Consider the following 72089-nt stretch of genomic DNA (forward strand, 5'->3'; position numbering starts at 1 on the left):
GGTACACAGTAACCATTGGACAAATGCAGGTTGGCTAAGCAGAGGCTCATGCTGTTTATTTTCTGTCAATTTTCTACTGTCTGCTGTAGCACATTACCACTACTTCAGTGATATAGAACAATGCGAACTTATTATCTGAACTTTCTACAGGTTAGAAGTCAGACATGTCTCTCACAGGCTCACATCTAGGGATCAACAGAGCGGCATTCCTTCTGGAGGATCTCTGGGAGGACCCATGTCTGCTTTCTCCGGCTTCCAGAGGCCACTCACATTCCAGGGCTCACGGCCCTTCTGTCTGCAGAGTCAGATGCGTAGCACTTTTGGGCAGTGTTTTATAATCACACCCCTCTGGTTTCTCCTTCTGCTGAATGGCCCCACTTTTAAGTACACCTGAAATGACTTTGGGCCCACTATGGGAAACTGCCTATTGTCTTCCCTAGCAGAGAAGTGTGGACAAGGAGCCCGGAATGCTGGTGATCCTTGAAGCCCTGGCAAAGGTTAGGGCTATGCACCCACTGTTTAGTCCAGACAATGGCAGCTGAAGCAACTTCCCCACCAGATAGTCATGTAAATTCTTACTGATCAGATAATCTGTCTGTTACTGGAACTTGCCTGCCTGAGGGCTAGAGGTGTATCCCAGTGGTCGGCAAACTCATTAGTCAACAGAGCCAAATATCAACAGTACAACAATTGAAATTTCTTTTGAGAGCCAAATTTTTTAAACTTAAACTATATAGGTAGGTACATTGTTATTAACTTAATTAGGGTACTCCTAAGCTGGCCTTTGCTAAAAACGTCCTCAATCTGATTGAGGTACGTTCGCTGAGGTCGACCCCTTCCCACTCTCCCATCCACACTCGTCTTGTATACTAGTTTCGTCTATCTCCTTTCCAAAAACCGACTTCTGCATGGGCCACGAAGTTTCAATTGCACTGTATGTGCGCGCCCGCACGTGGTATTTTGTGGAAGAGCCACACTCAAGGGGCCAAAGAGCCGCATGTGGCTCGCGAGCCGCAGTTTGCCGACCACTGCTGTATCCCAAACTGAAAAAAAGGATGGCAAGGCCTGAGCTAAAGCGGAGTCCTTCCTTGTGGGATGGGGTCCCGCCTGGCCCCCCAATTTCCAAATTATTATTTCTTGTCTCGTCTCTTTCATTTGCGTGCGGCTTCTCTTCCAGAGCTTGAACCCTGAACCATGCAGGATGTGAAGGGAAATTCACAGCCCACCTCAGTATCCAGGCCAATCTTCCCATTTTAAGGTCAGCACTTTTAACTTCATCTGCACCCGTAATTTAACTTGGCCATGTGACATATATTCGCATATCCCAGGGATTCAGACGTGGGCATCTGTGGAGAGTGGGAATGTTATTCTACCCACCATGCTGCCTATATTCTGTTCCTATATTCTTGAAAGTAAAAATGGAATGGAAGGTGTGGAATTCATCCCATCCAATGTCCTTCCCAGCCCCCAGCCTTCATTCTGTCTTGTAGACTCTGGACAGCTGAAACTGTACTAGTTTACCCGAAGTTCATTTCCAACTAGTTTTCCAGATGGGGTTTAGGTCTGAGAATAAGATGCACTGCAGTGACACTTGAATTTCAAAACAGGGAAAGGAGAAGGGACAAGACGTTGATTTTTGCGTGGTGTGGCAGAGGAATTCCCGGGGGCCGGCATTCACCGCTTCAGTGGCTCCACTGCTACCTGCCATCAGGATGGCGTCTACTCGATTATAGCAGAGGCCGTGCCACACTATGTTCACCCGTTTTCTGATTTGCTAATTATAGTTTTTCGGGACAAGGACAGATGCTTCTGAGGACGTGGTGGTTTCCTGGGAAGAGCCTCTTGCATTTGCAGACCATTTGTGAAGGATGGGATGTGTTGGGTTACAGTATTCCATCAATTCTAATTCATTTTCCCACTTTAACTGGCAACAGTTTATCTTTCTTAGTAGTACATGATATAATGATGTGTCTTGTAACCAATGTCAGATGTGTGAAGTATTATACATTTCTTTCGGGGAGAAGCATCTAGCATGCTTTCTGCAACTCAATCCTCTCTGATAGGAGTAGACATTGTTTCAGTCTTAGATCAACATCTTATGAGGTAATAAAAATGAGTATTTGAGCTTTAAAATTCCACTCTAAGACATATACAAACGTACAATTTGTTGTTTTCTCTTCATCTCTGTTTTCTGACCACCAATGACAAAAGTGGACTTGTGTTCAGAAAAAATAATATAGTTTCAGATATATATATATATCTGAATATATATATTGCTACATAAGATGTATAGGATGTCTTTAATAATGCAGATTTATCATACTTTCCTTATGGGCATTAAATGTATCAAGTGTAATCCCTGAAAAAAATCTGAATATTCAACTTTCTCAAATTGATATTATTATAAGCTACAATTTATTACATGCCGGAGATTTTGTTTGGTTCCCCAAATCTCGTTGATTTTTCTTTACTCCATATTGTGTATGAAACATCAAGGTAATTTTACGGAAGCAGGCATAATGTTGGAAAAAATAATTTATCTTTGGCCTCAACTTTCAAAGTTAACTTATTTATTCAACCTGTTAACCAAAGTATTCAGAATATGAAATATTGTGACATAAGAGTCTCATTATGAAGCATTCGACCTTGTGTAACAATAGAGGTGCAATTGTAATTTCACTCCTGTTCTCTTAAAAGTCAAACATGAAAACCAGCTTGACATGCCAGTTAGCTGATGTTTAATACTTTACATTCCAGGCCTTAAAGAATCCCATTTTGATAGAATGTTTCTAAAATGCATTTGTTTTTATTTTAAACTGTATCAAACATTTTCTCATGGCACAAGCTTACGCTATGATTTTTTAAAAATTCTCACGTGAGGATGTTTATTGATTTTAGAGAGGGAGGAAGGGAGAGAGAGAGAAGAGAGAGACAGAGAGAGAGAGAGAGAGATCAATTGGTTGCCTCTTATAAGTACCTTAACCCAGATGAACCTGAAACCTAGGTATGTGCTCTGACTGTGAATTGAACCTGTGACCTTTCCGTGTGCAGGAGGCTACTCCAACCAACTGAGCCACAGCGGGCAGGACTGCTAGGACTTCCAAGCATCACGGCCAGGTGCAGATCTAGGAGAGATGGGATGTATTGTTGGTGGAAATCACTAGCCATGTTGGCTCTGAAGATTTTCTCTGGAAAAAGTTCCAGTCCTAGAACACTTGTTTACATCTCTCTTCGCTAATGCAGGTTGAGTTTAAAATTTGCACCTTCATGACTTTCAAAACAGAGCTCAAAAGCTGCATTTCTATAAAAAGAATTTGTGCAGGAAAGGGTGAAGCAGAAAATGACCATTAAGTAAAAACATTACCCTATTATTACTTATCATTGGTGTCCTTTGACTTACCTGCACAAGTTCGATGCTATTATTTCTGTATCACTTATACAATGAATCAAGTGCATTTGTTTTTCTGTCTTATATCCCTTTTTTTTTTTTTTAGGCAGAATGTTTTTCAATATTTCAAACATTTATAACAGTGAATTTCTGGGAGACTCAGTAAAGTGTACATATTCTTTTACTTTAATGGATAACTTTTGTTTCCTTGATACCAGAACTGCAATTTTTGCTAAGTTTTACTGCAAAGAGCAACACAGGCACAAGGAAATTTATAGTTGCATCTGTATTGTAGGGACAATATTAAAAGTTCTCTAATGGATCTTTTATGCGATAGCACTTCACATTTAGAGACTGCATATCATAGTTCATAGGTCAAATATGTGAAATAATACTGAACATTCATGTGGATAATAAAAAGTGTTTTTCCAAGCTATGTCTGCTTCCCTAAAAATTTCTGTTTCATATATAACAAAAACCTTGGATTTTTTACCAAATGTCAGGCATTGTGTTAAATCTGAAAAAGAAAGATTTAATTCTTTGGATACATCCCAAGAATGGTAAGAAATGACCAAAGAATGTGCACATTTTAAGAATTTTTCTCTATATATTCTTAAAATGTCCACAATATTTTCACGTTACTCTGCTTTTTCGGAGAGGAAGATTATCCTCCATAAAAATGAATGCTTCTTGACATATGCCTATTTTTGTTCCATTGTTCGAGTTAGCACTATTGTTTAGCCGATAGCACTCACTTGCTTTATTGCTCATTTTGTCTTTGTACTGTTGTCCACTTACACTGCAGACTGAGTAAACTTCCTCTTTCTAATGCCCCGGGATATTGACTTTATTGACTGGTATAATTTTGAGACACACAATAATACCTTCAGTTGCTACAAGTACTGGGCCTGTGGCTATAACGCTCCCTTCCTATTGCAGATGGCTCTTGGGAGCTAGTTAGAAGAATACGCTCAAGCAACCCTAACTGATTCATGTGGCGACATAATGCAATAGAAAGTATCCAATATTGGTTGTAGACAGCAAATAAGGTTAATGCATTCCCAGAACTGACACTTCTTTTTTAAGTGAACTTGCCAATATGTCATATGATTTCATGCAAGATTTTTCTTTTGTCTTTTGCCTTATAATTTTGGTAAAGCACCATCTGGGGTTTCAATCGATTTTAGTACTAGTTTTGATGAAGGAATGAAATGAAATAGATCTGGATTGAGTCCATCAATAAGTCTGAGTGCTCAAGAGTTGTAGAGAATCCATAGGTGCCAGGCATTGTGGAGTTAGTGAATTAAAAGGGAAGAACATTAAAGAAAAACTGAAGATCCTAAGACTGGGAATGTTGATGTGTAATACAGTGATTGACCACCATGTGTATTTTTATTATACTTTATTTGCTGAATTATTGAGAAATTTATCAGGAAAATTCAACATATCAGATTTCTATTAAAAATAATATTATTTCCAAAGAGGTTTCTCTTATAGGTTTATTATAGGAAGGTGTCCTGTTTCTAATAAGTTAAGTTTTCCAAGTTTCTGGAATTCCCACAACCAGCACTGAGTTCACAATGGTGTAATGGGGGCAGGAAACTAGAATATTCATTTGTAAATGGGAAGAATGCAAGACACCCAGATGCCACTGGTCCACAGTCATCCCGGACCCCTGTAGAGCCCTCATTATCCGTGGGAGGAATTCTCTTTCCCATGGTGCATTGTGCGCCCTTATAGTTTCCTGGGTACACTCCTGTGCTCCTCATCCTCCATGACTCCTCTTAAGTGAGTGCTGGAGATTAGTCCCTTCTTTGTGAATTTCAGCTTAAAAGTAACTTCACTGCTCATGTAAACTCAGTGCCCCAAAGATTACTTCAAGGCAAGATTAGTTTCAACGTTGCTCTGGCTCCTGGTGTTTTTGTTAACAAAAAATTCAAAAGCTTAATACAATTCTTATTATTGTCATTATCACTAGTTTCAAATCTACTCCATGTAATATTAATTACATTTAATGTGATTTCCTAAGCGTAATTCTCAAATTTTCCATGTGATATCAAATGTTTAATTGAATGTATATTGACAGGCAGGATGGAGTGATGTCAGCAAGGTGGCCACCTGAGCTGCCCCTTGGTTAACAATATTCTATGGCCTATTTGAAGGTGGCTAATAGAGCACATCTTAAATATTATCACCACACAGTCACTAAATATAACTATGTGAGATGATAGGTGTATTAACTAACATTATATAAATAAATAAATATTATGTATATTACAGAATTCCAGGGCTGGGGAGTAGGAAAACTGAGACAGGAAAGTTAAAACAAGGCCAAACAGTGTGGGCAACTTGCAACCAGCTTGTAACTAACAAAACGTGATCTTCCCCAGGCAAGGACACAGATAAATGGTTAAAAAAACCTCCCTGATGAGAGAATGCAGAAAGGGAGCTGCAAAGGGGAAAGGAAAAAAAGGGCCGTTTTAGTCCCTAAGCAGAGAAGCCAGCAAGTCTCAAGGCCTGGCGAGATAAAGTTGCCAGGTGCTTCTAATGAATTCTAGAAAGGACACAACAAAGAAGAAAAAAAGGGGTGGGGGGTGAGAATTAATCTGGGCTAAAATATTCAGCAAAGGAATTTTGAGACCTATATTCAGGAGGGTACATAACGCCTCAGACCACCCCCCACCCCCCAGCTTGCTCTTCAGATGAGCTGAGATCCCGTCTGTGCTACATAAGCCAGATGCATAGGTTTGCCTGTTTGTTGTTTTTATCAATAAATGTTTATGCTTTCATAAATTGGCTTTTCACAATGCAGTCATGGTCTCTCATATAAATTCATTTATATGAGAAGACAAGGATCAAGGTTGGGGACAGCCCTCTCCCACTGGCTCAGGGCACTGTCCTGCCCAGTAATACCTCTGTGGTGTTGGTGAAAGATGCCTATAACACACACACACACACACACACACACATACACACACACACACACACACACTCATTCCTTTTACCCTTAAACTTACAAAGTTATATGTCAATCATCTATAATAATAATAAAAGCATAATATGCTAATTAGACTGATGTCCTTCCTTCCAGGTGTCCTTCTTTCCGTCCTTCCTTCTGGACAAAGCCGCAGTGGGTGGGGGCTGAGGTAGAGGCAGCAGAGGCCCCCGGCTGCCACCACAGTGGTGGGCATGGGCCGGGGCCAAGGCCCTTGCACGAATTTCGTGCATCAGGTCTCTTAGATCTCAATGAATTGGAGAAGGAAAAGAGAGAGCCTACTAAGTGGACTGCTCTCTAGTAAACCTTCACTGAATGATCTCTCTCTCTCTCTCTCTCTCTCTCTCTCTCTCTCTCTCTCTCTATATATATATATATATATATATATATGATGGATAAAACCTATTAGAACTTGTTTTCATTTGTCCATTATTTGTTTCTGTTAATGTAGATAATTGTTGCTGTCCAAATTTTATTTTGTGCAAATACATGCAAAGAAGCAAAGCAAAAATGGGAGAAATGTTGCAATAAACATGTAGGACTGATTGCTTGCCTAAAGATGGCATATAACGAGGGAAACATACCTACATATCAAGTCCAAATTAATCCAAGGACATGATACAAACAATGTAAGTCATTTAGTAAATACTACTAACTGTGAACATTGGTATATTTGTGTGTGATATAATAAAGAATAATGTTTATAAAATTATTTTTAAGTTTCCAGATGGTGCTTTAGAGTGGTTGTAAGCACAGGTTTTGAGATCAGTTGGAAACTCTCCACCACGTACCACTTTTGAGCCCTGGCACAAGTTATTTCAACATTTAATGCCTCTTTCCATTTTTTAAAATTGTCTGTCACCCATTGACAATTGCCTGAAAAAATGTCTTAATCACTGCCTGACATGCCTGGCTTTGGAAAACTCATCTTAGCTGTGAAGTCGAAGCATCACCCAGACCTATGTAAATGTTCCTAAGTTGATACCCATGACATCCCTTGAAAGGGAATCCTGACCTTTGTTGAAACAAAATACCAGGTTTAAATTGAAATAGAGAAATGCCACAGAAAACGTCTCCCTTAAGGAGGGAAATTGTAAGGCAATGAGGAATTTTCATCAGTCTCCTTTGAGCTCTCTCAGATTGATACCCTGTGCTCCCTACATTTTCTAAATTCTGGGAATTTTTGCTCACCCCCTAAATCTGTAGCTTGTAAGGCATGGCAGGAGAATGAATAAAAATATGAATCCTTGCATTTTTGTTTCATACAGCTGAAACAAAATGAATTTGTTAAAGCATGCCATTAAAATCATACTTAAGAGGGAATTGTTTTTTACAAAAAAGCAAACCTATTTACAGTATTTAAGATAGAACCTTATAATTGGCAGAAGTTGAAATATCACTTCACCATTATGGAATATGAGATGATTTTATATGTGTAAATATTGTGAAATTATTTTTACAATCAAGTTAACACATCATATAGTTGTGTGTTTTTTGGCAAGAATGTTTTTTTGGTCTATTTTCTTAGCAATTTCAAGTAGATAATACAATATTTTTAACTGTAGTCACCCTGCTTTAAACTTATCCATCTTCTAACTGAATATTTGTTACTTTTGACCAGTTTCTCACCATTTCCCCAACTCCTCTAACGTCTGTCAACCAACATTCTACTCTGCTGTTTATGTGAGTTACTTTGTTGTTATTATCTATTATATAAAAGCCTAAGCAACTGAATGACCGGTCGATTGGTTGCTATGACATGCACTGACCACCAGGGGCCAGATGCTCAATGCAGTAGTTGCGCCCTGGTGGTCAGTGAGCTCCCACAGCCAACCTCCCATGGTCAGCCAACCTCCCATGGCCCCTCCTACTAGCCAGCAGGCCCCAATGGCCCCAATTGGGGCGGCCGGCTAACCTCCCATGGCCCCTCCCCCCAGCTGGCCAACTTCCTGTGGCCCCTCCCCCAGCCAACCTCCCATGGCCCCTATCACCGGCCAGGCCGAGGGACCCCACCTGTTCATAAATTTGTGCACCAGGCCTCTGGTCTTATATAATAAAAAGCTATTATGCAAATAGAACAAACGGCAGGACAACTAGTCTCTATGATGCACACTGACCACCAGGGGGCAGACCCTCAATGAAGAAGCTGCCCCCTGGTAGTCACTGTGCTCCCACAGGGGGAGCGCCGCTCACAGCTGGTGAGCGCAGCAGCGGTGGTGGGAGCCTCTTCTGCCTCTGCAACAGTGCTAAGGATGTCCAACTGCTGGCTTAGGCCCGAGTGGACATCAGTCAGATATCCCTGGAGGGCTCCCGGACTCTGAAAGGGTGCAGGCCCGGCTGAGAGACCCCTCTGAGTGCACGAATTTCATGCACCGGACCACTAGTATTTCACATATAAGAGAAACCAAGCAATATTTATTTATGAGGCTTATTTCACTTAACATTATGCCCTTAAGGTAGAATTTCTTCTTTTTTTCATGACTGAATTATATATACATATATATCTCACATTTTCTTTATCCATTCATTATCTTTGAATATATTTATAGAAGTGAAATTGCTGGAACATATGGTAGTTCTATTTTTATTTTTTATTCTATTTACATTCCTTCCCAAAGTATACAAGGGTTCCCTTTTCTCCACATCCTTGCTAGAACTTACTATTTCTTATCTTTTTGATAATAGCCATTCTAGTATGTGTAAGGTGATATCTTATTGTGGTTTTGGTTTGTATTTCTATGGTGATTAGCATCTTTTCTAATGAGTGATGTTAAGCAACTTTTCATGAACCTGTTAGCCATCAAACTTGCATACACATCATTTCATGAAAATATGTTTTTATTTCTCTTGGGGGAAATACTGAGAACTGGCAATGCTAGGTTGTAAGAGTATCTTCAACTTTATAAGAAAATATCACACTATTTTTCAAAATGATAATGCTTTAAATTTATAGTAGTAGTGCATGAGATTTTCCAATGCGTTTCTTTTTAAAGAATATTTTTTATTAATTTTTTACAAAGAGATGGAGAAGGATAGAGGGGGAGAGGAACATTGATCAGCTGCCTCCTGAATGCCCCCTAGTAGGTATTGAGCCTGCAACTCAGGCATATGGGCTGACTGAGAATCAAACCGGTGACCTCTTGGTTCACAGGTCAACACCCAACCACTGAGCCACACTAGACAGTTGCTTTTCACATTGCCACTGTGTGAATTATGATTAGGGACAATCTGAGTTACCTAATCACCAGGTCCATTAGATGTTTCTGACCATGAGTCAATACCAAAGATTTTGCAACACTCCAAATCAGTCAATAAATCAAATAAAACATCTTTGAAGAAGATGTAAAGAGCACCTCTTAAAGTCTTTTTGCTAATCATTAGCTTTTAGGATTTGAAAACAATATATTTCCCATAAAGATGATGAAGTAATTCACACAATATTCAAACATGAGGGAGCTCTTCACTTACAGTAAGATGCAATTATTGCACATATCATTTTTCATCTATACTAATAAAGTCTATTCTAATAAAAGGGTAATATGCTAATTAGACCAGATAGACCAGATGTCTTCTAGACATCATTCCGGATGTCCATCCTGACAAAGCCGGGGATGTGGCTGGCCTGCAAACTTCCTGTGGGCCCTTGCCCAGGCAGGCCCCGCCCCCCAGTGGGGATCCCCCACCCTGATCTGGGGCCTCCTTCAGGGCAGGCCAGCTGGCCCCCATCCATGCACCAGGCCTCTATCTTATATAATAAAAGGGTAATATGCAAATTGATCCTAAAGACAGAACAACCAGAATGACTGCTGGACCAGTCACTATGAGGCGCACTGACCACCTCTTGGTCCCATCCTCTGGCCGGCAGGCTCCAATCACCTGATGGCCACCCATGGCAGGGGAGGGGCCAGCGAGCGGTCGGAAAAGCCGACCTCTCTGTCCCTTCCCCTGGCCGTCAGACACTGATCCTCTGATGGTGATCGGAGAACTGGGGGTGGGTGGTGGTGAGGAGCGGGGTCAGCTGCAGACAGCTGGGGAAGATGGCCCTGATCACAGGCAAAGCCTAGGGCCCATACCCACACACAAATTTCATGTGCCGGGCCTCTAGTATTTTTATAATATGAAATATATAATAAATTGTATAAATTAGAGGTAATTTATTTCATTTTATTTTATTTTTTTTAGAAAATAGTCTCTAGTCTCATTGTACAGTAGGCTTTATTTATCCTTGGCAATCTTATTGCTTTGAGGTCCCTGAGGTGTGTTAAACACAAAAGGTAATATGAGTTTTTAATTCTATTTCTACCATTATGGTATTTCAATTTATTACTTTAGAATTCCACCTGGCTAGAATTTTATAAAGCACATTCTCTAGAGACTGATTATTTTTCCCCTTTAAGTGGAAATCAATTTATGTGCTATTCATGCAAATCAAAAGCCAAAAAGGCCTGGTCAGTGTGGCTCAGTGGTTGAGCCTCGACCTATGAACCAGAAAGTCATTGTTCAATTCAAAATCAGGGCACATGACCTGGTTGTGGCTCCATTCCCAGTGGGGGATGTGCAGGAGGCAGCTGATCAGTGATTCTCTCTCATCATTGATGCTTCTATCTCTCTCTCTACCTCTCCCTTCCTCTCTGAAATTGATAAAAATATATTTTTTAAAAAGCTACAAAAGAATCTTATTTTACCTGAGCATCAAAATTTGTCTTGTTTGGTCCTGACTCTCTTAATGTTAAAGCAGCTTGACAGTTGAGGACCTATACATTTTCATTTACTTATTAATTTTTTTCAACAAAAATATAGGGAATATCATTATACATAGAGAGTATGATTGTAAGTGTTGAGGACACAAACACACCAACTCAGATCAGTCTTTGCCTAAAATGATTCACCATGTATTAGGAGAAAAATAAAATTGTTCATTGGTTACTAGACTTTTAAGGAATCTATTTATGTTATGGTAATTGTTTATGAAATTTAGCACACAGACATGGACTTATATTTACCTTGTTAAAATATCAATATTCATGGGGCTCAAAATATTGCACAGTTAATTGCATTAATCAGGTAAGATCTTTCAAGTCCTTAACTGTATCTATACTACATAAGTGTATCTAATGGCAGAAAATGGGAGAGAATGATATATTTTAAAATTGGACTTCTATATACCTTACAAACAAAATTAGTTGAAAATGAACCAACAGTATAGAAGAAATAATTTTCTATACCGTTTATTTATAGATATATTTAGCAACTATAAAGGTTATATTAAGGTTTTTATGTGAATCACTCAATTTTTACATCTAAGTAACTTGTACAAAGACAATATAAATGAAAAAATAATCTATTATCTGACTGAGTTTTAATTTCCTTTTTTCCAGGTTCCAAGAATCCTCTTTAATATCATATATACTTATTCATGATATGCTGGATTGATGTGGGATGCTACTTTCTAGTTCAGAGTTTTATTGTTATTGTCTGCTTATGCATTGGACCTGGAATCCTTCTTAAAGCAGAAATAATTTTCTCATCCTGAATTCCCTTATGCAAAATTCTCTTATATGCAAATTGATTTCTGTGTGTATTTTTAGAGAGGTAATACTTTGTGTTCCAATATATTTGAAAAAGAAGTTGTTGTTCTGTAAATATTTTTCAAATCTTGCTATTGGAATAAAGCAGGATACAAGTAAATGAAAAAAGTCAAATATGAAACTACTAAGTATTGGCAATAAAAATGGCAGTTAAATAGAGTAGAGATATTGCTGTTGTTGGTGAAGACAGGAAGAGGAAACTGAGAGGCAGTGATCCTGAGCCTGAGTCTTGGATTGCCTTGTGCTGGCAAGAGGAAGCCAACACGTGCTCACAGTGAATTAGCTGGTACGTGCCGGAAGTACAACTTTCTTTGGGTTCAGTCAGATTCCCCGACCTGGTGGAGACTTACCATCGTTTAATCAGATTTGCTGAGTAGAATAGATCAATGATGCTCAACATTTTCTTATATGTCTTGCATTTGATTTTCGAAGGATCAGAAGTTGGATCAGGAGGCAATTATCGGAAATTCTGAGTGATAAAATTGGTGAGCCTTTAAAATAATTTCCTGTGGCCTCCACATGTAATTTAATGTTACATTTTGAGATAGTCCCAAGTATTCAGTTTTTAAAAATTACATCAGAATGAATCATAAGAATATATTCAACTAAGTTTAATTACATTTATAAAATATAATATTTGGAAAACAATGCTGTTTCTGAGAAGATTGCTCAGCCTTGTTTTAAGATCAAATTGTCTGTTGCTAACAAACATTTTACTCCAAGAATGTCAGAAGTATAGTACTATTTTGCTTAAGACTTATATATTTACTAGATGTCTGGTGCACAAAAATTCGTGCACTCAGGGTGTCCCTCAGCCTGGCCTGCACCCTCTCACAGTCCGGGAGCCCTCAGGGGATGTCTTACTGATGGCTTAGGCCCCTGCCCCACAGGGAGCAGGCATAAGCTGCAGTCTGGCCTCCCTCTGTGGGAAGTGACCAGGCAGCTAATCAGGGGATGGTGCCACTGCCACTGCAGGCCTCCCTCTTCAGGAGGTGACCAGGCGGGCCCACCTCCTCATCATTGTCCCCTCCCTCTGCCCGCTGGCACATGCCTTGGCTGGACTGGCACCACCTGCTTGCTGGCCCTGCCCCCCACTGACTGGTCATTCCACCGTTCAGTTGATTTGCATACTACCCTTTTACTATATAGCATTGTTTTAAAGTAGTAGCATGATAGGATATTCAAATACTTACCACCAATATTGTTTTTGAGTGAATTTGAATTATATAATATTTACTTCTTTTTTAAAAATTCAGTCCTATCATCACAGGTATAAGAAAAGTCATAGTACACGGCAGTATAACTAATGGTATAGGATAAGTAAGTTTGCAAAAAATGGTTCCCAACTGCCATAAAAATGTTTTCAAAACCATCTCAAATGAATGGCAATTGTATGCAGAAAACCTAAACTACAGGGTGAGGCAACAGTAATTTACAGTTGTTCTTATGATAAATAATACAATCAACACTAATAAAAGAGAAACATTCAAATTGGTGTCACTCCGCTATGCCCACCAACCAATCAGGTGAGTATGCAAATTAACCCAACAAAGATGGCAGTTAATTTGCATATGCAGGTGCAGAGTGAAGACTGAAGACAATGTAGAGGGAAGCCAAGCGCTGCAGAAGGGAGCCAAGTTGCAGAGAAGCAAGCGGGGTGACAGAGGCAGGAGGCGAAGCCTGCCTCGGGGGGTTTCGCTCCCTTCTCTGCTTTGCTCTTGCCACAGGAAGCCCTATTCTTGCAGGAATCTTCCTGCAACAGGCCTCTAGTAATTAATAAATAATAATACCAGAATAAACTCTGTTTCCCATACTCGCAACTGTAAACCTATTTTACCCCACCTTATATAACAACCCTGATTTGTATGACACTACTCTTAGCAAAATCAACATGATGGTATGTTTATTTCTTTATACCAGAAACATTACTTGTTCCTGCTATTCTGCATTCTGAAGTTAATGAATGGATAAAGAAAATGTGATACAATGCATATATATGTACTAGAGGCCCAGTGCACGCATTTGTGCATGCATGGGGTCCGGCCAGCCCAGCCCCAATCAGGGCAGATTGGGGCCGGGCCTGTCAGGAGGAAGAGATGGCAGGAGGTTGGCCAGCAGCCCACTCCAATTGGGGCCAGATCAGGGCCAGGTCAGTTGGGGGGAGGGGCTGTGGGCAATTGGCAGGTTCGCCCCACTCCCAAATGGGGTGTGGGGTCTAATAAGGGGTTAGCGGCTAGGGGAGGGGCCATGAGATGTTGGTCAGCCAGCCCCACCCCTGATTGGTGTGTGTGTGGGGGGGATCAAGGGTGGAGCTGGCTGGGGGGAGGGGCCAAGGTGCTTGGCCAGCAAGCCCTGCCCCTGATTGGTGTGGTGAAGCTGATCTGGGATGGGGCCAGCAGGGGAAAGGGGCTGTAGAAGGTTGGCTGCTGGCCCCATCCCCTATTGGGGTAGGGGGGTGATCAGGGGCAGGGCTGGCTGGCGGGAGGGTCTGTGGGCCAATGGGGGCAGTGGGGGCCCACCAGGGGTTGGGCTGGAGGGGGAAAAGGGCCGTGGGGGGTTTGGTCAGCCACCCTGCCCTCCATCAGGGTGGGAGAGTCTGGTCAGGGGCGGGGCGTTATAGCAACTGGTTGTTCTGGTCGTTACAGCGTTCCAGTCACTGGCTTTTTATATATGTAGATAACTCAGCCATGAAAAAAAGGAAATTCTACCAGAGGGCATAATGCTAAGTGAAATAATCCTCATAAACAAATATTGCATGGTTTCTCTTATATTTCAAATCTAACAACAACAAAAGAACTCATAGAAACAGAGGGCAGAATGGTGGCTGCCAGGGGTTGAGAGAGTGGGGGAACTGGGGAGAAACTGGTCAAAGGACACAGATATTCAGTTAGAAGATGTATCATTTACAGCATGGTAATAAATGTTCAAGTTGATAGACTATTAACATAGCCCTGTGAGGATTATGTTTTATTGTGTTAATTTTAGAGATGAGAAAATGGAAAGTAGAAAGTTTCAAAAAACAAATGTATCTGTCAGGTCAGGCAAGTCCATGATGTGATAAAAATAATGTTAAAATCCAAGCACCTTAACAGAATACAAATTTATCATCTTGTTTTAAAAAAATGCTGCAGGTCCTGTCCTGGTGATTCTGCAGGACAATTGTTCTTGCTATGGCGATCCAATGATTCAGGCTGAGGGAGATTCCGAAGCCTGCAGCTCCTCAAATGTGTGGTCTCCTAAAGGGCTGAACCTGGCTCTTAACCACTCAGAAGCAGTAATAATGTCTGCTCAAGTGTTATTAGGCGAAGAGGGACTGAAAGCCATTCCTTTCCTCAAGGGGACAAGGAGCACAATCCTCTCCTATTTCTGGAAGGAGAGGAGAACGTCCTATCTGTGGAGAGTAGCAACATAGCCCATGTTCACCTGAAGTTAGCGAGTAGCTACAAAGTCAAAGAATAAGTGTTTCCACTCAGATTTATCTCCAAATGATGTGCTCTTGGTCATGGGGCTGTCGTTCCTTAGTATAAATTAGTAAAGCTTTTGGAAGTCAGAACAAGAAAAGTTAAAGAAGGGAGGAAAATAAGAAAGCTTCGTAGAAACGCATTACTAAAGTATTTCTAGAAGTACTGGGGAATCTGGAGGCCTAGGTGTGTTGTCCATGCTGCTTAAATCTCTACCTTAGCCTTTGATGGCACTTGAGGAAGAAACTAAAACCCAGGAGAAATTATTACTAAAATAATTAAGGCTCTAGGTTTTAACCTTGGTCACCAAGCTTTGACCTCCTTGGCAACAAATGTTTTTAGGTAGGACAACATACTCATACTAACTATGATGTTAAAAATGCATTTTGCATCTCAGCAGAAAGCCTCTGAATATTGGTTCAGATAAAAAATCTATTTGGATAGTTGGTATTCTGTCAGTTTGAAAAGGGAATCTCCTGAGATGTCTATCAACAGAAAAGGACTTCTCTGTTAGGATAAAAAAAAAGTTAATTAATGATTGATTGGCCTTCCGAAATGCTAGTTGAGATTATACAGCTCACCCTTGCAGCATGGTCACTTGAGAATTCTCCTTTCACTTTACTATGAAATGGCTTCATTAGTATTCTGCTTATTTTATTGTCAGTACAGCAATGACTACACTTACAGCTTTACTCTTATTGAGCAATGATATTTGAGGATATTTTTTATTTTGGAAGTAAAAATGTTTTATATTCTCACATGACACATTGGGCCAGATTATAGATGCTAAGATAAAGGTCAAATACAGAACCACTCCAGGGTCTAACTAGATTTATTTACTTTATTTTTTTAAAAGAATAACCACATAGAAGTGCAACATGGATTTAATTATTTCACTGGAATTTGTCTTGAAGTTTCATTTTTGCCTCTTTTGAGAGCTGAATTGTTCAAAATATCAATGACTTCAAAACCTATTGGAAAGCTATCCATAATTATGACTATTTATAAGTTTTGTGGTTACATGAGTAAGATTGGAACAAAAATAGTTGTCAAGTTGAGTTGATTGATGACAGGGCTATGAGTAAATTTTAAAAGTTTATTGTTCTTATTATTTTATATGACAATGAATAAAATAACCAAGAAATGCTTAGAAACAAATCTGAGGAATATATATTGTTTCACATTTTAGTAGTCACAAGAATAAAAATATATTTGAAATGCATCTTTTCTAATTGGTATGTAGCAAATGTTGACACTTGAAGAAACAAGTTATTGTTAAGACCAAAGAGAATACAGCAGAGGACAGGGCCACTTGAAGAGAAACTCACCTTCACTGTCAAGAGACATATTACCTAGTAACTTCCTGAAACCCACACGAAGAAGCATTAAACAGTGCTTGACGTCTTTTAGAAAAAGCCATGCACCTGCCAGGGTATGGTTTCTGGGATTAGTCACACAGATTAGCTTTTCAATTAACACTTCTCTTTTCATATTAGATTTATTTTTCCATATGAAAACAGAGACACATTGATTTCTTAAAATTCATGAAACTCCCAAAGCAAGACAAAGATTTTGGCTTATTACAAGCAAACAAAGAAAATATAAGAATGCAGTAAAATTCTGAAAATATTGATTTGATTTGGAGACCATTACTAAATGCTTAGATTTACAAAGTGATTTCATAGGCAATGTTTATTATGCTTTTAGTGCATCTGTAATGCATCTTTTGGTCAACACTTCTGATGATACCAAAAATGAATGCTACTTAGTTGAAAAAAGAATAGACTAAAGGGAAGGTTTAAAATATATATATATATATATGTGTGTGTGTGTGTATATATATATATATATATATATATATATATATATGAATTTTAAAAGTATATGTATGCATACATAATTGATATTTAAAATTTGAACATGTATGCTAATGAGTCATTAAAGCATATTTTGTTTTCCACTGCATCTTTCAGCAGAGCCGTTGTTGATGGAGTCTAAAAAATTAAATACAGCCCGTGAGAATGGCTTGTGAATAAACATCTGACTTCTTTTTGAAATCTATTTGATTATAGATTATAATCAAATATAAGTCATTGAATTTATATTTGGTTTTCTTTATGGAAACCAGAAAAATGTCATGGTTGGAAAACACTGGATCTTAGAAAAATAATAATAGCGCTTTTAATATTTAGCAAAGATTTTACCTCAAATGTATTTATGCATTTACCCCATACTTCCTTTTATGAACTTGCAAAATGGTCTATTCCAGACAAGGTAGGGACTATATGCAATAATCATGTGATCTCTATTACATGAGTGGCAATGTTAAACTATATTAAAAAAAAACAAACACAGAGTATGCATCAAAAAAAAAAATATTGTAGTCCCGGTTCTGATTTGTTCTTTCTCTTTTTTGTTAGGTAAGTGACTCTCTGCGTTAAGCCTCAATTTCTTGATGTAAAATAGATACACAACCTTTCCTGAGACTATCATTTGTGTTGCAAAGAGTAAAGGAGATACTATATGGAAAAGCACTTTCAAAATTGAACTCATGAGACAAATTGCTACTCGACAGAATAACTCCACTGGAGTCACATGAATTTAAAATTATCTTCTTGTTATGCCTTCGTTCACCGAAATTCCATGTTGACCAGCCACATTACTTTACCTTTGCAACCAACTCCTTGTTTTGAACAGGGCTTCTCTAATTTCCTCCCTCTTATTTTTTGAGCAGTTTATAATCCTACTTCTGTATCTGAAAGCATCCTGGGCAAACACGTTGAATAAGATGATCAAGCTAGCTGTGTGAAATTTACAATAAACTGTTTCATGAACACCCATTTAAATACTAAGACCTTCCTTCCTTCCTTCCTCCCTTCCTTCCTTCCTCCCTCCCTCCCTTCTCTCTCTCTCTCTCTCTCTCTCTCTCTCTCTCTCTCTCTCTCTCTCTTTCTCTCTCTCCTTTCTCCTTCTTTGTTTCTTTTTTTGGCTGTTGCTCCATGATCCTTTCTTGTCTTTTTAAATTAGAATCAGAGAAAATATACTAGGGACTTTACTACAACTACCACCTTGTCTACTACCACCCTTATTTCTACACCTGTTTCTTCTGCTGTGGATAGGACTCCTAGCTAGTGTGTTTCAGGCACTGATCTCATCATTTTACTTTTATTATCTCATGGGATCATTGTGACAAACCCATGTGAAAGTTCATTTAGTATCTCAAATTTTCAGCCAACAAAACTGTGGCCCTAATAAATTACCTAACTCAAAGTTGGTACACACTCTTCCACTGAGGTGAAATGTTTTTGAAGGACAACTTAGGGGTGGGAAATAAAGGAATTTAAGATAGACAGAGCCTGACATATATTATGTGTGTAGTGAACATGAGTGCCAATGAAATGAATCCTTAACTGTCATCCAGCAGAAACTAAGAAGTGGGTATCATAAAACATGTAACACATGGGGTCCCAGAAAAGTCATCATCAGGTAATCCTACCTGCAACAACAGTACAGTGGGGTAGGAATTGCTGTGAAAGATATTCTGAATTTTTCAAAAAGTAAAAAAAAAAGATCCTCGGGTAAATTAGAAAGGTAGCATAACACTGCTTTTCTCAATTAGTCATCACTGATGCATACTTTAAAATTCTGTCTTTGGTAATGCATGAATTAAGCTCACTTCTCAGCTCCACCACTCAGCTCTCCAACCTTTGTCATTAATTAATTTCTCTGGTTTTTCATTTCCTCGTCTTTAAAATTAGGATAATAATAGTGTCTAATTATCTAGGACTATCATGAGAACTGAATTTTTCAATCAATACAGCACATTTCACGGAGCCTGGACCATAATAACTTTTATACATGAATGTTATGATTACAACATTTAGTGTTAACTAAAACTGCGTAAATCTTCAGTTTGTTCTAGAAAGAAATTTCATACTCCAAAAGATTCACGGGCCTAAAAGCCAAAATCACTGTTGGTTTAATGTTTAAAGATACTCAAGTGAAAAAAAAAAAATCCATCTCTCTCCCGAAATACCATTTCTATAAACTAACAGAATACCAGCTGAGAACATAGGTCTTGCAGCTCCCCTTGGGAGCCGTAAACCAGAGCTGAGACGGATTTTACCATCCCAAGTCTTCCTTCAGATGAAATTCCACAGTTGATTCTTTTTATGTGAATAGTTACAATGTATCAATGTCTGTGGTGGGAACGTGCCATACAGTCTCTCGTTGCAACAAGATTCAGCCAATTAGCTAGCTTTAGGTGGGAAACTCTAGGACAAGCTACTCAGCAGGAGCAATATCTACCACCTTTATAGTGAACAACCCATTCCTCCCTTACCCCCACACAGCTGTTGAGCTGTTACTTTTTTGCTGATCATCTAGATCCAGAAGTTTAATGTAAAAAATAAAAACCCAAGTGATAAACCTAAAAATAAGGCTATAAAGAATGATTGCCTTAATCTCCTCAGGCTAAAAAAAATGCCATGCTGTGGTAAATCAGTGGGAAAAAAACAAATTACACTTCAATAGGAAAATCAGCAAGAAATTCCTAAGAAGAATAAGATTGTTCTGACACATCAACTTATCTGGAAGTAGCCACAGTCTCCATTGCCATGTAATTAGTCAGAAAAGTACAAAAGTGAATGGTTTTAAAGATGAATGCAAATGGGTTATGATATTTTGTTGAAAAGCAAAGCAAAAGAAAAGTCCTTTTATGAATTTGAAACTGAAATAATCTTCTTCAGCTTAAAAAGATTCCCATACATTTGATATTTTTTTTGAAAAATCACAATATAAGTGAAAACATGTAATTATTTGCAAAGAAAACTTATACAAATGATCTCATTTGTGTGCGTTTTTTCCTCTCAGATTCCACATTTGCAACCTATTTTACCTTCTGAATTTGAACCCTGGACTCACTAAAAATTCTCATTGTATCTTCAAATGATTATACTTAGCGCCCTGAATATCTCAGGGTATCCTGTTAACTTACTTTTCTGCATGTTTCTTAAGGATTAATTTAATCCTGAGAGCATCGTGCATGACCATGTTGTCTTTTATTCCATCTGCAGTCAAAAATTTATTCTGATTTTTATGAGTAAGGTTTCTCTGTCTTTACATTAGTCCTGCTATTTAACCACAACTTAGTTGCCTAAGAAGAAGTGTCTGGTTTCACTTATTTTAGGCCTTTCCTAAGGCTCACTTAAAATTAGCTTAACTCACCATGTAGTTTCAACTCACCTGATTGCCCCTCTGGAGCTCTGAGCTCTGGTAGTTCTAAAGCCACCCTGGAAACCCAGAGATTTCACAAATGGCTTTTAAGTTCTTTTATTATAAAATCAATTGATTCTATATGTCCTTTATTTATTTTTTTCTTTATCATCTAATTATTAAATTCAATTTCTTTTTATGTGAGAGATTTTAGGTTTGCCTAATTTAAAAATATTTTATATTTTCCCATATAACTGTTTAATTAATATGGGGGACTCTGCTCATTTCCTAGTTTTCTTTCTCCTCTCAGTGCAATCTGTACACTATCTCTTCATGATTTCCCTATCCTGGATGTCTCCATCAGTGACATTCTTGCCCTCTAAGATAATAGGTCTTTCTACTAAATTCTTCAAAATATAAACATCTACCTATGGGAAATTGGTCTAAGAAAATTATAATTAGAGGTGGTCTGTAGAATCCTGTATTTTTTCTTTTTTTTTTGGAGAGAGGGGGAGGGAGTGTGAGAGAGAAACATTGATTGGCTGTCTGCTCTCTTCTATTTTCTTAGTTAGGCTGGCTAGAAGCTTATTGATTTTATGGATTTAAAAAATATATATATCTTTATTGATTTCAGAGAGGAAGGGAGAGGGAGAGAGAGATAGAAACATCAATGATGAGAGAGAATCATTGATTAGCTGCCTCCTGCATGCCCCACACTGGGGATCGAGCCTGCAACCCAGGCATGTGCCCTTGGCCAGAATCGAACCTGGGACCCTTCAGTCCGCAGGCCGACGCTCTACTCACTGAGCCAAACCGGCTAGGGCTTTTTTTTTCAAAGATAGCTATTAGTTCCATTGATTTTTCTCTATTGATTTCTTATTTTTAATTCCATCGATTTCTGCTTTAATTCTGATTTTAAAATTTATCTTTATTTGTCTCCCTTATATAAGATGAAAATTGCTGATGTGGTTTTGGTCTTGATAATGACTCAGGAAAATTTTAAACAGAAAGGTAAGGGATACCTGGTATCTTTTTGGCATTCTTGGAAATAAGGCAATTCTCTAACAATTTTGGCAAGAGCCGATAACAGTGATAAAAAAGGAAAGTGGTCAAATAGGAGAAAATATTAAAGCTCACAATGGATTAATTCAAGATATAAACCACTTGAATAACTGGAATTCAAAAAAGAAGAGATAAAAAGAAAAGAGGACGGTCCAATCGATATTTCTCTGTCTGGATCTGTTTTTGTTCATCAGTTTATGTTGTTCTTTATATTCCATAAATGAGTGAGATCATGTGATATTTATCTTTCTCTGACTGGCTTATTTTACTTAGCATAATGCTCTCCAGTTCCATCCATGCTGTTGCAAATGATAAGAATTCCTTCTTTTTTACTGCAGTGTAGTATTCCATTGTGTAAAAAAAAAGAGAGAGAGATGAAATAATAGAAGAGAACTTATCCAAATAAATGGAGGTTAAGTCTGCAGATGGAAACAACACCCTAGGTGCCTAGGAAAATGAATTAAAGAATACATATGGTGACTTTTTTGTACCTCAAATAGATAATTTCTCAAAAAAACTCTTATCTTTCAGTTTTTTGGTTTCTTCTCCTCTTATGATCTGTCTCATAACCTTATTACAGACATGATGTCTGTTTATAGCATTAATATATTAATGTATAATAACTGCATTTTCCTAACAGTTTTATGACCACACTCTCTTATCTTCCTAGTTACTACCACTTTATAACACACACTCCCATAATGTACCTGAAATTCATTGACCCTATAATGTTGATGGCCCCAATACCATCTCCAGTGACAATAATTTGCTATGAGGATACACAATGGTCAAAATACAGTCATGCTCATTATTACAGACAAAGGTAACTAAGCAGAATTAGTAAAAAGAAAGGCACATTTGAAAACATTTGAAGGAAAGCAGATGAAACTTCCAATTATCCTTTCTTAAGAGGAGTCATACAAGATGCACTAAATTCCTCCCGCAATGAGTGGGGAAAAGAGGTGCTGAAAGATGTTTACCAGAGATGCTCACTGGATACTCAGTACCTAAGGATTTTATCACAGACTGGTCATGTGGGCATCCTGTGCTTAGCACATACAGTACCAAAATTTCAGACTCAGAGAAGGAAAGAAGATGTTTACCATAAACTGTATTGTTTGCACACACAGAGTAAATATAGTAAATCATTCTTATAAGGGAATGATGAAAATCCAAGCTCCCAGATGACAGCCAAGTGCCAATCTTGTAAGTGTGACTTTCAAAAGATAGTAATCTCATGTCTTCTATGTTAATTCTATTCTGCACATATGAAAACATTTTGAAATCCATCACCCTCATATCCTATCTTCCTAAAATCAGAGTCTTTGGTGCACCATTATAATCCTACCTAATAAAAGAGAAACATGGTAATTAGCCATACGTCCGCTACCCTTCCCATTGGCTAATCAGGGCAATATGCAAATGAACTGCCAGCCAAGATGGCGGCCGAGAGCCAGGCAGCTTGAGGCGAACATGAGGCTTGCTTGCTTCAGTGACAGAGGAAACCAACATTCCCCGCCTGCCTTGCAGGCCTCTGAGCTTGCAGTTTGAAACATTGTTACAAATATAGAAGCTAAACAAAACCCCAGAAACCTGCTTTCAGCGGGATCTCAGAGCTGGAATTGATACAATGTTTTGATTATAGAACCCAAACAAACCAGATACCTGCTTTCAGCAGCAGAGGCCTCAGAGTTGGAGCCAGAGCTAAAGCTGGCCCAGAATAAAAAAGAAAAAAGAAAAAAAGGAGCAGTTGGGAGCTTCAGTCACCGCCAGCCTGAAAACAGCCCTCATCCCCTCACCCAGACTGGCCAGGCACCACAGTGGGGACCCACACCCTGAAGGGTGTGTGACCAGCTGCAAACAGCCATCATCCCCTCACCCAGGTTGGCCAGGCACCCCAGTGGGGACCCCCACCCTGATCCAGGACACCCTTCAGGGCAAACCAGCCGGCCCCCAACCCATGCACCAGGCCTCCATCCTATATAGTAAAAGGGTAATATGCCTCCCAGCACCGGGATCAGTGGAGCCCGGAGGTCTCCCGGCACTGGGATCAGCATGACAGGGGGCAGCGCCTCAACCCCCTGATCGCCCTGCAGCTCTGTGTGTGACAGGAGGCGGGGCCACAACTTCCCTATACGCCCTGCTCTGTTCATGACAGGGGAAGGCGCCCCAACCTCCTGATCAGGCCTGCTCTGTGCCTGATAGAGGGGAACTGCCCAACCCCCTGATCGCCCTGCGGCTCTGTGTGTGACAGGGTGCAGCCGCCCCCCCCCCCCACGGGCCCTGCTCTGTGTGTGACAGTGGTGGCGCCCCAACCCCCTGATCGGCCCTGCTATGTGGGTGATAGAGGGTAGCACACTCCTCCCCCCCCCACGGGCCCTGCTCTGTGTGTGACGGGGTAGAGCCATAACCTCCCCATCGGCCCTGCCCTGAGTGTGACAGTGGCGGCGCCCCAACCCCCTGATCCGCCCTGCTCTGTGTGTGACAGGGGGCGGTGCCCCAACTTCCCTATCGTCCCTACTCTGTGCGTGACAGGGGGGAGTTCCCCAACCCGCTGATTGACCCTGCTCTGTGGGTGACGGGGGGAGCTCCCCAATCCGCTGATTGACCCTGCTCTGTGCATGACAGGGTACGGAACCCCAACCCCCCTGATGGGCCCTGCTCTGTGCGTGACGGGGGCAGCGCCCCAACCCCCTGATTGGCCCTGCTCTGTGAGTGACAGGGGGTGGCACCGCAACCTCCCCATTGACCCTGCCTTGAGTGTGACAGGGGGCGGTGCCCCAATCCCCCAATTGGCCCTACCCTGAGCGTGACTGAGGGTGACATCACAACCTCCCGATCCGCCCTGCTCTGTGCATGACAGGGGGTGCACCCCAACTCCCCAGTTGGCCCTGCTCTGAGCCCGACCAGGGGCTGCACCTAGGGATTGGGCCTGCCCTCTGCCACCCTGGAGCAGGCCTAAGCCAGCAGGTCGTTATCTCCCGAGGGGTCCCAGACTGCGAGAGGGCACAGGCCGCGCTGAGGGACTCCCCCTCCCCCCTGAGTGCACAAATTTTTGTGCACCAGGCCTCTAGTATATATATAAAAACCCAGTGAACAGAACAGCAGAATGACCAGAACGACCAGAGCAATGGGTGGCTTTGATGCGCACCGGGATAGCCAACCAACCTGATCTGGGCCCTGAATGCGTCCTCACCCTCCCCCCCATGGCTTGGCCCCCGATCAGTCCCCAACACCCCAATCAGGGGCAGGGCCAGCTTGCCAACTGCCTGCAGTACCCCCTCTCCACCTCCCCCCTCCCCCCCTGCTGGCCCAGCCCAATTGGCTCCCATTGGGGTGGGCTGGCCAGACTCCACCTATGCATGAATTCATGCACTGGGCCTCTAGTTATTCTTATAAATAACCCAAGGCCCCCTTTCTGTTTTCTACTATGTGACATTGAGAGAACAGATCATGAGTAAATAAATCCCAGTTTCTAATTACATCTCCAACTGTGTATGATACAGAAAATATACAACCCTCACACTAAATTCATTATCAATGCACCTGAATTTGTTGCCCAGAAGTACTACTCTTTTTTTTTTTTTTTAGTTTATTGGTTTTCAAACTGTGGCTACTGTACCCCTAAGATTAGCACCACCTAGGAATTTATTAGAAATGTAAATTTTCAGACCTCACTCTAGATGTACTGATTCAAAAAACCTGGAGGAGGGCTCAGAAATCTATGCATTCACAAGCTCTTTGGGTGAACCTGATGCATGCCCAAGTTTCAGAATCACTGTCCTTGACCTTCATTCTCACAATCTCCTGAACATCTATTTTACATGTTTGCTTCTTTGACACAAATTATAGGTAATACTGCTCCATCTTCCTTTTCTGTAAATGCCTTTGGTTTTAATTTTACTGAGAAAATAGAAGCAATTAAAATAACTTTCCTAGGCTCCCTTTTGCCCACACTTCTAACATGTGCCTGTATTATCTATCTCCTGTTATTACAGAACACTTGCTATGACGCATTTGTGCCCTGGATTTCATTCTCTCTGCCTAAGTACATAATTGTCCTGCTTTCTCGTCAGCAGGAATGCCCTTTCCCCTGAATCATTTCCATCACCATTCAAATACGCCGCATTGTCTCCAACAACAGCAGCACCTTGACACTGATCGCCACAGTGGCAGTGACCCACTCGACAGCAAAACACCTGAAAAAGAATATGTATTCAATGCCTATCATTCCTCTTCTTCTGTTCTCTTTAACTAGGCTTTCTCTCTAGCATTCCTGAGAGACACTTTAAAGGCACCAATGTTCTCCACCTTATAAAATATAGTGATCAATATTTAGTTCTCGTGTTATTAACAACATTTTAAAAGTTGATTCAAGACCTCTTTTTATTTTGTTTCTACTATCTAGAATATCTCCCATATTTTCGTATGGATTGTACATTCATAGCTCTGTTCAAATATAACTTTATTAATAAAGCCTGATGATGATAGTAAATGCCATAGATAGATTTTCTTATCTATCAGACATGATTTTCAGCACTAATCCCAATATTGCAAATAAACCCAGACCCAGAAAGGTATATTAGTTTTTCCAAAGTCATATTATTAGTAAGAGTGGAGTTAAGATTCAAATCCAAGCAGTGTTGCAATGTAGACCATGACCTTAAACCCTAAACCATATTTGCTCTAATTTAAATAAGGTTTCCAGACTTTCTCTAATTAACTAACTTCACCCTTTGCCTTCTCAACTTTCTCTGTGTTCCTGCATAGCTCATATTGTCATCTATGGCAGAGCATGTCAAGTGTTCACTTGTTTTTGCTCTGCCTCTGATGTACAACCAAGCTATATTTTCTTGTAGTTAGTGGGTCATGTAATTAACTTGTGTCAAGCAGGACATGGTCAGAAATGATGTGCATTACTTCTAAACCTGCTCTGTGATGACTTCCAGGTGCTCAGAGGTGGATTTACAGTGAAACTAATGAAGGTTAATACTGAGGGATCTCTCCTGTTACAGCTTCCTTCAAGACTCTCGGAGGGTCCTAGAATTGTGTGACAATTAAAATATATATATTTTTAACTACAACCCTTTATGAAATCAGTTTCTTTTCATGATAATTCTGTCACATTTCACCTTTTGTTATGTGTGATTTGAGTCATGGCAAGTATTTGGGGATTTGAAAAGAGGAATCTTGAGTTAAAGATCTGTGTGAATGGGCTCTGGGAAAATAAAATCATATGTTTTTTTTCTTTTCCCCATTTATATTTAATTGATTGTTTGTCATCCAGACGTGTAAATAGCTATCAAGAGTTAATCATCCATTGTGCCTATTCATACAAAGAATTATCAGGATATAGCTATATTCCATGGAACTCAGCATCAGTGTTAAAGGAATGGAGAACTCAGGTTTGAAATGCAGAGTTCCAGAGGAAGTACATAGAAAATTATTCCAGTTATCAGATTTGTAAAATTAAATTAATTAAATTTCTTTCTCACTGAAATCTAGTCAAAAGGATGTATATTCTTGTGAAGATAATGAAAAACAAAACATCCCCAAACATGGAAAGAAAATAACAGAAAAAATGAAAGTAATAATTCTGATGAAAACACCATGTGATGTGTTTTGTTAAACTCCTAAGCTTTTGACATTTGTCAGAGCAGGTACCAGCACCTAGTATAATAAAATAAGTACTAAAATACCCAACTCCTTATATATTGATGTTGTGCCTGCATGAGCTCCGTGATGATAGAGTATTTGCTATTTGTTCACCACTTGATCTCCAGAAATTAAAATGGAATGTGACATATAATAATCTGCCAGTACATAGTTTTTTAAATGTCTATGTACATCATAGTGGGATTTTAGGATACCAGAAATAGATACCAGTATTATAGTAGTTTCCTATGAAGGAAAAAGACTCAGGCTGACTGACATCATCAGACTTGCAAATACTACAAACAAAAGAGCAGCACTATTTTCTACTGCTGGATAACAGATTACCACACATTAGTGGCTTAAAAGAGCACACTTTTTTTTTTTTTTTTTAACCTCAAAACTTCTGAGGGCCTGGAGAGTAGCAGGCTGGGTGCTATGCTGAAGGCTCACAGGACTGTGATCAAGGTATTGGTCAGGGTCGTAGTCTTATCTTAGGCTTGGGGTCCTCTTCTCACTGTGGTTGCCAGAACTTCATTTCTTAAAGTTGTAGGATTGAGGCCCTTAGCTGTGAGAGACCATTTTTCCAGGTGGGTCTCTCCAGAACATTTGCTTCTTCAAGGTCAGCATATTATTTCAGCATATTATCTATTAAGTTTAATATTTGAAAGATTTTGTATGGAATTAATACTGTAATATTGTTTAATACTTTTCTGTTGGGGTCTAACCCCAGCAGGTCCAGGGGTTCCCAAAGGTGTGGACAGAGTCAGCGAAGAAGGAATGACACAGAGTTCAGTTGATCAGCAGCCTAGCCAGGTTCTCTAGCCAGGATCTCCAACCAAGTTCTGGGTCTTATTGTCTTGTTACATCTGTATTTATACCAGTTGATTTTAATCCTATCCATTCTATTCCAAAGATTAGGGTGTTCCTTGTCTCCATTCCAAGGTTACTCTATTGTTCTATCAAGCTACAAGGAAGTAACTGAAGGATATTATCCTAAGTAAAGATTATGTAGCTTAAGCATGATTGTTTGCAGTTAAAGTGATTAACTACCCGCCTGGCACTTAGTTAAGGGGTTTTTCAGATTTATTCCCTTCCTTAGTCCTGTTAATCCCTAACTCCAGGGAAAAATCCTCACCTGGGGAAACAACCTTTCTCGGGGAGGTGTTTCTGTTTAAAACACATAGCGCTAAGAGGGGGAGCAAACGTACACCATATACGCCAGGTCCCTTGAAACATAAGCTGTACAGATGTTTCTTCCCTACATCGACTGTGTCAAGCAGCAAGGGTGGATCAGTTTCTGGTAAATTCCTCCTTTTTTTTTTTTTTTTAAAAAAACTATATATTATTAATTTTTTACAGAGAGGAAGGGAGAAGGATAGAGAGTCAGAAACATCCATGAGAGAGAAACATTGATCAGCCGCCTCCTGGACACCCCTCACTGGGGATGTTCCTGTAGCCAAGGTACATGCCCCTGACCGGAATTGAACCTGGGACCCTTCAGTCCACAGGCTGACGCTCTATCCACTGAGCCAAACCAGTCAGGGCAAATTCCATTTTTATTTTTAAAATGACAACACATGTAAATCAGTGGCCACCTCTCGGATTGGGTTGTTTAAGACTCAGAAGACTTGTTTGTGACTTTGCCAACACGCCAGTCGAGGCTTAACCCTATATTGGCTCCCCACATCTCTCTCTCTTTTTTTTTTTGTAACCAAAACTTTAATCCCAAGGATTCTCACAAAACATTACAAATGACAGCATGGAAAAAATTTTGCACAGTAACTCAAAGTTCAGCTCTACAATGTACCCTTAAACTGGCAGGACGCTGTTATCTTTAATAGTCATGTATTCATATATAGCAATCAGTTAAATTTATGACCGAAAGCAAAGGTAAACTAACTTTCTTAAAAATTCTTAGATTCTACACTAACAGGACATCTGCTCAGTGTAAAGACTACTTGGATTTTTTTAAACCTCTAATCTAGTTTAAGGGTGCAGCTTTAATTTTTAGCTGCTGGCTTGTGTTCACCGCAGCTTTTGAAGACTGCTTGTCCAACTACAGCTACATATGAGGTCACAGCTTTGGAAAGTCTTACATCCAATTTTGCCAGTTTTGTTTCCACAATATTCCACATCACACTTTAGCTGGGCAGAAGTTAAGAGGTTTATTATCAGTCTACGCGACTGAAGTTCAAAGCAAATTCAATTTTGCTTAAGGGAACATTGTAAAGTAACAATTCTTGATATTACATGCCTCATATGATCCATTTCAAACCATAGAGAATTCCATCTTTATGTGTCACTATTCCAAACAAACAAATGTGAACAGCTAAAACATCTTAAAAATGCACCAAGCTGCCCTAACTAGTTTGGCTCAGTGGATAGAGCGTCGGCCTGCGGACTGAAAGGTCCCAGGTTTGATTCCAGTCAAGGGCATGCAACTTGGTTGCGGGCACATCTCCAGTGGGAGGTGGGCAGGAGGCAACTGATCCATGTTTCTCTCTCATTGATGTTTCTAATTCTCTCTCTCTCTCTCTCTCTCTCTCTTCCTCTCTGTAAAAAAATCAATAAAATATATTTTAAAAAAATGCACCAAGCTTATGAAGTCTCAAACAACACTTTAATTTTCTGTCCATCCTCCTGCCAAATGAAGCTATTTCCTGTACACCACTCATCTTGCAAACTGGTCTTCTATTTCCTTTCATTTGGCCTAGATCGGCTTTGAGACCTAGAGAAGTATGGAGACGGCTTATGATTTCTCTCCCGGGACAGTGATCTCTCTTCTCCTATCTCTGGAAAGGGACCTGCTCCGGCTACGGGAGAAGCTTCTGCGTCTTGGAGATCTGCGGCGAGGTGGGGGACTCCTTGGATGATAATCATCTCGAGGGCGACGATCCCAAGAGGGAGGCGGGCCTCGATTTCGACTTCTCTTTTCACCATTGGACAGTTCTGCTCTTACTGGGCAGCCACATACTGATCTCCCATCTAGCTCTCGGGCAGCATCAGCTGCATCTCGGGGATCTTCAAACTGCACAAAAGCAAAGCAGGGAGGGTTTCTAGCAACCCACACACTTCTGAGTGGCCCATAATAGCCAAAAGCCCGTTCCAATTCTCTCTTGTCACCTTTGTCCCCAAGATTTCCCACATAAACCTTACAATCCAATGGACCAGAATCACGATGCATTTCGATATCTGAGTGAGAAACTCAGCGGCAGAAGTCCACACACCCTCGGACAACTCTCCGGCTCCCCTCCAACCAGCTCCACAGGTCTGCGCACCTCCCCAGGTGGACAAAATTGCCTGCCCAAACAGGTCCAGGGGTTCCCAAAGGTGTGGACGGAGACAGCGAAGAAGGAATGACACGGAGACAGCGTTCAGTTCATCAGCATAGCCAGGTTCCGTAGCCAGGATCTCCAGCCAAGTCCTGTCCAGGTTCTCCAGCCAGGTTGTGTTTATTCCTCCTGTTACATCTGTATTTATACCAGTTGATTTTAATCCTATCCATTCTATTCCAAAGGTTAGGGCTTCTCTTATCTCCATTCCAGGGAGTAAAGATTATGTAGCTTAAGCATGATTGTTCATAGTTAAAGTGATTAACTACCCCCTTGGCACTTAGGTAAGGGGTTTTACTGATAAAAATTCCCACCTGGGGAAACAAACTTTCTCAGGGAGGCGACCTTGGTTAAAACACACAGCACTAAGGGGAGCAAACATATTAAGAACAGTATGCCATATAGGCCAGGTCCCTGGAAACATAAGCTGCACAGATGTTTCTTCCCTGCAGCGACTGTGTCCAGCAGCAAGGATGGATCAATTTTCTGCACTTATCATTTAAATAGGTTTTGATACAGCGGACCATACATGGTAGTTATTACAAAATCAAAAATAAATATTACACTTCAGTGTGTAAAAATAAAATGTCAGTATCAGAATTTAGGATATGCAATGTGAAGAAAAAATAGAAGTATTAATAACCACCAATTTTCAGTGTAGAGGGTCAAATGTTATGGCAAATGTGGAAAAATAAATAAAACTTTTTAGAACTAAAATAAAAGCATACATAAGTACTATGCAGAGGTAATCCATAATAAGTTAGAATGTCAGAGAATGAATACCCACTATCTAAAGTTGAAAATCAATAAATGTAATTAGGAAAGCACCATAAAACTAAAGTTTTTTTCAATGAAACTTCACTAGTATGTGCCGCCATGTACATTAATTGACTTATATAAAAAACTTTTATGTTGAATGGAAGTTAGTTACTCAGATGCCAATATAGAGATAACAGTTTTATTAAAGTAGTGGGATAATATGAAAGTTTTTTATTTTAAATTTTAGTTTTTTATGTTATTACATTATTTTTATTTATAAAGCATAATTTTATATGGAACCTCTTCAAAAAAAATGTTAGAATGCCAATGCAAGGTGGGCAGAGATTTTAGTTTTTCTGCTCTATTCTCAGAACACAGACAGTGATTGGCATATAGTAGATGAACATTTCTTGAGTGAATGAAATCTGAACTCTTCACAGAAGACATAAAAGACAAAATTTTAGGTTCAGCAACTTCAAGTCTGATTGCTTACTTTCCTTTTTATAAATCTCCTTGATTCCATTTTAAGAATTTAATTTTATCCCTATTGCTTCAGGACCTTTTTCCTCATATGGTTTGCAACCATTACAGGGGAACTGCCACTTAAGATGAACACTGAAGGATGAGTAGGAATTGCATAAAGAGAATATCATCGATAGAGATAAGAGCCTTATGAAAACTTAATGTGTCATAGGGATAGGAGGATATTTGAAATCATTAGAATATAGAGTTTGAGTGGTGAATGGAGCTAGAGTGTCTTTAGATGTTCCTGATCATGGGCAAAATAAAAAAGACAATAGAAACCATTCACACACATTGTGTTTTATTTATTTATTTATTTTTGAAATATATTTTATTGATTTTTTACAGAGAGGAAGGGCGAGGGATAGAGAGTTTGAAACATCGATGAGAGAGAAACATTGATCAGCTGCCTCCTGCACACTCCCCACTGGGGAAGTGCCTGCAACCAAGGTACGTGCCCTTGACTAGAATCAAACCTGGGACTGTTGAGTCCGCAGGCTGAAGCTCTAGCCACTGAGCCAAATCGATCACGGTGCACATTGTGTTTTAAAACCATCTTTACAGCTGCACCAAGAATTGACATGAAGCAACACTGTAGAACTATTGTAGTGTTTCAGATAGAGGTTACATAGTCTGAGCTAGGATATTGAAGATACAAAAGATTATATATTAAAAGATTCAAATTATTAGAACTTGGTGGCTGAATTATTATAGGGATGGAGGTTCAAAAAGCTAGTTGAGAAAATTTGGGCAAAAACTCTCAGAGAATTTGAATGGGTGTGAATTTAACTTTTTTGGTGGCTATAGTAATAACGTTCTGTGTGTTTTCTTGTGATTATGCTGATGCATGTGAATTGGTGGTTCTGTTCAGTATGCTTAAGATGTCTAAGTGAAATCCAAGTACTGATGTCTAACTACTTAACTGTCAGAAATTGGGTCTTTATTTCAAAAGAAGACATTGAACTGATGGTAATGTTTTCACAATCAATATTAATCTATATGATAACACGGAATGAATAAACTTGAAAAGCTATAAACTATTTTCTTGACTTCTACATTTTTCTTAGGAATTTTGATATTGTTCTAGCTCACCTATGTTCTATATGTAATATAAAATAATCAGACTTACTATTTATTGAGCATATGGTTTGCACTAAGCACTACACTGGATACTGTACGTTTATTGTTCATTTAGTCTTCACATTAATCTTGTGGTACATTGCTATCCATATTTTACTGATGGTGGAACTAAAGCAGATAAAATATCTTTCTTTGTTCATTAATTAACTAGGCCTCCCAGAAGAGCTGGAATCTGGGATTAAATTTACTTTATCCTTATGTCCATACTAGAGGCCCGGTGCATGAAATTCATGCACAGGGAGAGGGGTTGTCTCTCAGCTCAGCCTGCACCCTCTCCAAACTGGAACGCCTTGGGCACATCCCTCTCACAATTTGGGACCGTTGGCTCCTAACTGCTCACCTGCCTGCCTGATCGCCCCCTAACTGCTCCCCTGCTGGCCTGACCGCCCCCTGCCAGCCTGACCTTGCCTCTAACTTCTTGCTCCCCTATGCCAGCCAGAACTTGCTCCTAACTGCTTGCTCCCCTGATGGCCTGATCGTCCCTAACTGCTCTCCCCTGTTGGCCTGATCACCCCTAAGTGCCTCTACCTCGGCCCTAGCCACTATGGCTTTGTCCAGCAGCAAGTTGAATGTCTGGAAGATGTCCAGTTGACCTGGTCTAATTAGAATTATTACCCTTTTATTAGTATAGATTTATCCATAAGCAGTATTGCCTCCAACCTATTGCAGTTCAGTTCTGTACATTCATGGAAGAAATTGCTTCACTAAAACTATTATTTAACAACCTGCCATCCACACGCATGCCTATTGTAGATGATTAGAGACATTTATGTAACTGAAATGATTGATTTGGGAAAAATGCAGTGGTATCTGTTAGGGATTTGGAGATGCTCTTTGGAATCTTCTTATCATTTCAAGTTTGTCTAAAGTTATCTCTCTATACAAGTTTTGCTTTGACATATTACTTTATAATATATTTAAAAAGAGAAGTCTCGTTTAAAGTAGATAATGTGCATATACATGCACACATACATTTGATATAAACCAATAAAAACACCTAGGATAATACAACATGCAATAACACCATGTCCAGCTTTTCAAATAGTGGGCCTTTATAAATTAGGGCATGGCCCAAATTCGTAATTAAAAGAGATTCTGCTCTATGGGTGGTACCCTGCATTTTTATTGTGAATCCAAGTCTGTCACATCACACTTGTGACTTAGTAATTATCACTAACAAGTTTCTCTGCTGCCCCAAATCCAGGCAATTGCTCATTTCTGCCCCAGCTTCCTTGCTTACTTGTGATTGAGAAGCAACATTGTCCCTTTCTGGAACTTCTCAGTGAATAAGTGGGGAGGGAATTTTTAGGTTAACAGGAAATCAGAGATTGTGCTGTTGTATCGTACATCAGTGAGTGAGATACAAGAAGCCTTAATGAGCCAATTAATTAGGAGTCGTTTATTGCGCATAGCCCAGAGGGAGGTGTTTCTTCCAAATCTCTGAGTGAAGTCATACAGGAAGTTTTCCATATTTATACTTTTTGAGCTTCTTTGTTGCCAGAAGCCAATTCCAGCATGTAAGCAGGGCTGAATCATCTGGAGGTGGCTGAGGGCATTTCCCCAAACCTGAAAATGATGCATAAAATGATTGCTTGCTGCCAGACAGATGAGGGTATCTTAATCTATTGTCTCCTCCTGGCCAAACACCTGAACAGCCATAGGCAATTCCCCCAATCTGACAATAGAATCTGTATACTAAACTTTACCCTTTTATGTATATCTACCTCGCCTTAGGGCAACTTGTGTTAATAAAAAGCAAGGGGTCCTGAGACAAGGGAGAACTTAGTTCTTTTAGCTAAGACTTCTCTGACTCCCAAAATGCCTTTCAAAATTATGTTTCGTCTCTGGACTCTTGATTAATTTACACACAGCGCCTTCTCCAGATTCCTGAACCCTTCTAGATGCTGAATCAAGGCCCCTGGCACTTTGTCTGAAGATTTTACAAAGAACTCTGTGTGAGTTATTGTTAAAGACAGTTTGCAATCTTGGATATATAAAGAACAAACTTTTGGCATAAGAATATGGGAATTATTACCAGTATTAGTCCATTACATTAGATGGCTAGCTTGCAAGGTCAGACAGTTAAGTTTTTATCTTTTTCTATTATTCAAACTAAAACAGTTATTCTACAGAATAAGAGACTGTCTAAAAATGACAGTTTACAGAACAAGGGACTATCTAACAATAGCAGAGAATTTCAAACAGCAGTTTTTATATAAGATGGAAGTTATTATGCTTCAGTGCAACATGCAGAAAAATCGTGGTTATACTCTTCTTGGTCAAGTATTGCATCACAGAGAATCAAGCTTCTAATCTGTCTTCCATGCCATTTTGCAGGAAGCTGGTAGACCCTTTTTGGCTGCAGCAAGGATAGGAAGGCGCTGTTAGTGGGAGGTATCTGTAATAGGGTCAACAGTAAAAAATAAAAGAATCTAAAAAACACATCATAAACTGGGAACCCATCTTTAGTGACTTAGATTTACTTTGTTGCAAATAACTTTGCAGTGAAAATAATAAATCTTTTCTTGGTTCAGTGACAGACGGTTTAGATTGGCAAATTTGCTTTCAGTAAATCCATCAGAGGAAAAACAATCCCTCATGTTTCAAAAGAGTAACAATAGGTCAAATACTAAGATTTGGATCTAATTCCTCAGCAGATGTACTATGAATGAATATCCCTGACCTAATACTATATGTTAGAAAATTCTCTTTGGGAATTTGTGTTGTGCATCTTATTTCAGAGTAATCTGATTGATTTCCATATGCTGTGCAAAACTGCTTTGGAGTACCAATTTCCTCCATGAATTGCATATGGAGACACGTGCATGCCTATATTTCTTTATGCGTAAATAGATAATGGGAGCACAACCCCAGAAGCTTGGATGTTCTTATTTACATGGCAATATTACGGAGCATATTTTCATTCTATTTAATCTTATTTTGAAAAATAAGAAGATACCAGAAAAATACATGAAAACTTCAATGTTGATTTATACAAACCACGTTGGCTATTTATTGTCTTCTCTCAAAATTAATACAAAGTACATAGTTAACAAACAAAACAAGTTTCCCTTGAAGGGTTCTTAGTTAATAGTCTTCTGACAGTCACCCTATCACTATGTTTTCATTTGGTTGTGATTTACGGAAAACCCTATTACTATAAATTATACTAGCTATAGGCTTATATTGCTCATGTAAAACAATATCAAAAGAAGGTAATTCAGAGCTGGTAGGGTGATGTAATGATGAACTTGTGACTTGCTATCTCTTATCTGCCTGCTTCACTTTGAGCTTTTCACGATCACAGGATTATGGAGAAACTTTGAAGAAAATGTCTCAATTAAATTAAGAAAAAGGGAAAAACACAAAAGGGAGATAGGCGCTCCATGGGGTGCTTCACAGCTAATCACAGCTGCAAGGCGCCTTGGAAGGTATATATTTTAGTTTTACTGCTTTGTTAATAGAGGAAGACAAAGATAATTTGCTTAAAATAACTTCTGAGGAGTCATTCCAATGTATTTCATAGTTATTAATTAAAATGCTATTCTTTTCATTAGAAGGGAAAGAGTCACTTTTAGAAGACAATTGAGCACTAGAAAGTTGATCCCTACTAGATGTGGAAAAACTGTTTTTATCGTATTCCTAATTATGGTAGCAAACCATGCACTTATATTTGCCTGTTCTTTTTTTTTTTTTTAAGCCCATTATCTGTAATAAAATCATTATTACTATTTTTTTTTAGCTTCTCAGAAACAAAAATCATCACCTTCATGATGTCCTTCTTCTAGCACAAATATTGCTTCCGGTATTATTAGATGCCCAATTTCTGATTGAATCAATTTTTAACTGTTTTTTAAATATCCAGAGCTAATTACTTGCAGTGGTTTGAAGAATAAATTTTATTTACTATAGTTATTTTAGTTAGTCATATTAGGAACCTTAGGAATATTTGAGTAATATATATTTACATTGAAATAATATATTTGAAATTAAATTTTTAGAGATACTTCTTCCTGTCATTTCACCTCATCTTGTCTTGCTACTTATTGCAGACCTAATACCATACAGACATTGCAGGCATTAAGTCAATGTTAGCTTTCACATGCAGCTTACAATTCATTTCTGCTCTTTCCATGTCTCTCTCAAGCCAACCAGCCCAATTTAATTCCAGCTCCAGGAAAGGACAGAATGGGCTGTACCGATTAAAATATTAGGAATATATATATATATATTCTAATATTGCATTACCACTCTAAAGGCTGAATCACTGACAAGGCCTAAGGAAAGGATGAATGAAGACTTGGACACTTATAAATGCTCACCTTTCTCCTTCATCCTTTAGTATGACAGGCATATAGATACAATGCTCTTAGAAACTGCACATTTCTATATTTATACTTCTAAGAAAGATCTTCCATTCTTAGCACTGAAGAAACAACAACAAAAACATTGCTCTTGCCTTCTGACTTTTGTTGATGAATGAAACGGTAAGGTGCTAGAGTATTAAGACATAGATAAATACTTGAAATTTAGGATTTGGGATAGACATACTGAGAGCAGCTTTCTTGATTTAACTCTTGCTTTAGGTCACTCATATTAAAATGGACTAGGCTAAAATGACCCAAAGGGAAGCTTAAGGAACATCAGTAGAGCTCATCAAGGTCCCCGATTTTATTCGGTGTTTTGGGAAAGATGTCCCTTGGAGATGGCCATGGGCTTGTGATTTTAATTGGCCATCAAAATGGGAACCTGAAATGAGATATATTTTCTGAGCGGAGCGTTTAAGAGTCATGAGTGATAACCTCTGCTCTTTTCCTCTGCCACAGCCACCGTGTCAGCACATGGTAACATGGATTCCCATGAAATCAAAGCAGCCGGAAATGAGGAGTCAAAACTTAGATGACAGCTGCTCTGAAGAGTCATCTGGACACAGATTGCCTGGTTTGAAAAGGAAACTTTACTTCTCATTTTCTGATCTTTGTTGTCAGTGCAATATAATTAAGCCTACCTTTGCTGAGCCTCTAGATTCTAAAAAATGTGAGACATAGATAAAAGATTTAAAAATATCAACTTATTTTACTAATAAAATCTAAGGCGAGGGATAAAGTTTAAGCTTCATATGGGGTGGCAAATGGACCTTTTACAGAAACCTCAAAAATTGACAAACTCCTCCCTCCCTTCAAGTAAAGCTGAAATTTCTATCTGGAACACCTTCTTAAGAAAGGATTGGGTACAGGGATGTAAAGTACAACATAGAAAATGCAATCAATGGTATAATAATTAGGTATGGTGACAGGTAGGTACTAGATGTATCTGGGGGATCACTTTATAAACTATATGCTGTATACTTGAAATTAATACAAAATAATATTGAATGTAAGCTATAATTGAAAAAACGGATTGGAGAATGGGGTGATGGTGAGAAATTCTGAACCTCCATTTTTTCTCACAACTGTTTGGTATTTGCTCCCATACATCTATTTTAGTAAGCATTGGATGACAAGAACACTGTATTGTCAGACTCTTCACTTCCACTCAGATTCAAACACTGAACACCTTCAACTAGTAGTCTTACTTTTGCTTTGTTCCTGAACAAGCTCTAAACAAAGCAAGAAGCCTTTTCCCCCTACATTCACATTAATCTTTGTGTCCTGAAGTAGAATAGTACCTTTCTTTCCATTGAGACATACTGTTCTCTTTAGTTTCTGTTTTGTTTTCCTATTTTATTTTTCTGGAATTCTGCTAGACATTCAGGATCACTTTCAGCTTACAGAAGAAAGCAAATTTCATGAGGGCAGGGTATTTTACTGTAGTCTCCCTATATCACCCATAGATATACTAATGTTTCATTCATTATAGTCAACAATAAATATGGTTGAATGAAGCAACCAATGATTACCAGTATAGTCTCCTATGTCTTCACACTTTTGAGCTGAGATCTGATATTCTGTTTATTAATTCAGATAAACAGTTTTTTTAGGGATACAGATCCCATTTCTCTTTACCCTGAATTTTGAAGTTTTGTTACAGACAGAATAAATGACACAAAAATATCTATCTAATATAAAGTGTTATGAGTTGAAAATTCCGTTGTCACATTTTAACCTCCAGACTGGATATCCAGGGGCATCAGCTAGTTAGAATTCAGAAAAAATTTGCCCTGTCCCTTTGCTGCATACAGTTTGCTGGAACATAAAGTAGTATAAAGAGGCTTGGTTTTATAATATCCCACATCAGAATTCCAATAGTGTCTGACATTGTCATTGTGTTGTGTCCATAGGCAAGTTTTTTCATTTGATTCAATAAAAAATAATTGATTGTGTGCTTCAATTCATCAGGCAGTGCACTATAACCCAGGGTTATAGCGATGTAGTCTTTACCCTCAGAGAGTTCAATATGTAATAAAAGAAACGGCCATATAAACAGATGATACAAAGGGGTTTTGTAAATGCAATAAAAGTGATTTATTTAGCAGAGGATTTTAAATCAAAAGGGGGAGAATATTACCCAGCTTTAGGAAGTTCCCAGTTGAAATTATACCCTATATGAAATTACCAACAAATATAGCCCAAATCTAAACATTTCTTCCTACCTCTGGAACAGGCACTCTAGTATAATTTAAGCCATTATCACATCTTCTTTGAAAAGAAGTTTCAAATTTATTGACCTATATTATACTATCACAACAGCCATAGGAATATTAAAAATATAGCATCATTTTCTGATTTAAATATCTTCAATAGCTTTTCACTATACTTAATAATACAAGTACTATTCCATATCTTGGCCCACATAATTTTGGCTGAGAGTAGCTACCTTCTCACTAATCCCACCGTCCCTTCATGGGTAAATAATTAGACAGACTTCCCAGATTCTCTCTAGTGACATGTGGCCTTATGATTGTGTTCTAGGTGATGGAATTTTATCACAACATAAACTTGGAAGCCATGCGTTAAAGATGGATATTTCCGGATGCCTTAATGATTTTATGAAGCTATGACACCCTCTCCCCACAACATCAGCCTACTAGGAAACTGGGATTAAGTTATGGACATTTCAGTTTTACCTGTGAAATCTGCCAGGGTTAGTAACTAACACAAGGACCCTACTTTATATTTGTCTTGCCAAGCTTTTTGCCTCAGTTGCGTTCACTCTTAAAGTCATACACTCCATTGCAGTCACACCGGCCTTTCTCCTGAACCTCAAGCATCCCACATTTGTTCTTATATCGGGGCCTTGCACTTCCTCTCTTCTCTGCCTGAGATGTTATTGCTCAGGGTGTGGGATTGGCTTACTGTTCACTTCTTTAGGTCTCTGACTAAAGTCATCTGTACAAGAAACTTCCCCCGATCACTTCCACTTTAAAACAGGCACCACTTCCATCATATTCGATTCCCTTTCCCTGCTTCATTTTTCTTCAGAGTATAACATAATCTGTTCATGTTATTTTACATCTTTAGTCTTTCTTCAGAGTATGATTCTAGTAAGTGAAATTATACTACATATTTATTTGCCTTTTGTTTGTCTCTATTACTAGAATATAGTCATGAGGCAGGGACACTTTCTGTGTTTACATTTTTATCCCTAGAAACTCTTTGCACACAGTAGGCAATTGGTGATTATCAGTTGAATGGAAACTGAATGAATATTGGTGTTTAGATATGTAAGAGAATGATTCCTGCAACTGGAAGATCCAGGGCATGGTTTTGGGAATAGATACCTAATTTTGATGTAGAGGTGCTGGCCAAGATATGAAAACAGCCCAACTAGATGAGATGTTTTATATTCATTTATTTAAAAATGGTTTATTAAACACCAAACCAGTCCATGATAAATTCTGGGTAGAGTGGTATGCCAGGTAATGGCTCTGCCCTTATGGAGCTTATATTCTAGTGGAGAAGAAAAGGAGTAAACAAATGAATTTAAGATGTCATAGTGCTTTTTCCACATTGACGGAAAAGTATTGTTTAGAAAAGATAATTCTGCACCATGTATGATATTTTCATTTTAAGTAGGGACAAAAACATGAGGGAAGATCCAATATTGAAGATCAAGACAGGGTAGAATGGCTAGAATTTATTACCCTCAAAGGAGGAAGAGTTTTGGAAATCAGGCCTCTAATTCTAGGCCAGGATCCTTTCCAACTAGCTCCCATGTCTCCTCGGGGCTGGTTTTTTACTCTTGGAAGAGTAGCCAGGGCTTTCTTTACCTGGTGCCAACCCCCTGCACCTCCACACTTCCCTAGGGCAGAGCCTTCATGTCTACTTATTGGCTGTCTTAACTATCACAGTCCCAAGATGTGCAACCTCGCCTACAGTGAACATTTGTATTTAAGAGGGCACCTCCAGGCAGGATAGAAAGGTGCTATTTTGGGAAACAGTGAAACCAGGATAAAAAACTGAAACAATTATGAATGTGAATTTATATTCTCCAAACCAGATGTGACTGCTGCCTTGTCCGCATGTGCATGATCCTGCATGCTGCCGCTCTGCTTCCTATTTTATGGGCTTGCCTTTTCAACCCTGATTATAACTGTCTGCCATTCGAATGCATGCATTTTACTGTAAACATTTTAAAAATGTACATTTCCAAGCGAAGTGCATTGCACGTGCCAGTCAAAATTATTTATTGAAATTAATTATATTTACTAAAGAGTATTTGCCCATATTCTTCAAAACACCTCAACTCGGATTTTTCACCCCCTATGATATTTAATTAAAATGAAAAAAGTGAAATAAAACCTCTCCTAATCCTTTGAACTCCGTTTTCGCTAGTGGATAATTTATATACATGTTTGTGTGAGATTCATTTTTCAGTGATTCTGGCTGCCAATCTCCACGCTAAATTAAGCAAAAAGTTGCCCTGCTGTGCATATCTGAGTTGCAGGTGCAGGAATTTAGTGCTTAAGTAAATGTAAGGGAATTGGTGATAGCCATGGATTATTGGAAATGTACTCACTTTCCTGTTGGGTTTGAAATGTGATGTAATGGTACTCAATTAAGCATATAGATTTAGAAAGTCCAAGTTCAGAAGAAATTTAAACTCTTTCAGGCAAAATAACTTTACAGAAGTCTAGTCCCGTGAAGAACAAATAGCCATTTTCATTTACCCTCTTAAATTGTTTACTTTGATAGCATCAGCTCTGGAATTATGGATAATACCACTCTCTATTTCCACCCCCAACTCCATTATTTATTAAAGAAAATAGTGGAGGCAATTGGGTTTGATAAGGATATTTTAAGAAATTTCAAAACCCTTATTACATTGCCAAGTATAGATTTCAGCCAGACTTCAGACATACTTTCCTTGGAATATATTTGAGCTGAAGTAAACTCTGGGATGTGAAATATCAAAAATTAAAGCCATCAGATCAATAAAATAGTAGAGCCACACACTGGGTAACCACATTTTAGTCAACAACAGACAAATATACTATCGTGGTGCCATAGGATTATAATTGAGCTAAGTAAAGATATTTTTTATTATACTTCCTAAATTGGCATTTCAATTTGTTTTTGCATGTTACACATCTTTGAATGAGTATACTGATTTTTATCTGCATTGTTATGGGACAGTCCACAGGTTACTAAGGATAAGTGCACATATGTACACACACAAGCATGCACACCCATTTGCTACATGTTTCTGATTTATTTAAATATATATTATTTAACAGCCTTTTACATGACTTGTGTCCCAGATAAAACAGTTGCTACAGATTACCCATGTTCAGGTACAAGATGTTACTGAGTTGATGGAGCCAAATTCTTGCTACACTACAGGTCTTTTATAGTCTTGCTTCCACTATGTTCATGAACAATTCCAATTATCTATCTACATGTTTCCATTTAAAAATATTTTATAAAAATTAGCCTGTGCATGATTCTTATATATTCTATGCATCAGCTGAGATATATCCTTTTGCAGAAAAAGCTAGAGGATTCAGTGTCCAACGTAACCCCAAATGATATTTCCACCTTCTTAAGTTAGTTTCTTAGCATACCTGTTTTCCCATGTGATCATATGTAATATATGCATATACACTCACACACATGCATACACACAGTTGAACATGTGGATTTTCCTGTCTCTCCTCACTGACAAAATGTTAAAAGAGCAGACTCTTTATTATCACATGTGAATATAGAGTTAGAGCATCACCAGTATGTATAGAACACTACAGAGACCAACCTTAGTATACGTTGATTTTCATTACTTATATTAATGTCTGTGAGGACGTGATATGCCTTTATTTTCCTCTTTGTAGAAAATATCCAAATCTTTGGTACTAATATTACATTTTGTAAGGTTACATTGTTCTAACAATGAATTGGATTGAGCATCAAAACCTTTCTAATTCAATTTAAAGTACTGTGTGTTTTATATTTCAATTGAGCTAATATATAATGTTCCTTTTCAACTACCATAAGCATTTTTAGACATTTAACATGCAATGTCCTATGCAGACTAAAGAACTGATTAACTTTTGTAGAATTTCTCAATATGTGGACAAAGTACACTTTCTCATTTAAATAAAGTGCCTAATTAAAGTTGTAAGTTGGAATGAAGTGTCCCTTTTTGATATATCCAATTTTATGTCACTAGTGCTAAATCACAATGGGACATTGATTCTGCTTTTTATTATTGCTGCTTTCTTAAAATGAACACTAATGTGAATTGATTTTTTTTCTGTAATAAAGTTTTATTTGAAGTTAGTAGGTTGCAGACTCAAGGTAAGGCATCGGTAAAATGGAAAAAAAATATAAGTAATAAAATGAATTACATTTTTAATTACTTCTCTTATGCATAAACTTAGAAATTATACATTGCTATGTTCACTATAAGATAATTAAATTATTTTAGTTACCTACAAACTGACAAATTAAAATGTAAAGAATAGAGGTAAAATAAGAAAGTGCCATCCTTTTCTTCTAAAACAGTGGTTCTCAACCTTCCTAATGCTGCGACCCTTTTATACAGTTCCTCATGTTGTGTGACCCCCAATTTCATTGTTACAAATTGAACATAATGAAAGCATAGTGATTAGTCACAAAAACAATATGTAATTATGTATGTGTTTTCCGATGGTCTTAGGCGACCCCTGTGAAAGGGTCATTCCACCCCTAAAGGGGTCGCGACCCATAGTTTGAGAACCCCTGTAAAAGCGAACTTAAGTCCATAGATGTTTCCAGAAGGATTTGGTGAGATCTGGGGTTGATTTTCAGGTGACTTATTCAAAAGCTTAGTTGCACAGAGTAAATAAGATTGCCCCAAACAAAGCTAGGTATGACTAGAACAAAGGGTCTAAAAGGTCTTAAAATCCATAAAATAAATGAACTGATGAAGCTAAATGAGCCTATTTGCTATAAACTTAAGTATGGAATATTCTTTAAGAAATTTTATGGAACAATATAAAGAAATGTATTTGGATTTTTATACAGTTTTGTTCTGCTTGGTTTACCAATTTAACTTTTTGCCTAACAAGCAATTCTAAAAGCCAACATTATAGCTCTGAAATTTATTTTCTAAAATGCCTCAATGAGGCTATTTATATGAAAGATATCTAATAAGCACTGTATACTGTCCTAATGCACAGACAATGTGAAAAACAAACTATGTGATATACTTCCATTAGCCTTTTCATCAAGCATTTCAGTAGTTCTTATATTATGTCTCTGTATTTTAATTTCTTTTCTATTATACACCAGGTATTATATGATTCTTAATCAAGTAAGACCTGCTTCTGTTTCAGCTCAGTGATTGGTAAGGAAGAAAAATGCAATCATATATCATAATGCAGTCTTATAAATTCAATGACATCAGTATAATATCATAGTGTTACATGGAAATAAAAATAAGTAGGTACACTTACAGATGGTTAAAGTGTTAGTAAAAGTTATGAGGAAAGCTGACATTGCATTTATATTCACAGGCAGTATGGAAAATAATAAGGGGTAAAGCCTAGCTCAGATTTTGTAGGGCTGTAAAATTGTAAAATTTTCAAGCTCACAGACTAGTGAGGAAAACATAAAACACATAAAACAGCCATAATACAATGTGGTAATATTATACCAAATTCTATACAAGTAAATACAGATATTTTTTAAAAAATATATTTTTATTGATTTCAGAGAGAAAGGGAAAGGGAGAAATAGAAACATCAATGGTGAGAGAGAATCATTGATCGGCTGCCTCCTGCACATCCTACAGTGGGGATCCAGCCCACAACCTGGGCATGTGCCCTGACGGGGAATCAAACTGTGACCTCCTGGTGCATAGGTCTATGCTCGACCACTGAGCCACGCTGGCCAGGCAGTAAACTCAGGTCTTAAGGGGTAGAGAGAGAAGCAAGGTCAGCTTTGGAATTATATGTTGCCATGATGGCTACTGCTTCACTGAGATTCCACTCAATGCACAGCAGGTCAGAGATGTGTTTGCTCAGTGGGCAGGGCTTCTCCCGAGAGGCTATATGGAGAAGCCATTCTTTGGAGAAATCCCTGGTGGTGAGAAAGGAAGGGAATGGAATCCTCCATCCCCATTTTCTCTTTTCTATAGGTCAAAGATCATCTCCTGGGAAAGTAACGTCCTGCCCTTGCAGGCTGCACCATCCGGCCTTTTATAATGCTGCTCATGGTGCCTGACCCAAGGTGGTATAATGTGTTGTTTCCTCCACCATTTAGAAGTTGTGTGAGGCTGGGAACTCCTGGCATCATGCTGTTTCAGCTGGGATGCACTTGGAGGATGAGTGATTCATCAGCTCACTCTGGTGTTTGCTGGATAGATTGGTAGGTGGATGGAACATTAGTACAAACAAAAAAAAGAAAAGAAAAGAATTGGCCATGCAAACATTTTTGTCTGAGATAACCACCCCTCTCTACAATCCCATTATTTTTATTATTATATATGTATTTATTTTATTGTTGACAATATTACAGATGTCTCCCATTTCCTCCCCCTCACCTTTGCCTTACTCTTCCCAGCCCCCCCTCCCCCCAGGCCTTCACCACACTATTGTCTGTGTCCATGGGCTATGCATATATGCATATAAGTTCGTTGGTTAATTCCTTCCCATCTCCCTATACCCCTTCCCTCTGAGTTCTGTCAGTCTGTTCCATGTATCCATGATTCTGGACCTATTTTGTTCATCAGTTTATTCTTTAACTACAATTCTTTTCAGAAAGCATGAACATTGTACATATCTGTGTCCTTTGTTGGGCTAAGAGTACCTGAGGGAAAGAACTTAATTGTTTATTTACCTTTGTATTTCCAGAGGCTGACACAGTTCCTGGTACAAAATTCACTCACAAATAACAATACTTATTATAAGCAATACAAGAAAATATTTTATAAAAATAGCAATATTCAGGGTATTTTCTAAAGCAACTCACTTTAATTTTGCTTTCTCAAGAAGAGAATTCTCTTTACGAACATTAAATCTTCTTAAATTGACTAGTAGGTTATTAATTTAATAGTTTCATGGTTCACCCCTGGTTCATATAGTGGCCCAGGCAGGCTCATAAGTCTTGTCTTAGCAACCCAGAGCCAAACCCAGACAAAGCCAGAATTCTTAACAGGACATCTGTGTAGTAACAAGAACAGTGAATGTGATTTCAATAGCGAATACACTGAAATTAGCTTATTCCCATAAGCACACCCTGCAGTATCTGGAAAGGCAAGAAAGAATGGTTCATTAATATAAAAATTATTATTGGATAATCATGGGTATTCATAGAGAGCAAACTATCCTTTTCGAAAGGTTTTCACTTTGCCCACTGGATCTATAATCAGACCATGGGAGTCTGAATCGCTTCAACAGCTGATTTTCCCGTCCACTCCCATTCTCCTGCCCCATCTCCATTGTCTGCACCTGGCTGTACAGGGTCAACAGTGTCATTGGACACCTTAGGCTAAGGGGTGGGGGAGGAAAGCAACATATTTTCCCACTGTAGATTTCAAAGAGGGGAACTGGAAGTGGGTTTTGCATTCTTCAGGTCTTGTCCTCTAGCAGGGTTCGCTGGTTCTTCAGAGTGAAATAGCCACAGGTTAAATCACCCTTCTCTTCTTGGTGTTTTGTGTCAACAAAGTTTTTACTTTCTTTTTTCCCCTTTAACCAAAGACCTGTCTCCTAAAAATGAGGGAGAAGACATGAAAATAATGAGATTAGCTGGAGTGAGAGTTCAATGAAGAAAATTCTATGTTGCCTCACTTATTCTATAATACGAAAGCTTTCAGATACAATTAATTTAAATAATTTTATTTTCGGCATAACTTTCTGGCTGATAATGTAATGGCATTGGAAGTATTAACCTCACAAAATGTTTTTAGCATAGGCTGTGCTTTATGCTTAAGAATTTAAATGCATGTCTAAGCTTATAAATTCTAAATGTAGATTTTTCTCTTCTAAGTAGAATCATAAGTAGATTTTATACCCATAATTCCCAACATACTTGACCAATTCCCTGGATCCCATGATGCTAGTAAAACAAACATTTTACCACTACTTTCCCATTCTATATAGAGACTGATATGAAAATCTGGTACACAGAATATGAGTAAATAAATCATAGTTTTTTTTATTTGATTGTTACCAACCAACTGCTTCTAAATTGCTTATTTGACCTTGAAATAGTATAAAATTTATAGAGGCCTGGTACATGAATTCATGCACTGGTGGGGTCCCATGGTCTGGCCGGTGATCAAGGCCTATGGGGGAGGGGAATGTGGCCAGGGGGAGGAGCCATGGGAAGTTGGTGGGTGGTGGTGGGGAAGCGCTGCGGGAGGTTGGCTGTGGGAGTGCACTGACCAACAGGGGGCAGCTCCTGCATTGAGTGTCTGCCCCCTGGTGGTCAGTGCGCATCATAGCGACTGGTCGACCAGTCGTTCCAGTTGTTCCGGTTGTTAGGTCATAAGGGTTGCTTTGGCTTTTATATATACAGATACTTAAAAGGTGATCTTTATCATATACAAAAGTACAGATCAATTAATGACATGAAAACCCCTGGGATGAAATATTGCTTGCTAACTGAGCAATTGTTGACAAACTATTTAGGCTTAGAAATTGAAAAAGCAATATAGCCAAACTGGAAAGAGGAAAATAAAGAAAAGGCCTCTCACCTCTGTGTTCCTGTATCCATCAGGAAACCTGATTGTCTGTCTTTTCATTACACAAGATCATTCTTTCAGCCTGCTCAACCCTTGGTTCCCCATTTGACCTTTCACTTTCCCTATCAGTTTGGGAGAGAACTTAGAAGGAAATAGCCTGGTCTAGGTTATAAAGCAATGTTTGCCATTCCATTTAGAAGGTTTTCTAGATTCGAGTGAGGAGGCAGAAGAAGGGAAAGCAGGAAGAGAGCATTCTGAGGATTGAGGTTTCTTCTATCAAACACACAGGAGCAATAGGCATCGGGGCAGGGCCATTTCCTCAGCCACCTGGGGCCACACCTGTGGAGACTAGAGACTAAGAGATACCCATTTTGCATTCTGATAAACCTAATGTAATCCCTTCTCTTCGTACAGCCCTGAAGTGGAAGCTGCTTCTTGCCATTGGTCTCTCTACGACTTCATTGTTCCTATCAATCGTTTTCAGTTGTTCGTTAGGTTTATAACAATGTGTCATATGAAATTTTGTTTAAATAACCTGTATGGTGTCTATGCCCTTTCCAACTGGCACATGATCCTTTAACAAGGACACCTCTAAACAACGGAAATATGGTAAGGAAAGATTTGCCTGAAGTAATTTTTTAGAGGGATTTAAAGCAGTACCTCCAACCCAAATCAACCTCCTGATCTTAATGCCCGTTAATACACTGCCTACTGAAATCTCCATTTTAAAGTTCTATAGGTGTCTCAAACTGATCAGATAAAAAATAATTTTTTTCTTATGCTTTGCCCTTTAAACTCACTCCTTTCTCAGTCTTCCCTATGCCATTAAAAGGCATCATTATCCATTTGGTTATTCAAATCAAATATCTGGAGTTTATTATTGATGACTTCTTTGACTTACATATTCAATCAATCACTAAGTATGTAATTCTATTCTTAAATAGTCCTAAAATCTGTTCATTTATTTTCATCATCAATTGCTAGTTCCATCACATCCCTTGCTTGGATTGCTAGGGAGCTTTCTAATTGTACTTCCCGCCTGGAGGTTTACCTCCAATCATTCTCCACTTGGAATTCACCACACATTTAAAAGTAAAATTTTCATTGTACCATATACCTTCACTTAAATTTTAAAAATAAACTATTAAAGTCAAAATTAGTCTTTCATGGTCTAGTAACTGCTTACCTTGAAAAATCTTAAAAGAAAACTTTTTTGTAACTTTCTCTTCATAAGTCTACCACACTGCCACAAACAATGATAAGAAAATATTAGTAATTATTTTACAGAGTTTCAAAATAAAGATTGAGAACTACTATTTTCTGGTTGTGGAAGTTTATACAGGCTGCATGGATTTAAATCTTAGTTGTACCACTTACCTTATGTGTGACCCTGGGCCATTTACTTATAGTGTGTATGTGTATGAGAGTATTCATTTATAAAATGGAAATAAGTCTATTTACATCAAATGATTGTTAGAAAATTAAATTAATAAATGCATAGCATTCAAAAACACTGACATTACAATTGCTTGATGTCATCATTAAATGTATTGCTATATCTAGCCTTATATATTAAATGTTAACATATATAAATATATTGTATATAAGTACATAAAAACACAACACATTTTTAACATTCATCTTAGTCAGTGAAATTTCATTAGTTGCTCATTCTCTGCTTCTTAAAATAGTTCCTTCATTTGAATTCCAAGGCACTACCTTTGCTTGCTTTTCGTCCTATTTCTCGGGTTTCCCCTTCTCACTTTTTTTTTTTCAGGATTGCAATGTATATGTATTATTATTATTATTTAAATACATTTTTATTGATTTCAGAGAGGAAGGAAAGAGTGAGAGGAGATAGAAACTTCAATGATGAGAGAGAATCATTGATAGGCTGCCTCTGCATCACTGGGGATCAAGCCAGAAGCCCAGCCATGTGCTCTGACCAGGAATTAAACCGTGACCTCCTGGTGTATAGGTCGATGCTCAATTACTGGGCCATGCTGGCTGGGCTGTATATTTCTTTTTGAAGCTATAACATATACTTAAATGCCGTGCTTTTAAAACATACACAATACATTTTTAAATTGATTTGACAAAATATTTGAGTTTCTTTACAAACCAAATGAACATAGCATATTTCTTAAAATAAAATTTATATAAAATCAGTTATTATTGCTGGTTCTCATATGTTGCACTTCAAATTTTGTAAATGCTCTAGAGCTCAATACTTGGCCAGCTTCCATTTTCTGTGCCTATTATTCTATGTGATCTAATCCAACCTCTCACTTTAAATATTCTGAATATGTTTGACTCAAATTTATATCAATATTTTGGATCAATACCAGAATTTCTTGTATATTTGTATAGACTTGTATAGATAACTGATCACCTTTCACTTATAGTAGAAAATTAAAACTTAATGTGCCCCCAAATGAGCTCCTGTTACTTTATCATTCTCATTCTGCTACCTCAGCAGTCTGGTTTGGCTATAGTTCCTAAAACTCATGAGAACTGAGGGAAACTGGTGAAATTTTATTCTTGCATTTTTATGTATGTAAGAAATATTGAACCTTTGTTCAAAATTGTATTGAAATTGTGTCTTAGTCCACTCAGACAGCTATAACAAAAATACCATAGCCTGGGTGGCTTATAAACATCCCACACTTACATCTCACAATTTTGGAGGCTGGGCAGTCTAAGCACCTTGATCTTGGCGAAGAACTTGATTCCAGGGTCACAGCTGGCCATTGTCTCCATGTGTCCTCACAAGGCTGAAGGGAGACGAGAGGTCTCCGGGATTCCTTTTAGAAGATCACTACTTCCATTTGCCAGGACTCTGCCCTCAGGCCCTAATCATGTCCCAAAGGCCCCACCTACAAATACCATCGCATTGTGGATTCATTTCAACACAGTAATCTTTGGGGAGACACAGTCAGTTTCTCTATAGCAAATATGTCTAATTTATTCAGCAAAATGTTTTCTATCTATATAAAGAAACCGTGTGTGTGTGTGTGTGTGTGTGTGTGTGTGTGTGTGTAGTTTGTATTATACACGCTAATAGTTGTAAGAAATACTAAAAGTCAATGTGCCAAAACACACTTGACAGTATTTTGTAACTGGAATTTTTATTAAAAATAAACCATACTTAGTCAAGACGTTGCCACTACATCAAGGTCACAAGAGATGGCAAACAGAAACTTAGTCTGTAGTAACCATGTTTGCTAATTTTAAATTGAACTGCAAACAATTTTAAAATGCATTATTTAGATATAAGTTAATCTTTCCTTGGATGATGCCATAGAGGGGAAGACCTGATAAGCACACAAGTGAGCAGCTGGTGGTGGGCTTGCAAAGACTTACTTGTTATCCCTAAACCTCAACCCATGGGGAGGAGGAGCACCACCTGCGTGGACTGGGTTCTAAAGAGACAGAAAAAGCAAACTTCACAAATGGTCCAACATTCCCTTAAAATTTTCTTATGAAGAAATCATTTGAGGACAGATTACTAGTCGTCTTTAAAGCTAATACAGGCAATTTTTTTCTTCACTATTGGGATGAATAGCTGTTTCTTCGGTTAAGCACCAGATGAAATAGTCAGGGTTTATTTTAATAATAAATAATCAGCATAATGAGATACATTATCATAGATAATTTAGATACTTGAGAACTACAACCTAACTTAGGAATTGGATTCATACCCCCTTCATCACATTTACTCAGGCAAATTCTCATTTCTCTCGGTTTCTCTCTCTCTCTCTCTCTCTCTTTCTCTGATTTATTATTATTATTATTATTTTTTGCTAGGCACACACAGTTAAATTTCCTAAGTGAAACATGATTATGATATAACTATACTATAATGCAAATTAGACCATCCTAAAAATCATATATAAGACCATCCTAAAAATCATATATAAGTACACTTTAGCAAAAAGATTTATACGGAATTACCACTATTCTCTTGCAGTATGTATTTCCCTCTCTTAAATTATTCCCACTTTCTAGGTTTTATATTACTTTAATCATCACTGTGTTTACTGCAAAAATAAACACTTGGACTAAATAAGGCGCAGACATATTAATAAAATTTAAAATAAACAAGAAGATGTTCTCTAATACTCTAACTTTAAAAGAAATACTTATAGCTGTTTATATTTCACTGGCCCTAACGATATGTTCATTTCCTACTGATTAGAAATAAGAATGGATTCAATAAAAAAAGTCAAGACAGTAGATATAGGATTCAGAGATATAGGCTTAATATAATTAAACTAACCCTTAGTGAACCCAGTGTCGTTTCCTTTCCGCAAAGTGCCTATTTCCAATTTAATAAAACCTTTTTAGAAATAATGGCCTTCTGAAAACTCTCTTCCAAACACTGGTGAGAGAAAAACAAGGTCCAAAACCCTCAGTGATCTTTTGAAACTACGGGCCATCTAGTTGAACACTAAATAGGTCTACAATATACCAGTCTGCATTCATGTGGACATTTCCCCAAATCATGCATCAAAGTACATAGCCTAGCAAATGCTCTCCACTGCACACGCATGCATCTTCATTAGACTGGCAGGGACTAGACATCATTTTGAGAAGGACTAGATCCTTTTGTATATGAATGTCTTACCATCGAATGTGAATTTTAAAGGTATAAAACAGGATGGAATTATCTAAAAGTTTAATGGTACCAAAATTAATTTCAACTTCTGTTTTCCCTACTTCTTCCACTCTATTGACTCTAAAATCTAAAATGCCTGTGTAATCACTCATTACTCATTTGTTTATAGTTTAGGCTAACCTGAGTTTCTAGATGAATAAATTGTACAGTTACCCAGAGTGCTAGAAATCAAGGTTTATGAAATTATTTTAACATGCAGTGCGTTAAGAAGCCAGTTCGAGGAGGAAAAGAAAAAGATGAAGTTGCTCTGACATCCTTTTTTCATGAAATGATATGGAGTTTGGAGTTTGAAGATAAGGATCCAGTACGGATTCTACCATCAAATGCACATGTCAAGTTGCCTAATTATTTAGATGTGTTCCTTCTACAAGAAAAGAATATGGGTAAATATTCTCTTGGTTCACTGTTTAGGATTGTTATAAAAATGCATGTTTACGAAATTTTGAGCAATTATTGTTTATGACATACTAAATTCTGACATGTTAAAAATGATTGCAGGAGGGAATTATTATGAAGTCAAGTTGCCAGCATTGTGAGTTGTTGCTAAGGGATCACTTGGACAATATCGCTAGGCTCTTTTGTTTACAACTGCCATTTTCTTCCACTCCCAACGAATGGAATCCCCTGCCTTTGTTTCCCAGGCTCTCCCCTTGTGCAGTTCTTAGGACCAATTTTTACCTTAAGCAAGAATGTTTACACTGCTGTATAGTATCATGTCGAAGAGCACTAGCTTGGGAGCAACAATGTGTGTGCGGTGTATTATCTTTTCACTAGCATCTGCATTAGTCCTTTGCACTAACAAAGGATCCCCAACCACAGTGACTTACATTAGCCAACTGTAACTTCCTAGCTGGAAGTGGGCTGTGGCTCAGCGAGAGGCTGCATCTCTGGGGCAGGTGCCTTCTCATTCCGGGACCTGGAAGGAGTGGCCCCTGTTGACCATGCTCTTTTCATGGCGGATCTTAAATCTCCCACTAGACCGGTTGTGTATTATGTCTGCACACAGTCCTCTGGTCAAGATGTCACACGGGCAAGCTCAACTCAGTGAGGCAGAAATGTGCTGCCTTCCCACAGGGTACCAGGGAAGTCACATGGCAAAGGAAGGGGAGGCAATCTTACAGGAAGGGAGGGAGAGAAATAGTGTAAATGTAAAAAACAAACAAACAAACAAACAACCCAGAAAGATTCATAGATACAGACTGATTATTGCCAGAGGGAAGGGGGAGGAGAGTTAGGTAAAAAAGGTAAAAAGGAATAAGAGGTACAAACCTCCAGTTATTAAAAAATTTTTAAAGTGACGAGTAACATATAGCATAGGGAAAATGTCAATATTACCTCAATTTTGTATAGTGACATGATTATTAGACTTATTGTGGTGATCACAGAGTAAGCAATATAAATGTCAAATCAGTGTGTTACACACCTGAAAGTAATACAATATTGCTTGTCAACTATACTTTAATTTAAAAAAAAAGTAGGAGTTTTCCAGCCATCTATCACCACATGTTAAATTGGCCTATTTCCTGGATCACCCAGGTGTTATTTACAACTTGGCTCGCCCTCTGCCAAGCATTTGATAGTTACTGAAGGAAAATTCTTCTGAGTTCAAGTAACTGAATATGTTTTTCACCTTCATCCTGGTAGATCTCTTTGCAGCTTCTGCCTTTTCCAATCTGCGTCAGGAAACATAACGTCCATAGTGCAGATAATACAGGTCCATTGCCATGCACTTTGTAGATGCTCTTTCCTCCCTCTAGTCCTGTTACCCCCAGGCACGGCTGGAACTTTTCCTCAAACAAATGAGGAAGGAGAAAATGCCGCTGAAGTCGTGGGCCACATGTATAAAAATGGTATCAGGGATTTTTAACTCTAACGGGTATTATAGAGACAATAGAATTATGCATAGAATTGTCATAAAATTTATTCAGAAGGGCAGAGAATATGGCTCTTTAATACTTTCTATAATTTAGGTGTTTCACACTCCCTTATTGCTAATAATTAGGAAACATAATCTCAGTTTTAAAATGTTAAATGAACCTAATCCAACAATGAGAAGAATCCCTTTTAGACAATACTCAGTTGCACCTGGAAAAAATGCTCAGCCTGTTATATTTTTTAGTAATTCATTCCCTCTAATTTTTTCTCTGCACTGCCTTAAAGAAGCTTTTCCAGGTGCGTACTTAGTAGAGATATGAAGGAATATTTATAGAGGCATTGTTTGTAACCACAACAAAACCTTTGAAGAGGAATTAACCCGTGAAATGGATAAGTACATGGTTCGCATATTTGTAGAGCTGAATACTACATGTCAGAGAAAAGAAAGCGCAGCTACCACAGCTCCCTTTATTCATGAGGCTTAATTGTAAAAACACAATGTGCAGCGAAAAGTGCAAGTCTACTGGGATTCTGAAAAGATGGCCGTGCAGCAGCACGATTGTGCAATCTCTTCATATCCTGACATTAAAAACAGAAAGAACAAATAGACAACACAGGAAAAATGACATCAAACATGTGACTAGTTAGCAAGGTATTCTCACAAACTCCAAAATAAAAGCAGGAGGGGACACAGCACCAAAGGCCACAAGGCCTGCCTAGGATTGTCTCTGGAAGGAAGGAGGCAGCAAGTCCTGGTGCCTGTCAGACCTGAGAAACACAGAAGCCCACATAAACAAGATGTATTTACTCAAAAACATAGTGAAGGCCATTTAAGAAAAGCAGCTGGAGCTTGGAGGGTTTTTGCCGTGTCCAGTGCTGGGAAATGCAAGGAGTCTGTGGTATAAGATTGAATGGGCTGAAACTGTCTATTCCCTGTGAATGTGTAAAACTGGCTGCTGGGACTTCCCCCAGCACAGCGTCCCACAGTGATGGGACTTTGCCAGGAGTGGAAAAAATGGGGGTAACAGAACCAAATAAAAGAGAACATCTAGACCAACACTGGGAGAGGTTCCAGGTCTTGAAATCTCACAGAACAAACTGACAAATATTTCAGCACCACAAAAAAACAAACAAAAAACCCGCCCAAAAAACCAGAACCAAGAACTTATTGGAGATATTCAAGCTATTCTAGTCTTGCATTATTCTAAATCTATGGATAAGCTAGTTTTTTATAAAAATGAGGGAGAGAAAAGAAAATAATTAAATCCTATGCAAAATTATGATAGTAAAGAGAATAGTGAGAAGATAATATCTTTAGCAAGAATGAAAGAAGTGCCCAAGACATAGTAAAACTGTAACCTATTATTTTTAAACTAGAGGCCTGGTGCATGGAATTCATGTATGGGTGCGGGCGGGGGAGGGGGGTGTCCTTAAACTCGGCCTGCACCCTCTTCAATCTGGGACCCCTTGAGAGATGTCCAACTGCCAGTTTAGGCCCAATCCCGCAGGGATCAGGGAAGAGGCCAGTCCAGCAGGGGAGGGACGGGGAGGGCAGTTGGGGGCAAACAGTTTTGGCAGAGGAGACGGGTTACAGCAGGGGAGGGCAGTTGTGGGAGATCAGGCCAGCAGGGGAGGGCAGCTTGGGGCAATCAGGCCAGCAAAGGAGGGCAGCTGGGGGTGATCAGGCTGGCAGGGGAGCAGTTTAGCATCAATCAGGCCGGCAGAGGAGTGATTAGGGCCAATCAGGCTGGCAGGCAGAAGCGGTTAGGGCAATCAGTCAGGTAGGCAGGTGAGTGGTTAGGGGCCAGTGGTCCTGGATTATGAGAGGGATGTCCGATGTCGGGACCGGCCTCCTCCATGCCACGCAGAGCCGCAGGAGCCCCTAGGCCTCACCGTGAGGAGCGAGGAGCGGCGCCCGGACCCTGCCTCCACTGTGCACGTGGCCATCTTTGTGGCGGCCGTCTTGTGGCTACATTGCGCGAGGGCATTGCGCGAGTGCGTGACGCCACCTAGGCTTTTATTATATACGATGACCTAAAGGATATTTTAAAATTATGTAATTAGTATTATATAAGAAGTAATAAATCTCAGGAAATAAATATAAATAAAAGAAACGTAATTTCATAAAAGAGAGATAAGGAACAGGTAAGTGAATAAACAAAATAAAAATGTCAAGAAGAATATAGAGTGAAACAGAGGAAATGATTACAAGGAAATAAAAGAGATACACATATTTTAGAGATAGTGGCAAATATTAATGGTAGGCAGAGAAGAGACCAAAACCAAACTAAGGGAACCAAATTATACTAAAACCTATAATTAAGAAAAAACTTTTTGGAAATAAATTTAAATTGGATCTACTTTTTCAAAAATATATTTTTATTGATTTCAGTGATGAAGTGGGAGAGAGAGAGAGAGAGAGAGAGAGAGCGAGAGAGAGAAGAGAAAAACATCAATGATGAGAGAAAATCATTGATCGGCTGCCTCCTGCATGCCCCACACTGAGGACTGAGCCCATAACCTGTGCATATGCCCTGACCTGTAATCAAACTGTGACCTCGTGTTTCATAGGCCAACACTCAACCACAGCCATGCTGGCTGGGCCGGTCTACATTGTTAAAGAGACATAGTATACCTAAAAATATTGACTTGAAATAGCCAATGCCAAGACATCAAAACTTTTTGTTGATTTCAAAAGAAAAGAAAAATTCTTTGGGCATATACTAAAATGAGATTATGGTTAAAATTTTTCAACAGTACTTGAGGCCAGATGAAAATGGAGTAACATATTTAAGATAGTTAAAGAAATAAAGTGTGAATGAGCAACTTTATTCCAGCAAAACTAACTTTTCTGTATAAAGGCACCAGCAAATTGTTATTAACATGCAAGTCTCAGGTCATACTGTTTTAACACTGTCCTTAAGTCATCTACCAAAGTGTGAGTTTGAATATCAAAATGACTAGGACTCATGGATACAGATAACAATTAGTATGGTGATTACCAGAGGCAAGGGGGAGAGGGTTGGGGGGGGGCAGATAGAAGAGGGGAAACGGGGAATAAATAGTGACAGAAAGAGGCTTGACTTGGGTTGGTAAACACACAATACAATATACAGATGGTGAATTGTACAACTGTATACCTGAAACCTGTATAATTTTATTAATCTATATTTATTAGTATAGACCCCAATCTATACTAATAAAAGGGCAATATGCTAATTAGAGTGGACATCTTCAGGACATCCTGGACAAAGCTGCAATGGCTGCCTGAGGCTCAGGCAAGCCATGGATGGCGGTTGCCACTGACAGGGCCGGCCTGAGGCTCAGACAGCTGCGGCGGCCGGCAGTGGCTGCAGCAGAGGCATGATGGGGGTGTTGCCTTCCCCTAATTGGCTGGTTGCCTCCCTCAGAGGGAGGTCAGACTGCGGCTTTGGCTCGCTCCCCTTGGGTCTGTCAGTAGGACATACCCTGAGGGATCCCGGACTGTGAGAGGGGGCAGGCTGGTCTGAGGGACTCCCCTCCAGTGCACAAATTTTCATGCACCGGGCCTTCAGTAAATTCAATAAAAAAACAACAACAATAGATTTTAGATAAATATAATAGCAAAGTATATTCATGTATAAGTAGTTTAGCGAGTTGCATTAGGGCCCCTCAAAAGACACAGTCCACATCCTAATTTCCAGAACCTATGAATGTGACCTTATTTGGAAAAAGGACTCTACAGATGTAATGAAATTACAGATCTTGGGGTAAGATCATTTTGGATTACTTGGAGGAATCCTCAATCCAATGACAAGTATCCTGATAAGAGACAGAAGAGGAGAAAATATACCCACACGAGAAGGCCATGTGGAGATGGAAACAGAGTTTGGACTTACACAGCACAGACCCAGCAAAGCCACAGGAAGCTGGCCCGGCAAGGGGGGGCATTCCCATAGAGGCTTTCCAGAGAGTGCAGCCCTCCTGACACCCGCACTTTGACTTTATACGTCTGGCCTCAAGAATTGCGGGAGAATAAATTTCTGTTGTAGGCGATGCAGTGTGTGGCAATGTCTTACAGCAGCCACGGGAAACAGAGTGTAGGCGTCGTAGGCTGATCTTTAAGTAGGGAGCTAATTGCTAAGTTTCCTAAATACAGGATGCAATAACAAATGTCAGCAGGCTTTTCAGATATGAAGGTAACGCAATAGACCTGCTGACTTTCAGACCTTGATAGTGTTATAATAAGGTTCAGTCTTTCTATGGATTAAAGTATAACATAAATCATTTCACATTATAATGCCAGAAATAATATTAGTGACCTACAATTATTAATTCTGTTCCCAGAACCAGTGATGGAATGGGTTCTGCTAATTTTAAAATTGGGTTTTCTATTGTTAATAAAATTAAACTGTTTAATTCAACATCTACGTTTCTATGTTTGCTATTATTCAGCTAAGAGAGAAAATGCTTTCTCAGTATGCAATTGTTTTTTGTTTGTTTGTTTTTTTGTTTTTGGCCTAACTGGGAAATTTAGGATTAAAAATGTCACAGCAATTTTCTTTATGGGCCACATGTTATCAATAAAAAGAAATCTAGCATATGGCTTTTGGAGAAGAAACACAGAAGCAAACAAAAATCCTAAATGTCAGAGTAACCTCATTTTAGCATACAGATATTTCCAAAAGGTGTAGAAAAAGATAAGATAAAGTTCATATGATAAATCTAATTAAGAAATACACATTTCCAATTGTAGAAAAATCAAGAGCAAACAGTTTTGCAAGATTTATTTTAATTAGATTTTTAAATTATGGAACAGCTAGCTAGTCACGTAGTTTTCAAGGAATATAAATAAATTCTCTTCACTGTAGTCACAAATAATTTCAAGGCATTCATTAGTGGTACTTTTGGTAACTGTGCTGGGAAGGGAGAGGCTTGTATGTTGTATAGCTATTTTCAACATGGATAAATGTGTTGTTTTTTTTCCAGGATATCATGCTACTTTTCTGACTTTATACACATTTAAATCAAGTTAATTTTTTCATTTATACCAATTCTATTTATATTATATTCTTTCTGTGCATATGGTTTCTCTTTCCAAATTTGTATGCATGTGTTCATAAAACAGATGTAAGCAGATATGACACAAGGGAAAACTCCAGAAGACAGTTTTACCCATAATTGTTCTTTCTAGAAGGAAATTTTAAAGATATGGTAACGGAAATAACCCTGGGTGGGAAGGAGTATCTGGATTTCTTTGGAATCATGTCTTTGCTTTGCTTTTTCCCCTAAGAGAGCCAGGATAATAAAAGGACTCTGTTCCTATTCCAGGAAATCCCCAACATGTTCTCATAATGTAGGCTTAAAGACATTGGTCCACATCACAGAAATACAGTAGCATTATCCAGGAAAATTATTCTAATTGAAAGAAGTAATTAAGAGAATGTGGATGAGTTAACAATTTGTAGACTTCAGGATAAAAAAATTTGCATATGATGTTTTAGTAATGTTTATACTTTTATTAGAAGGATGACATACTGGATGAAGTTTGCTGGTTATTCAAAGCATTTTTGTTCTTCTTCATGGACCATTTAGATATGTTCTCTATTTACTTGTACAATCTACAAAAAACTAAGGATTACAGTTATTCTGTTCTATGTAATTCTCTTACATGAGGAATACAAAAAGTAACTAAAGAAAGAACAACAAAGACACTCATAGATACAGACAATAGAATGGTGGCTACCAGAGGGAATTGAGGGTAGAGGAGGATGAAGTGGGTAAAGGAGGTCGAATATATGGGAACAGAAGGGTATTAGACTTCGAGTGGGGGGCATGTAATTGTGTACGCTGATGTAACATTACAGTCTGGTACACCTGAAAATTATGTAATGTTCTTAATCAATGCTACCCAAAATTTTTAAGTAAATATTAATTAAAGTTCGCATTGTCCACTTTTCTAATGGAACATTCTTTAAGTATTAAAAAAACCAAAAAAAAAACAACGCCTTTCGTAGAACAATTTTAGATTTAAACAAATAGCCCAGCCCTTTATCAATATCACTCACCAGAGTGGCGATATTTTATTTACCATGGATAAACCTACATTGACACATCATTTTCATCCAAAGTACATAGTTTACATTAAGGTTCATTCTTGATGTACATTCTATGGATTTGGACAAGTGTATAAATTTATACATGCTGCTTATTTATCTCTCCTCCCTCCCCCATCCCTGCCAACCACTGAACTTTTTATTGTCTCCATACATTTACCTTTTCAGAATGTTACTTAATTGCTATCATATGGTATGTAGCCTCTTCAGATTGGCTTCTTAGTAGTAATATGCATTTAAAGTTTTTCCGTTTCTTATGACTTGATAGCTCATATTTTTAAGCACTGAATAGTACTTTATTGTCGGGAAGACACAGCTTATTTATCCTTTAACCTAGGGATATCTTGGTTGCTTCCAAGTTTTGACATTATGAATAAACATGTGTATGGGTACTCATCTTTGTGCAGATTTGTGTGTGGAAACACATTTTCAAATTCTATGGGTACTTACCAACAAGCACAATTGCTGGATTATACAGTAAGAGTGTGTTTAGTTCTGTAAGAAGCCACCCAACTGTCTTCCTATGTGGCTGGGCCATTTTGTATTCCACCAGGAATGATGAGAGTTCCTGCCGCCCCACATCCATGCCAGCATTTGGGGTTCTCAGTGCTTTGGATTTTGGCTAGTCTAATAGGTGTGTAATGATGCCTCATTGTTATTTTAATTTGAATTTTCCTGAAGATTGATTAAGTGGAGCATCTTTTCATATGCTTACTTGCCAGCTGTATATTTTCTTTGGTGAGGTATCAGTTGTCTTCGGGAATTTTTTAATCGGGTTGTTTGTTTGCTTATTGTTGTGTTTTAATAGTTTATTTTATATTCTGCATAACAGTCTTTTAGGCTGTGTTTTTCTGGTCAATAACTTATCCTCCTCTGTGGCTTGTCTTCTCATTCTCTTGCCATTGTTGTTCACAGAGCAAAAATTTTAAATTTTAATAAATTCCAGGTTATCAATTATTTGTTTAGTAGGTTGTGTCTTTGTGTATCTAAAAAGGCATCAGTATTCCCAAACTCATCCAGGTTTCCTCCTATGTTATCTTCTAGGAGTTTTACAGCTTTGTGTTTATAGTTAGGTCTGTGATTGAGTTAGTCTTTGTAAAGTGCAAGTTCTTTGTCAGGACTCATTCCTTTGTATGTGGATATCCAGTTGTTTCGCATCATTTGTTGCCGAGAATATCTTTGCTCTATTATATTGTCTTTATCCCTTTGTCAAAGATCAGTTGACTGTATTTATGGGGATCTATTTCTGGGCTCTCTATTTTGTTCCATTGATCTCTTTTCTTTTGCCAATACCATGCTGTCTTGATTTCTATAAATGTATAGAAAATCTTTACGTCAGTACTGTCCATCCTCCAACTTTGATCTTCCTATTCAATATTGTGTTGCCTATTTTGGTCTCTGTGCCTCTCCATATACACTTTAGAATAGATTTGTCAACATCCACAAAATTTGTTGGTATTTTGATTGGGATTGCAGTGAATCTATAACTTAAATGGGAAAGAGTTGACATCTTGACACTATTGAGTCTTTCTATCCATGAAAATAAAATATTTCTCCATTTATTTAGTTCTTTGATTTTCATCATCAAGGTTTTATAGTTTTTTTCATAAATACTTACACCTAAGTATTTCATTTTTATGGGTGATAATATAAATAGTATTAGTTTTTTACTTAAAATTGCAGTTGTTCATTTTTGGTATATATGAAAACAATCAAAGTTGACATTTTTATAATAGCTTATTGGTTTCAGTAGTTTATTTGTTGATGTTTTCTAATTTACTACATAGACAATTTTTTATGTAATCTGCAAACAAAACCAAATTTTTGTCTTCCTTCCCCATCTACATATATTTCATTTCCTTTTCTAGTTGTGTGTGTCCTCTCTCTTTTTCATGGGCAGCCTTGCACTTCCATTAGTTTTTGCCTCATGTAGTTTTATGCTCTGTTGTTCGGCACATACACATTAAGAACTGTTATATCTTCTTGGCGAGCTGACCCTTTATCATTATTATATAGTGCCCTTCTTTATCCTTCATATTTTTCCTTGCTTTGAAGTCTGCTTTGTCTGAAATTAATATAGCCATTGGTTTCTTTTTTTGCTAGAATGGTACATTTTTTCATGTATTTATTTTTAAATCACATGCTTCTTTATGCTTTTAGTGAGTTTCTTGTAGACAACATATAATTGGGGGAGCGTTTTTTAGACCTACTCTGACAATCTCTGTTTTCTAATTGGTACTTTTAGATCATTGACTAAAAGTGATTTTTTATACAGTTGGATTAATATCTACCATTTTTGCTGCTATTTTCTATTTGTTGCCCTTGTATTTGTTCCTATTTTTTTGTCTCCCAGACTTTTGCCTTTTGTGGTTTTAATTCAACATTTTATACTCCATTTTCTCCCCTTTTCTATTATATCAGTTATCCTTCTTTTATTCCTTTTTTTGGTGGTTGCCCTAAGTTTGCACGGTACATTTACAACTAGTCCAAGTGCACTTTCAAATAACATTATACTACTCCCCACGTAGAAAGAATACCTTATAATAACCAACTAATTTTAGTTCCTTCCTCCCATGCCTTGTATTATTGCTATCACTCACTTCACTTACATATAAGCATTCTTTGTGCTTACATTGATTCTGAGAAGTTGGCTATAATTTGTATCTTTATTCCTCTATAGGAGATGTGTCTATATTCTCATTTCTTTCAGAATTTCTTCTTCATGTTTAAAAATGTTATGCCAAATTATAGTTTCTTCTGCATTTATCATGTGTGGTATCTCTGAGCTTCCTGGATCTGTGGCTTGTTGTCTGATATTGATTTGGGGGAAATTCTCAGTCATTACTATTTCAAATATTCTATTCCTTTGTCTCTTGTTCCCTGTATTCCCAGGGAGTAGTTAATTTTTTAGTTATCCTACATTTTTTAGACATTCTGTTCTGTTTTGTTTTTTTTTTCTTTCTTCTCTTTGTTTTGTTGTTGTTATTTGCTTGTTTGTTTTGGGGGTTTTGAGGAGTCTGTTGATTTGTCCTCTAGCTCAGAGATTCTCTCCTTTAAAATATCCAGTCTCCTAACAAGCCCATCAAAGGCAATTTTCAACTATGTTACAGTGAGTATTTTGTCTTTGGAATTTCTTTTTGGTTGTTTCTTAGGGTTTCCATCTCTCTGCTTCCATAGCCAGACGTGATGCACCAGATGAAAGAAATTATCATAGAAAGATCTCTTTAATGTGGTGATGAGGCGTGAGGGGAGGAAAATGTTCTAAAGTCTTATGATTAGGGCTCACTCTTTGAATAAGCCGATGCATGTGGACTGTAAAATTCTTGTGTTGATCAGTTGTTGTTTTTTATCTCCGTGCCCCCCCAACCCCCGCCCCTCCCCCCCCCCCCCGCCCTGCCCTTGTATGTCTAGAGTGGTCTGCAGTTGGGTATTTCTTGTTTTGCAAATAGAAGGCTACAATTGGCTGGAACTGGGTATTTCCCTTCCGCAGATTAGGTAGGTCTCATAATATCCTGATTAGGCTCTGGTTAACTAGATTCTTCTGAGGGCAGGCCTGGTTACGGAAAACACGGTGCTATGATGTATTTCAAAATGGTTCCATTTCTTTTTCTCCTGCCAGAAGCCCAAGGGGATTTTCCTCTGATATTTATTGTAGGAATCTGCTTCAGCACTTACACTTAAATCACACAGTATCATGGGGGCCTCCTATATTGGTTTCTCTGGAGGTTTTAACATTCAGAGTTGTCTACACTGATAACAAATAGTTTTTCATTCAATCTGTTTTGAGGATTTGGGGGGTTGGGGGGGGGGAAACATTTGAGCAGTGGAGATTAAAAATCACAATGTTAACATGCAAACATCTATTAATCCAACTACCACTCTACATCAGGAATATAATAAGCTATACACATACGTACATTTTGCCATTTTAACCACATATAAGCATCCAGTTCGGGGACATTAGGTACATTCACATTGTTGTGTTGTTACCATCATGAGTAACAGTCTACAGAATTCTTTTTATCTTGCAAAACTGAAATTTGGCTTCTATTAAACAATAACTCCCATTCTCCCCTTCTTCAACCCTTGGCAATTATCATTGTACTTTCTGTCACTATGAATCTCACAAAATCATACCCTACTTGTCCTTTGTGACTGGCTTATTTCAATGCTAGAGGGGCATCTTTCTCCCAGACAGAAGTGTGGGCAGGAGCCATTGTGTTTTTGTTGACCCTTCCCCTACCAGGCTTGCTTACCTATCAATCATTCCTTTAAATGTAAAAAATTTAAATGCCCTAACCAAAAGACTAGTTTCCATCAATACACAAATGGATAAAGGAAAGATGGTACATGTATACAATGGAACATTACTCAACCATAAGAAAGAATGAGATCTTGACATTTGTGACAGCATGGATGGACCCAGAGGATATTATGCTAAATGACATCTCAAACAGAGAAAGACAAGTACCATATAATCACTTACATGTGGAATCTAACACTCAAAATAAATGAACAAACAAAACAGAAACAAACTCATAGATACAGAGAGCTAATTAATGATTATCAGATGGGAGGGGCATGGGAAGTGGTTTAAAAAGGTGAAGGGATTAGGAAATATAAATTGGTTGTTACAGGACAATCATGGGAATATAAAGCACAGCATAAGAAATGTAGTCAATAATATTCTAATAACTATGCATGATTTATCGGGGTGAGCACTTAGTAAGTTCTATAGTTTCTAATCGCTGGAGTGTACACCTGAAACTAACATAATATTGTATGTCAACTGTAATTGAAAAATAGAAAATAATTTAAATTTAAAAATAAGCTTTAATAAGACTAAATCTTTAAAGTTTGGGAAAAAAGTATCTAGAACATATTTTAACATGTATCAAAATAGTATCAGAGCATACATTAAATAAAAAATTGGGAAAAACCTTAAGAACATGAGACATTGCTATAAAGTCAGAGATGCATTGTATTCCTCTATGAGAAGACTGATAAGTATAGCAATGTTTTTCTTTTGGCCCAAAGCAATTTGTAAAAAATGCAAATGGTGCTAAGTAAGTCTGTATAACAAATGTAGATATCAAGGAAATTTTTAAAAAGAAAACAGAAAATCCCACTGGCGTGGTTCAGTGGTTGAGAATTGACCCCTGAACCTGGAGGTCAGGGTTTGATTCCCAGTCAGAGCACATGCTTGGGTTGTGGGTTTGATCCCCAGTGTGGGGTGTGTAGGAGGCAGACGATCAATGTCTCTCTCATCATTAATGTTTCTCTCTCTCTCTCTCTCTCCCTTCTCTCTCTCTCTTCCTCTCTAAAATCAATGAAAATATATTAATAAAATAAAATGCAGAACCTATAAGCTTACACTTTAGTAGAGGGAAATAAGAGTGAAAAATATTTCCACAATTTGTGCATATAAAGCAAGGAAAACTATTATATTGATATTCAAAATTAGTTATTATTCTGCAATAAAATTTCTTATGTTTCAAGGCAGCAGTAGTTATATAGAAATACACATACACAAGTAAAAGGGTAAGGCATAGAAAAAATAAAGTATATAGGGAAGTGTTGTAGAAAAGGAAATTAAGATCTACTTCCTGAGTTATTGGAGATATTAGGGATAATGTAGCCATTTTATACTCAAAGGCAATCAAGGTTTAGCTTTGTAAAGATGTCTAGGAATCTGTAGATCTGTCCTTTGAGAATTTTTTAGTGATGAGGAATGCCATGGCTATAAAGAAAACAGGAAGAAGTACAGTGTAATTCACTTAATTGAATTAATATTAAAATCGTAATCAAAAATTTGTGTTAAAGTAGATACTATTTTTCCAAATCTTTAAAGATTACTTATCTTGCAAATCTATGTTTATAACCTAAAACTTGCATTCAAACTATTGTTCATATTATCCAGGACGGCAAACTGCAGCCCTGGTTGGTGAAAGAGCAAGTCAAGGTCCTATTAATGATGGGACAAGAGGAGAGGAAACAGTTCTGCTAAGTGTGCTGCAGCTCTCCTCATGCTGAGAAGAAATACAAGGAAAACTGCTCTTTCGTTCCTGGTGAGATACGTCAGTAACCCAATTAAGTTGATTCCTTTAAGCTAAATTTTAGCGAAACCAAAGTTGTGCCATTTTTCTTTCTAGTAATTAAATGGGATAGTTCAGAAAACAACCGAAAAAGTCTCTAATTATGTAAAGAATCATGTCATCTGCAAAAAGTGACACTTTTAGTTTTTATTCCCAATTTTGGATGGCTTTTAGTTTTCTCTCTTGACTGACTGCTCTGGCCAGCACTTCCAGAACTACATTGAACAGGAATGGTCAGAAAGGACATTTTTGTCTTTACCCTGATTTTAGAGAAAAAGCTTTCCATTTTTCACAGTTGAGTATGATATTAGCTGAGGGTTTGTCATATCTGGCACTTTTTATTCTGTCAAAGTATTTTCCTTCAATAAAACCAGTCTTATTGATTTTTTAATCATCAAAGCAAGGCAAATAGATAGTACAGAACATATTTGGGACCATTTATTTTAGTGAAGATTTATTGGTAAGTACATAACCAATCCTACATGCATTCAGAGATCTAGCAAACAGAGCGGCTATAAATGATGTCTTAGATATGAGAAAATATATTCATTGTATCACATGTGAGGGCTGAAAAAATGTTCTTCCTATGCTAACCAACAGATGCAGAAATTGCACAGATAAACTCTACTGACCCGTTCTAAGTACCATTTAATGACTGCTCTTAAAATTGCATTTGTGATAGCTGGAGAGATATTTTTATTGTGGATACATCTCCTTTATTTGCTAGAATAAAAATACCTTTATTGACTGAGCACAATACACCTAAAGATTCATTCTGAAGCACTTTCCATAATCATGCTTTCTGTGGCATCCTGATATCCTCTGTACAATGTTTATCTTTATTACTTTTCTTTATTTGTGTCATTCCTTAAGGATGCATTTACAGTTGTTTTCTTACCTGAAGTAAATATTGATGCAATAACGAGATTCTTGAAGTAGAATTATAAAAACCTGACATTTAAACATACTTAGGCTGCTTAATAGCTCTTAATTGGGCAACTAACCATAACTCTCTTTTTTCAGTTTCCCAGTGTGCAAATGAGAACTGCCCACCTACCTTGCAGTGTGATTGTAAGGGTCTATTGGGATAACTCTTAGGAAATTGCTTTGTTAATTACAACAGGCTGCCCGATTGCAAAGTCTGTCGTAATATTATGTTTAATAACGGGTTCTGTCCATACGACCTTTGTGCCTGCAGGCCTCTGAACGGTCCCCACACTGGTTGTGTTCATCCATCCACTGGCCTCTGGAGAATCAGGCCTGATGCAAGCTGTTATTGTTGCAGGCTCTGTTTCTTCTTTCATCAGCTTTGAGACACTTGGCTCCAAATGGCAATTGCCTGCTCCATTGGTCTGCCAAAGATACAGTTTCCCAGCAGTCAGTGTCTACGCAGCCCTGTTTGAAATGCGTCCACAGCGAACCTTGAGAACGCTTCATCCATCTTGCCTGCCAACAGTGGTTCTGCTGCAGCCCAGCACACAGGACTGAGTGGCGATCTCGCTGGTGTTGAACCTTCACACGTGTCCTGCCTGGAGGGTCTGTGAGGCAGCCTGTGGAGGTGCAATATGGTTGAACTGAATTCATTCTAAGCAACCATTCTAGCTGATCCTGGCAGGTTATTAATGGCAAGCTTGGCACATGGCATGTGCTAATTTATGAGCTTTTCATGAGCTCATGATGCCTAATGAAGTGCTGATATCACTGTGGATACTTAATTAAAAAGTTGATTTCATAATTTATGCTCAAAATGGTATATATATATTTCTGAAGACTTTATCTTGGAAATAATAAAAATATCTGACATTTATTAAAGATATTATGTCAGATATTGATAAGCACATTATATGTCATTTTTTATTTCCTTTAGTCTATGATTATGCATGTTTTCTGATAAGGAAACTTAGGTACACGGGTTCAAGGAATGTACCTTGAAGAGCTGGTAAAGAATATAGCCTGGATTTGAACCCAGAGACCCACCTCTGAACCTGGGATATTAACCACTTCACCATCATGCTTTCTTTCTTTCTTTTTTTAAAAAAAATATATTTTATTGACTTTTTACAGAGAGAAGGGGAGAGGGATAGAGAGTTAGAAACATCGATGAGAGAGAAACATCGATCAACTGCCTCCTGCACACTCCCCACGGGGGATGTGCCCACAACCAAGGTACATGCCCTTGACCGGAATCGAACCTGGGACCCTTGAGTCTGCAGGCTGATGCTCTATCCACTGAGCCAAACCGGTTAGGGCTTCACCATCATGCTTTCTAAACATGTGGCATGCTCTCCAATGGAGAGTGTCTAAATATTGGGATGAATACTTGAAAAGGGAAATGAACCTCTCCTAATATATACTGGGTAAGATAGAATTAAGGCCATAGAGGTCTTTCTTGAAGGTAAGTATGGATTTTCCTAGTAGACATGGATTAATGATATTCTAGTGACCATGTAAAGATTAATGGAACAGATTACATTCCATGATGGAGCGGGAGTGTGTGCTGAGTCAATCAGTTGAAGGATTCAAGAGAACAAAGACCGATCCCTTCTGAGCATGACGAAATTCTGTGAGCATGAATTATGCAACTCTTCTCTTGGTCTCTAGCCTGTGGAAAACTAATAAATTTAATGATATATAGATATACACATTCTGTTGGTTCTGTTTCTCTGGAGGACCCTGACTAATGCACTCTATACAAACAACATACTATTTGGCAGTATTTAAAATTAATGCTATTCCCTCCAGATCATTGATCATTTATTCTTAGACTCATGCTCGCGGGGATTTATTAGGCATCTTCTAGTTTCCCTGTCGAACGTCTCAGCTTTTTAACAGAATACAATGTGGACTTCAGGGTCTTCTGATCATGGCTCTAGTTACCAATATTTGGGATGCTTAAAGGTTTTAGTTGAGTTACTTTGCAAGTAATTATACTCTCTCCCTCTGTGAACAGGGCAGGGTTTGGTAGAAATCTAGCTTTCAGAATGTATATTAGTAATAACCATGAAATAATTGTAGCGTTTGCTAAATTTCTTTTTGCTTGGCATTCTCTAATTATCTCCATGGCCAGTTCCTCTGGGTCTGAGGTTATTTCCTCCTGATTCCATTGGTAAGACTTGCCTACTGTAACATCTTAGGGACTTTATCGCTTTATACCAAGGACACCTAGAAAACTATTTACAACATCAAACCAACATCATGCTCTAAAACTTATCCCTTTTCTTGCCAAATGGTTCCTTAGCCATTATAATTCATGGGCCTGAAAGATAAACCTACAGCTTCCACCAATCTTTTTTACTACAAAGGTTTAAATGTCAACATAGACTCTGGTGATAGATTTCTTCCAACTTCAAAACTTAATAATGATTCAAAAGGTAGAGGCAAGAACCTGACAAAGATTAAACAATTCTTTACTGAAGGGGCCAAAAACAGATACAGTTTCCAATATAATTGAAATTGATCTTAAGAGACTATGTCAAAAATTTTTCTTAACCACTAGAAAAGGGGGAAAATAACACTTTTTAGAAATGACTACAGTTGAAGTGAATATTAATGTTGTAGTCATTACTATTTTAAAAATAGAAATAAAGAGAATGTTATCTAGAAAATGACTGAGTTCAAGTTCTTCATGTGGGGAAACCTGTGATGCTAAAACACTTTTCATTATGGAGGATGAAATGATGATTAACAAGCACATCATTACCCAAAAGAAAAAAGAGGAATAGAATAAAATTAAAAGCAATTCTTAAAGGAGAAGAGAAACAAATCTTTAGAGATTTGGTCTATTTTTAAAATGCAATAAACAAAAAGTCACTAGCTGTGATACTTAATTATTTATTTGTGTCAACTTGACTAGACAATAGGATTTCAGAATATTTGGTTAAACATAATATTTGTATGTCTGTGGGAATGTTTTTAATTAATTAATTAATTAATTATTTAAATATATTTTTATTTATTTCAGAGAGGAAGGAAGAGGAAAAGATAGAAACATCAATGATGAGAGAATCATTGATCAGCTGCCTCCTGCATGCCCCCTACTGGGGATCGAGCCCACAACTTGAGCATGTGTCCTTGACCAGAAAAGAACCCTGACCCTTTAGTCCACAAGGCAATGCTCTATCTACTGAGCCAAACCAGCTAGGGCTGTGGAGGTGTTTTTAAATGAGAATACCACTTAAATTGGTAGACTGACTATACAGATTGTCCTTCCTAATGTGAGTGGCCCTAATCCAATTGAAGGACTGGTTAGATACAGCGGTTCTCAACCTGTGGGTCACGACCCCTTTGGCAGTCGAACGACCTTATCACAGGGGTCGCCTAAGACCATCCTGCATATCAGATATTTACATGACGATTCATCACAGTAGCAACATTACAGTTATGAAGTAGCAACGAAAATAATTTTAGGGTTGGGTCACCACATGAGGAACTGTATTTAAAGGGCCAGAAGGTTGAGAACCGCTGGGTTAGAACAAAAAAAGACTGATCCCCCAGCAAATAAGAAGAAATCCTCTTTGCCTGGTATTCTCCATTCTCTCCCATTCCAGCTGCCTGCTGGGCACTGATCCTCTCCTGCCTTCTGATTCAGACTGGAATTATAGTATGGCCTCTCCCGAGTCTCTCCATCTTGCTGGCTGTAGATTTCAAAATCTTTCAGTCACACACACACACACACACGCACACACACGCACACGCACACACACACGCACACACATGCACACACACACGCACACACATGCACACACACACGCACACACACACACACACACACATGCACACACACGCACACGCACGCACACGCACACACACACACGCACACACACGCACACACACACACACACACACACACACACACGGGGCATGGGGGAGAGAAGGAGAGATATCCTATCAGTTTTATATCTCTGGAGAACCCAGACTAATATAGATTTTTATATTGAGTTGTTCTAGAAGTATGAAATGATATGAATCTATTTTATGTGGCAATGCATTAATTATGGTGTTGTTTTTTTTGCCTTTAACTCTATAATCTGATTAGATTTAAAAACACTAAGGGTTCTATTTACAGTAGTAGAGGGCACTGATACTCAATGGTATAATCTGGCAATAGAAATTCACAATATGTCTCCAC

General features: G+C 38.2%; 1 protein-coding gene across 1 annotated transcript; it reads right to left on the minus strand.

Annotated features, from left to right (window-relative positions):
- Positions 1-30112: 30112 nt before the first annotated feature.
- LOC118651555 (serine/arginine-rich splicing factor 3-like) lies at positions 30113-30547 on the minus strand. The gene has a single exon (XM_036300857.1). It carries the CDS (start codon positions 30545-30547, stop codon positions 30113-30115), a length of 435 nt encoding a protein of 144 aa, XP_036156750.1.
- Positions 30548-72089: the final 41542 nt, after the last annotated feature.

Source organism: Myotis myotis, unplaced genomic scaffold, assembly GCF_014108235.1.
Source record: "Myotis myotis isolate mMyoMyo1 unplaced genomic scaffold, mMyoMyo1.p scaffold_m19_p_1, whole genome shotgun sequence".
Taxonomy (NCBI): domain Eukaryota; kingdom Metazoa; phylum Chordata; class Mammalia; order Chiroptera; family Vespertilionidae; genus Myotis; species Myotis myotis.

Excerpts from the sequence above, each read along its gene's own strand:
- LOC118651555 (XM_036300857.1), bottom strand. The coding sequence starts at position 30,547 with ATGCATCGTGATTCTGGTCCATTGGATTGTAAGGTTTATGTGGGAAAT.